At 41.8% G+C, this 71585-nt stretch overlaps 2 protein-coding genes, 1 long non-coding RNA gene and 1 other non-coding gene across 7 annotated transcripts in view; 1 reads left to right on the top strand and 3 right to left on the bottom strand.

Moving 5' to 3' along the window:
- Erich6b (glutamate rich 6B) overlaps positions 1–1075 on the bottom strand; it is a 47862-nt gene extending 46787 nt beyond the window's left edge. Inside the window, exon 1 of the mRNA XM_070028425.1 lies at positions 1064–1075. The gene's annotated coding sequence lies outside the window, so the exon portion shown is untranslated. The remainder of the gene's footprint in view (positions 1–1063) is intronic.
- A 14748-nt stretch (positions 1076–15823) lies between these two features.
- On the bottom strand, positions 15824–15949 carry LOC138831343 (U6atac minor spliceosomal RNA). Its single transcript, XR_011373256.1, has one exon. It is a non-coding gene; the product is annotated as a U6atac minor spliceosomal RNA (small nuclear RNA).
- An 18548-nt stretch (positions 15950–34497) lies between these two features.
- On the bottom strand, positions 34498–46925 carry LOC138831321 (uncharacterized). Its single transcript, XR_011373238.1, has 5 exons — positions 46788–46925; positions 46250–46303; positions 45202–45335; positions 35742–35801; positions 34498–34559 (listed from the first exon to the last, which is right to left on the bottom strand). It is a non-coding gene; the product is annotated as an uncharacterized lncRNA (long non-coding RNA).
- Positions 46926–47274: 349 nt separating this feature from the next.
- Cby2 (chibby family member 2) lies at positions 47275–54973 on the top strand. 4 transcript variants are annotated; one of them, XM_070028431.1, is made up of 3 exons: positions 47275–47444; positions 48068–48148; positions 53599–54973. In XM_070028431.1, exons 1-3 carry the CDS (start codon positions 47370–47372, stop codon positions 54784–54786), a joined length of 1344 nt encoding a protein of 447 aa, XP_069884532.1. In that variant the 5' UTR covers positions 47275–47369; the 3' UTR covers positions 54787–54973. The 4 variants fall into 4 exon arrangements, with proteins under 4 accessions (XP_069884532.1, XP_069884533.1, XP_069884535.1 ...); XM_070028432.1 differs by lacking the exon at positions 48068–48148 and having other exon boundaries at positions 47276–47444; XM_070028434.1 differs by lacking the exon at positions 48068–48148 and having other exon boundaries at positions 47356–47440.
- The last annotated feature ends 16612 nt before the right edge of the window (positions 54974–71585 follow it).

Here is a 71585-nt window from a genome sequence, read left to right as displayed (position 1 = left end):
CATGGAGAAAACCTAAGGATTGAATGGGCTCAGGGAGCAGAGAGGCTGGGGAAGGGAATAGGGTGGGTGGGCCACAGAAGCCTTGGCCATACTGGTGTTCTGCCAGCAGATGTGTAGAAATTGTAGCTGGAGCAAAGGACAAAGCCTCATTTCTGTGCAGGACCTCAAGGAAGCTTACAGTGTTTTGCAAGTTCAGGGCATCCTTGGGCTGTGGATACTGTCTTCCGTTTAGAGTGTCTTAGCCTACTGGTGGAATTCTGGGTGGAAGGCAGTGCTTTTCCTCTTGAAGGGAACCTATTCCTGTGAGTGTTGTGGTGCCCTCTTGAGTGCTTGTCTGGATTCATAGGACATGCCAGGGGAAAACACTGAAGTCCAAAAGTTCTGTTGAACCAACCATCTTGGACCAATCTTTTGCAGACACCCCCCACCCCCACCTTTTCCCCACTTCCGACATCCAGGGCACATGTTAAAATGTAGTTTCCCAGGGTTTTTCTTTTTAAAAATAGAGTTTCAAATATATTCAGATTTGAACCTTCAAGGAGGATGATTTGGCACTGTACACTTGTAAAACAGCAAGCTTAGTCGCTGTTCTCCAGGCCTGGGAAGGCCGGGCAGGACTGCGCTCTCCCTCCCATTTTATAAAGGTGGAGAAGAGAGGGACATGGGGAATTGGGGACGGCTCCCTTGAGTCACAATGGACCTGGGCAAGGCTGGAATCTCGCATCTGGGGAAGTTCTCTCGATTGACCCATGGGATTCTGCATACCCTCCACCTATTCTTCCCTTTCAACTCAGGGCCAGGGGTTCTCTGGAGAGGAAAGGAAGTCCTTTCTCTGTGCTAGGATCTCTCTCCTTTGCCAGAGACACTTGCTGAATGAAGGTCAAATCAGGGAGCAGAAAGGTCAAGGAAGAGGAGCGGCAGGTGAAGGGAAAGAAAACAAAGAGGTCTGTGTACTTGATGCGTCTTTGTTGCCTCAATCCCCAACTCTGCTTCCAGCCTGGCCAAGGACGGATTCCCAGAGATGGCAGATGGGGAGGCCTGCACCCCTTCACCAGCACCGCACCTGAGCTCGCCGCTTCTGCTGCCGCCCGTCTTCACACCCAGCTTCCAGTTCTGCTCTCGGTTGCCATGGGGACGGTGCACCAAGCCACAGCTCCATCGCACCTGCGCAGCCCCGGGGGTTCTAAGCGTTATACCTCTGCACCTACCCTGACTTCTGTTCTCCCTGCTTCTTTCCTGGAGGGGAAATGTTTGGATCATGCAAGTGTTCAGTGGCTGCTCAGAGAGAGAGATGTCAGGGCCACCTCAGCCCCTTGGGTTGCCTTTCGATGAATGAGACTGTATAAGTGCCAGAACACCAGAACCTTGGTTTTCTAGACTCCTTTGGCCCAGTGCTGAGCTTGTAGGTGGCTACTCCAACGAAAAGCATCTGAGCGGATTCATTTGAACCGGTCCCCAGGACAAGGAGCCCTCAGCAGATTGGATGTCAATCTTTTTGCTCTTTTAAGTATTACTTAAGGGACTGGAGGAGGGAGGAAAGAAAGAACAGGGGCACAGAAAGTCCACAAACACGGTCTGGATCCGGGGTCAAGGGCTGGAGGCAACCGATGCAGTGCACAACTCTGGCTCTCTGAATGGAGTTTCTGGAGATACAGAGTGGTCCCAGGAGGGGCGTGGGGTGGCTAGACTGCACTCAGTTCCTATGTGGACATTTCTAGTCGGGTTTTGCAGAGATTTGAAGAGAAGTTGGCAGCTTGGAAATATCAGTACTCTGCTCTGATTTCCCATTCTAAAACAATGAGTATACTTACAACTAAATTTGTAATTACCATTCTCTATTCTTTTTCTTGAAAAGTCTACCAAATGACAGAAGCTGTAAGTATCCCCAATACCCAAAGAACCATGACTACCTTGTACCTAGCAATGTGTACCAGGCTCTGGGAAAGAGAAGGGGAGTGATGAGAAAGAGCGAAGGGGACACAGAGGCCCCAAGGCTGCTCTGCTCGGTGGTCCCATCAGGAGATGAGCAAGTAGAAAGTGACCAGGGGACTATTTTTGTCCCTCCCATTATGACATGGAGAAAACTGGAGAAGATCAGATAAGAAGCCAAGTTCAATCTGGCTTCATGGGTTGCAGGAACAAGTGTGGGAGAAACAGGAAGACAGAAGAGAAACAGGAAGACAGAAGATGCCAGAAAATGTTCAAAAGAGCACTTTGAACCAGATCCCAAGGATCTTCTAAGCCCAGAGGAAGAAGGGTGGGGGGCGCTAGGGGGTTACAGCAACCTTTGCTAGGGAGGGGAGTAGGGAGTGCTGCGGTCTGTGCTTCTCAGTTGTACAACAGACAGTGCCAAGTTGACTTCGGAGGACTTTTGAAGCTCTCTATAATCTCCAATGACTGACTGTACCTGAATCTAAGCAAAAATCTATACAGAGCTCAAAGCTTCAGAACATGCTTCCTAGCCCAGCACTTCCAGCAGTCCATGTTTCCCTTAGCCCCTCACAGGTTTCAGGACCCACTCACTCCTTGCCTGGTGAACAGAATCTGCACTGTTGTTAATGGCTATGCCCTCCACAAGATGGTGCTCTTAGGTTTTAAAATTTATTTTTATTTATTTATTTATTTTTATTATCCTTAGTTGGTTCTTAGTTTTTGTTATGTTAAAAGGTTTTGTTTTACACGAACAGATTCATTCCTTTGCCCATATTTTACTAAACGCCTGTTATGTGCTGGCATGTGTCTGGAGGTATTGTGCATCCATGTTCTGTCACTGGACATGACAGAATGGGATTATATTCATGATATAATGGGCCATGGACCACTACATGTAGCTCCTGAAAACTTGTAAGCTTCAAGCAAATGTTTGTCACATGAAAGCCTTGCATACCATCCTAATTTCTTTTGGAAGTAAGTGGGATAAATAGTACATAGTTCATGGCATACTATGATGGAGAAGTAATGAGCTAGAAAAGGCAATAGGTGATTAGGAGAGGGGAAACTGGTGTGGTCTGTACGAGGGGTAAGCATGTGATTTGTCATTCAACCCAGGAATCTCATGTCAGGAGAAGCAGAGATAGAAACGATTATGCTTCAAGAACCACCAGCAAAGAAGGATAAATGGTGATGATAGCAATAGTTAGTATTGATCAATCATAGTAGGAAGGTACTGTCACTATTTTTTAAAAATTTTATTTATTTATTTATTTGGTGCTAGTACAGGACCTTGAACTCAGGGCCTGGGCATTGTCCCTTAGGTTTTTTGCTCTACCACTTGAGCCCAGTTTTTTTTTTTTGTTAATTGCAGATAAGAGTCTCATTGATTTACCTGCCGGAGCTGGTATTGTTATTTTATTTTTTGTCCTGGTCCTGGGGCTGAACTCTGGGCCTGGGCTCTGTCCTGAGCTTCTGTACTCAAGGCTAACTACCACTTGAACAACAGATCCACTTCCAGCTTTGTGTGGTTAATTAGAGACAAGAGTCTCACTGACTCTCCTGCCCAGTCTGGCTTCAAACATGATCCTCAGATTTCATCCTCCTGAGTATCTAGGGTTGCAGGTGTGAACCACTGGTGCCTGGATATATTGTTATTTTTGATCTACTGTCAAGTTGAATTTATTTAGCTTTGCACAAGTCTTATTCTGGGGTTGTTAGCAAATCAAAATGTAATTTACAAATGTTTGTTAGACTCAAGTTCAGGAAATAAAGTCACTGTGATGCCCACTACTCCCAGATGCTAGGAGAGTCAAACACACCGACTTTGGTTGTTTCTCCTTTTTGCAGCATTGACTTTATCAGGGCAGTTTTAAAACCTGAAGTGAGGTAACAGTGCATGGCTACAGGTTGAGGGGGGACAAACTGAGGGACATCAGCCAGATTTCCTGGTGACAGACAAATTCTGTAGCTCCCAGAGGGGGGACAAACTGAGGGACATCAGCCAGATTTCCTGGTGACAGACAAATTCTGTAGCTCCCAGTAGGCAACTCTTTGAATTCCAGGCACCCCAAGCTAGGTCATTGTCCATCTGGACCTGACCCAGGATGGACTTGAACCGACCTTCTTTCTTTTCCTGTCTCTGTCCCTCATTTCTCCCCTTTCAGTACCCAAATGGACTTTCCATTCTTTTTAACACTTAGCTACCAATCTGTCACTCAAAGGCCAATATTTTAGATTGCTTGTGGCAATAAGAAAGCACAGAGTCTAACTGGAGTTTCTCGAGATAACATCTATTGCTTTGCAGCACCTGCCTGTCACTCTAGGACCAAGGCAAATAAGGTTGGGCTGATAACAGTTTGTTTTCATCCAACCTTGCTAGTGGCTTCTCTTTACGGAATATTGTTCCAGAGGGCCGCAAATGAACTCACCAGAATCTATCTGAACATCTTTCAGAGATTAGTTTGCACAGAGCACTCTGCCCAGGGTGCCTTTTCTCTTTATAAAGCTGGGCACTGCTTTTCTCTTCCTTTAGACACGGGCACAGGACTTTGCTTTAACACTTGCCAAGGTCTCTTATTACTTGCTGGGCTCAGTGTGCTGTGCCTGTCTAGGCATCTTCTTCTTCTTTTTTTCTTTTTTGATGCTGGTATTGGGGCTTGACTTGGGGCCTTGCATTCTTGCTTGGCTGTTTTGCTCAAGGCTGATGCTGTATCACTTGGACTACAGCTACACTTCTAGCTTTTTGCTGGTTAATTGGAGGTAAGAGTCTCTTGTCATTTTCCACCTGGACTGGCTTTGAACCATGATCCTCAGATCTCAGCCTCCTGAGTAGCTAGGATTACAGGGATGAGCCACCCACGCCCAGCTTGAGTCTTACTTTTATCAAGATTTCTATCTTCTACCGAGGGCAGCTGGCTTTGATGATCCAATCTCAGAGGATTTTTCTACTTTGACATTCTCTGAACCAGCAAGGGTGGTAAAGAGGCTATTTAGACACAAACGTGAGTGAATAAGAGCCTGAGAGGTCTCTGCGAGAACCACTGTCTTTGTCTTTATTGAGGCTCCTTTTATACATTTGTTAATATTGGTATAGTCATGTTGATTTGACAGGATAATGAATTTGTGGCTACAGCAAGAACGGTTTTTCCCACAGAGACCAGGATATGATCTTTTGGGGAGGCTTTTTAGAACTATAATTTTAAAGCATAAAATTGGACACTGGTGGCTCACATCTGTAATCCTAGCTACTCAGGAGGTTGAAATCTGAAGATTATAGTTCAAAGCCAACCTGGGCGGAAGTTTGTAAGACTTCTATCTCCAATTAACTACCAAAAAGCCAAAAGTTGAGCTGTGGCTCAAGTGGTAGACTGCTTGCCTTGAACAAAAGCTCGGGCACAGCTCTCAGGCCCTAAATTCAAGCCCAGGAATTGGCATACATGAGAGTGCGCATGCACATGTGCAACCTCTCCCCTCTCCCCCCTTCCTCCCCCCCCACATACAGCAAAGCAAAGCATAGGCAATTAATACAGCACTCAAGCTATGGTACATGAGCTTATAATTCTCAGATCTATTTATCCTCCAGGTACTGATACCGTACTATGTGTTACACACATTCATCACAGTCACCCGGCAGGCAATTAGCTGTGTTTTTCCACATCCAGCAGAACACAGTTTTCTGTGTGCAAAATGCAATGCATTAAAATAGCATTCATAGTCTCTGGACCAACTGCTGAGTTCCATATTTTCCCCCTATATTTTCCCCATGTTTTCTTCCCAGATTACTTTTCTAAAGGATGAGAAAGGTGAAAAAATATTTTGAAATCCTGCTTTTTCATGTATTGGTAGTCTGCTTTTTCTTCCCATTTGACCTATCTCTAACGGAAGAATAGAAGAGCATCTTGGACCATAAATAACTCCTTTAGGTTTCAGGGAGCTCTTGGCCCCAGCTGGCCACACAGAATTGTGCTCCAGGGTGACAGGGGTCTGGCACGGTCTGATGGCCCAGAAATGCAGGAAGAACAAACAAATCAGTACATTGCTTTACCAACCTGACTCCGTTGTGCACAGCCCTTAACCATGTTTGAGATTTCACAAGAAAAAAGCAATCCCTGAAGAACAGAAAAGGGGAGGGGGCATGGGGCTCGCTCTCATTATCTCCCTTTGGTTGATCTAACTCTGCTGTCTATAGTGGACCATTTGGAAGATTTTTGTTTTCTTATTTCCTATTGAGTCTAGAAAAGTAAAAATCCTTAAAAGTAGAAAAATATGTTTTTTCTTAGCAGGACGACTGGCTTGTAATTATGACACTCACCTGGCTTGTATTTATCACCACAGTCAACCTTGTAGCCTTCAAGTTCAGTGCTTCGGCCAAACACCCCATTGTGGGGTCATTGATGGAGTTCCTTGAACGGGACAGATAAGTATCAACATTGTTTCTCTGAAGACAGACACGTGGGATGCTTGGTCTGTAGCCAGCTCAGCCATGATTCCAGCCTAAGAGCCTTTATTGCCTCCTGGGATAGACCAAGACTCAGATGGCACAAGAATTTTCAAGGATAATCCAAGCTGGGTGGCAGTTGGCAGAAAGCCTTCTTCACAGTTCTCTCTGGATCCTTTATATAAAAAAAAGTCTCCCTGGAACCTTCTGGAAGAAACTTCTCTTGGCTGCATCTCTTTTCCACAGGGCTCTGGTTCCCCACATGTACCGTGACCTGGAGTGGACTTTATGTCTTTGGCATTATCAGGGCAACCAATTTGAGAATATGAAAAGATAACCTACCCTGGCTAGGTGTGGTGGCAAACACCTGTAATCTCAGTATTCAAGAGGGTTTGAGGCTAGGCTGGGTGATAAGGAGACTCTGTAACTGTGTGTATGTTTATGTGTGTGTAAAGAGAGATGAGGGAGGAGGAAGGGAGAGCGAGAGCAATGTGTGTACTCTATGGCAAAGCTTATCACCATGAAAGGCAGTATGAACTTCCTGGTAGCTCAGGCTGTGCTGGGACATGAGGTCTTTGAGAATGGTCCATTTATCTGCTTGCCTACTTGAATCACCTGGAAAGACAATGAACCAACGTGTAAGAGCCTTTGAATTATTGTCTCAAAACGGGAACCATTTTTATAACCTGTTCCAGAGGATGATGAACTCATCAAGAGAACAAAGTTGCCTGCTTTTGAGAGAGCTGGTCTGGGATTGGGTGCCCATGCTTCAGTGATTTATAGTCCCTTTTAATGCAGTTGGGATTGGGAGCGAAGGTCAGAGTGGGTATTTTACTGGATGTATGAGAGTGGATTTTAGATATAAATTATGCAACACTTGAAGCTCGGCACAGATACAAATTGAGCAGCCCCTTCACGGTGTTTAGGGAATTATGACTGATTTGTGGTCTGCTTATGCATGGCTAACAGGTTGTCTCTCTGCTATGAAAGCATTTTTCACATTTAGGACACCCATAATTAATTAGGAGTTCATGTGGTAGGGTCATGAATGGGAAGGTTTGGTGTTTTGACCCCCTAAATCTGTACTACTGCCCACAGGGCCTCAATGATAGATGTCTTTCTGAGTTCTGCAGGGGATTGGCAGGTCTTGTCCTTGAGTACTGCCCCTAACCCTTTCATGGTGCCATGAAAGCCAGAGCTTATTCAGATTGTAGTTGGGAAGCTTGTATTTCCTAAGACAAATCAAAGGCTGTATTTTGGTTTTGTTCAGGATAAAATTGCAAGACTTCTCCAGTTAATGATTTTTGTTTTCAAACATTGGGGGAGTAGAATTGAGCTAACTTTTCCAGGTGGCGGTTATAAGGTTCTAAACAACTCAGCTTTTACCCAGCCACGCTAATTAAATGAAGAAAAACTTGAAACAGTAGAGCAGCCAGGAAAAATTGATCCCTGGCTTTCGTAATCTGTGGTGTTCCTTTTCTGACTGGGACATGGGTGCCTGAAGCTTGGACTGGAGTGGATTCTGAAAGAGCAGAAGTCCAAAAAACTAAGATGATTATTTTTTCCATGAGATATGTAATGCAAAATATAAGTACTGGAGCTCTGGATTTCTGGATAAGTTAAGGCTTCATTTTGAAGTTCCAGAGGCTGGCTTCCCATATTAGAAATATGGCAGCTTAGTCTGGACCTGTAGCTCAAGCAGGTAGAGTGTGAGGCCCGAGTCCAAGCCCCATTAAGGGGTTGGGGTGGGGGAGACGGAAGCTTAAGCCAATAAAAAATGTGTGAAGACTTGTTTCTGTCTCTTAGGATCCAGTGCTGTCTCAGAATTTTTATTTTTAGATCTCTGAGTAGCAAGGCCTACCTCCCTGGTGGCCTTGTCTAGGAGCTGTTGGGAGATTTTCACTTCGTGTCTCAGAGTGGCTTGGTGGCATGCATGCACTCTAGGATACAATTATCCAGCCATACATAAACTAAAGTTTTCATGTTTGTCTGATCTAAAGTAGACAAAGTAAAATCATGTTTTCTGTATGATCATGCCAATTTTTTCAAGTGCAGGCAGCAGGACATTTTCTCTCCTTTGTATAGAAAGGAGATTTTTTTTTTTTTTTTGGATTGGTCGTGGGGCTTGAACTCTGGGCCTGGGCACTGTCCCTCAGCATTTCAGCGCCACTTCCGGTTTTCTGGTGGTTTATTAGAGATAAGAGTTTCCTGCCAGGGCTGGCTTTGAACCGTGATCCTCAGATCTCAGCCTCCTGAGTAGCTAGGATTACAGACGTGAGCCACAGGTGCCCAGCTTTCTTTTTTTAAAGCCCATTCCTTACCTTGTCTCCCAGGCCCACCTTTCCCCCCTCCCCCCCTCCGTCCCTGTGTCCCTAACTCTTCTTTATGGCCTTCATGATTCTTTGAGTTCTTTATCTTTGCTATTTACCCAGTAGAGATGGGCAGAGTGAGGAGGGAAAGAGATGAACACGACTTACTGACTGCATCCTCTGATGTGCGTCACTGTCCTAAGTATTTCCACTATATTTTTGTCACTCAAAATTTGGTGTAGAAAGTAGCTTCCAGCCTTGCATTGGACAGGTAATGGCAAATATTTGAGGGTAAAGCCTTGGAGAGTACAATGAATCTCTGCTAGGTCCACCTGGGAAGCCCAGCCAGATGATACCACAGCTGTCCTGAGTACAGGCAAGAATATTACAAGAGGTAGAAAAGGGATGAATACTTATTGAAGCTTCTCACCAGCCCCAAGTGAGGTATTTTCTCTTAGATCCCAATCTACACTGATGAGGCATCAGAAAAGTTTAGGATATTTGTACATTGATAAACTGTGAGATAAGATGGCATTGTCCATCACATGTTGACCTGTCCCCATTTTGGATGAATTCCCTGAGAATATGGTCTTTTTGCCGGCCTTATATGAATGTCTAGTCTGGGCAGGTGAAGAGTGTTGTCATCAAAATGATCCTTAAGTTTCAGATCCTGATCTTCTATCATAACTTTTACTTTTACTCTCTAGTGAGTTTGTGTAGGCGAGGTGTGTTAAAATGTACACTGTGTCTTGTGACCTGGAATAATGGATTCTGTGGGGGTGGGGGGTGAGAGGGTAGGGGTGGGATTTCCAGTGGTGGGATACAGGGACTATGTGCAGTCTTGTCATTTTTTTTGTTTGTTTGTTTTTATTGTGAGAATACCGTGCAGAGGAGTTACAATTACATGGGCAAGATAATGGGTACATTCCTTATCAAGCATTGTTGCCTTCTCTTTGTTTCCCCTTTCCATCCCTTCCCATACTCCCCCCACCTCCCCCCACCCGATCCTCCCCCCCCACCAAAGTTGTAACATTCGTTTTTTGACATAACGACTTGTACATCTCATTGTTGCAATGGGTCCACCTGTATCCCTAGCTAAACAATTTGTTTTTGCCCTTCCCCTCCACAAATTATACCAACATCAAATACAGTGAAAGCAGGGGTTATAGTGTGGTGGACGGATATACAAAGCAACATAGAAATCATCTTAAAAATGTGTTAGAAACAATTGCATGAAAGAAAAAAATTTGAATACATATCTTGGGCTTAATTCCCCTACCATCAACTTATCTGACCTTTTCTGCTTGACTCAGACATATACTAGTTATTGCAAATAAGGGAAACCATGGGACCTATGTTTCTTTGGGCCTGGCTTACTTCATTTAATATAATTTTTTCCAAGTCTTTCCATTTCCTTACAAATGGGGCAATGTCATTGTTTCTGATGGAGGCATAGAATTACATTGTGTATATATACCACATTTTCTTTTTTTTTTATTGTGAAAATACTGTACAGAGGGGTTACAATTACATGGGCAAGATAATGAGTACATTTATTATCAAGCATTGTAGCCTCCTCCTTTGTTTCCCCTTCCCATCCCTTCCCATCCTTCCTCCCACCGCCCCTCCCACCCAATCCCCCCCCCCCCCGCCCCGCAACCAAAGTTGTAAAGTTCGTTTTAGACATAACAGCTTGTACATCTCATTGTTGCAATGGGTCCACCTGTATTCCTAGCTAAACGATTTGTTCTTCCCTTCCCCTCCACAAATTATACCAGCATCAAATACAGTGAAAGCAGGGGTTATACCATGGGGGAGGGACATACAAAGCAACAAAGAAATAATCTTATAAATGTGTTAGAAACAATCCCATGAAAGAAAAAAAAAACATTTGAATACATATCTTAGGGTTCATCTCCCTAACATCAACTTATCTGACCTTTTCTGCTTGACTCAGACATATACTAGTTATTGCAAATAAGGGAAACCATGGGACCTATGTTTCTTTGGGCCTGGCTTACTTCACTTAATATAATTTTTTCCATGTCTTTCCATTTCCTAACAAATGGGCCAATGCCATTCTTTCTGATGGAGGCATAGAATTCCATTTTGTATATATACCACATTTTCTTTTCTTTCTTTCTTTCTTTTTTTGGGTCCGGTCGTGGAGCCTGAACTCTGGGCCTGGGTGCTGTCTCTCAGCTCTTCAGCTCAAGGCTAGCACTCTACCACTTGAGCCACAGAGCCACTTCTGGCTTTTTTCTTTTTGCTTATGTGGTGCTGAGGAATTGAACCCAGGGCCTCAGGCATGCAAGGCAAGCGCTCTACCACTGAGCCACCTTCCCAGCCCCATACCACATTTTCTTGATCCATTCATCTACTGAGGGGCATCTGGGTTGGTTCCATATATTAGCTATGGTAAATAGTGCTGCAATAAACATAGATAGTTGTGCTGGTAGCTTTAGTGTGGTCTTGTTTGTGAACATTTGGGTAAATGCCCAAAAGAGGGATTGCTGGGTCATAGGGGAGCTCTATGTGGAGTCTTTTGAGGAACCTCCATACTGCTTTCCAAAGTGGTTGAACAAGTTTACACTCCCACCAACAATGCAGTAAGGTTCCCTTCTGTCCACATCCCATCCAACATTTGTTGTTATTAGAGGTCTTGATTATAGCCATTCTAACTGGGGTGAAGTGGTATCTCAATGTTGTTTTGATTTGCATTTCTTTTATGGCTGAGAGGTTGAGCATTTATTCATGTGTCTATTGGCCATCCTTCTTTCCTCTTCAGAGAAGTTTCTCTTTAACTCTTTAGTCCACTTATTTATTGGGCAGTTGTTTCTTTTGAAGATTAGTTTTTGGGGAATTTAATTTTTTAATTTCCAGATATATTTTAGATATGAGACCCTTGTCCGTTGTATGACTAGTGAAGATCTTCTCCCAACCATAGGCTTTCTATTGATCTTGCTAGCTATGTCCTTTGCCATGCAGAAGCTCTGCAATTTCATGCAATCCCATTTGTCCAGCCTTTCTTTGGTTTGTTGTGATTCTGGGTCTCTATTAAGAAAATTTCGGCCTGTGCCAAGGAGACCTAGGGTTTCTCCTATTCCATCCTGTAATGTTTTCAGAGTGTCTGCTTTGACTCTGAGGTCTTTGATCCATTTGGAGTTGATTCTGGTGCAGGGTGATATATAAGGATCTAGGTTTAGTTTTCTACAAGTAGTTAATCAATTTTGCCAGCACCATTTACCAAAGAGGCTGTCTTTCTTCCATCCTATTTTTTTTAGCTCCCTTATCGAAGATGAGATGGCTATATGTTGTTAGGTTCATTTCTGGGTTTTCAATTCTATTCCATTGGTCCTGAGGTCTGTTCTTTTGCCACTACCAAGCTGTTTTGATTACTATGGCTTTGTAGTAGAGTTTGAAATTTGGTATTGATATTTCTCCAGCACTGTTCTTTCTGTTAAGGATCGTTTTTGCTATTCGGGGTCTTTTATTGTTCCATATGAATTTTGGATTGCCTCTTCTATTTCCTTGAAGAATGAGGTTGGAATATTGATAGGTATTGCATTGAATTTGTAGATAGCCTTGGGAAGTATTGCAGTTTTCACGATGTTGGTCTTTCCAATCCAGGAGCATGGCAGTTTTTGCCACTTTCTAAGTTCTGTTTTGATTTCCTTTTTCAGGTTTTTAAAGTTTTCATCATAGAGGTCCTTCACTTCTTTGGCTAAGTTAATTCCTAGTTATTTTATTTTTTGTGGGGCTATTATGAATGGAGTTGCTTTCCTAATTTCAGCCACACTTTTCTCATTGTTGGCATACAGAAAAGCCATTGATTTTTGAGGATTAATTTTATACCCTGCTACTTTGCCAAAGTTTTGAATCACCTTGAGTAATTTGGGAGTGGAGTCCATGGAATTCTTTAAATACAAGATCATGTCATCTGCAAAGAGGTAGAGTTTTACTTCTTCTTTCCCTATTTGGATCCCCTTTATGTTTATATCTTGTCTTATTACTGTAGCTAGGCATTCTAATACTAGATTGAAGAGCAGTGGAGAGAGTGGACATCCTTGTCTCATTCCTGAGTTTAGAGGAAATGGCTTTAGTTTTTCACCAGTGAGTATAATGCTGGCTGTAGGTTTGTCATAAACAGCCTTTATTGTATTGAGGAATGTTCCATAGATTCCTAATTTTGTCATTTCTTTACATTTCATTCAGATGATCTCTCTCTCTGTCTCTCTTTCTCTCTCTCTCTCTGTCTCTGTCTCTCTGTCTCTCTGTCTCTCTGTCTCTGTCTCTCTCTCTCTCAATACTTGGGCTTGAACTCAGGGCTTTGCATTCTCACTTGGCTTTTTTTTTTTTTTTTGCTTAAGCCTGGCACTCAACCACTTGAGGCATACTTCTACTTCTGGCTTTTTGCTGGTTAACTGGAGATAAGAGTCTCACAGGGCTGGGTGCTGGTGGCTTACACCTGTAATCTTAGCTACTCCTAGCTACTGCGATCTGAGGATCACAGTTCAAAGCCAGCCCAGGCAAGAAAGTCTGTGAGACTCTTATTTCCAATTAATCACCAGAAAACTGGAAGTGGCACTGTGGCTCAAGTGATAGAGCGGTAGCTTTGAGCTGAAGAGCTGAGGGAGAGCATCCAGGCCCAGAGTTCAAGACTCACTACTGATAAAAAAATAAAAAGAGTCTCACAGACTGGCCTCAAACCTTGACCCTCAGATCTCAGCCTCCTGAGTAGCTAGGATTATAACTATGAGCCACCACTACCCAGCCAGTTTCCATCTTTTATAATCAATGTACAAGAAAATCACAGAGAATTTTCTGGAAGATGATGACCACACTGTCTCCCACTTTCACTTTGTTTTCAACATAGCCTTTCTGTTCCTTCCAAGGGGAAAAGATTGACTCTGTGTGTGTGTGTGTGTGTGTGTGTGTGTGTGTGTGTGTGTGTGTGTGTGTGTGTGTGTGTGTGTGTTTGTGTGTTTGTCCTCAGATATTCATAGTCTGTCTCTTGCTGGTAGCATCCCAGAACAAACAATAACCAGGGAGGAAGAGGAGGCCTGGGTGCTTGTGTAAACCTCTGTTAAAATTTTCTTTTCCTTTCTGTTGGTTGTGGGGCTTGAACTAAGGTTTGGGGGCTGTCCATGGGCTTTTTCACTCAAGGCTAGTGCTCTACTACTTTGAACTACATTGCCACTTCTGGTTTCCTGCTGGTTAATTGGAGATAAGACTTTCCTGCTAGGCTGGCTTCAAACTGCGACCCTTAGATCTCAGCCTCCTGAGACTATAGACATGAGCCACCAGCACCCAGCTCTGTTGACACTTTCTAAAGAAAAAATATAACATTAAAGCTTGTAGACTGTGAGTTAGTAGCTTAGATGAAAATCCTAAAAATAATAATGGAGCATTCTGCCGGGCTCTGGTGGCTCACACCTGTAATCCTAGCTATTTAGGAGGCTGAGATCTGAGGATCATGGTTCAAAGCCAGCCCAAGCAGGAAAGTCTGTGAGACTCTTATCTCCAATAAACCACTAGAAAACTGGAAGTGGCACTGTGGCTCAAGCGGTAGAGTGCTCGCCTTGAGTTGAAGAGCTGAGGGATAGTGCCCAAGCCCAGAGTTCAAGCCCCACGACCGACCAAAAAAACAAGCAAAACAAACAATAATGGAACATTCTTTGAAGAAGCTGTTGTGATGATAGAAAAGATTCTACGGTGTGGGAACATGTGATAATTCAACTCCATGTTGATAAGTAGTTTAGGATATCTTGGCTCTATGTAAAGTAGTACAGTGAGACCAAAGGAGGCTATTCTTAGGAGAGGAACACAAAGGTACAATGCCTATGTACATCTGATCATATAAAATAATATTGAAGTGAACGCCAGGAAAAAAACAAGTTGTAGTGGAGTCTCATCCAATCTGTCATAATCAATTCTTTTTACTAGAGCACAAAAGTAACACTTGATAAAAAATGATGTTTAACTAAACTAAAAAAAATTTCACAGCAATGATAAATTGTCAAATAATAAAAAAAGCATTATTTTGCAATTTAATTTTTTTTATTTAAATTTTATTTTATTTGAGAGCATACTGTACAGAGGGGTTACAATTACATTGGCAGGATAATGCATACATTTCTTACCAAGCATTGCAGCCTCCTCCTTTGTTTACCCTTCACCTCCCTTCCCAGCCTCCCCCCTCCCCTGCAATTTAATTTTTTTATTGTGAAAATACTGTACAGAGAGGTTACAATTACATGGGCAAGATAATGAGTACATTTCTTATCAAGCATTGTAACCTCCTCCTTTGTTTCCTCTTCCCATCCCTTCCCATCCTTCACCCACCCCCCAACCCTCTCCTCCCTCCCCGCCCACACCAAAGTTGTAAAGTTCATTTTCGACATAACGACTTGTACATCTCATTGTTGCAATGGGTCCACCTGTATCCCTAGCTAAAGATTTGTTTTTCCCCTTCCCCTCCACAAATTATACCAGCATCAAATACAGTGAAAGAAGGGGTTATATTATGGGGGAGGGACATACAAAGCAACAAAGAAATAATCTTATAAATGTGTTAGAAACAATCCCATGAAAGAAAAAAAATTTGAATACATATCTTAGGGTTCATCTCCCTAACATCAACTTATCTGACCTTTTCTGCTTGACTCAGACATATACTAGATATTGCAAATAAGGGAAACCATGGGACCTATGTTTCTTTGGGCCTGGCTTACTTCACTTAATATAATTTTTTCCAAGCCTTTCCATTTCCTAACAAATGGGGCAATGTCATTCTTTCTGATGGAGGCATAGAATTCCATTGTGTATATATACCACATTTTCTCGATCCATTCATCTACTGAGGGGCATCTGTGTTGGTTCCATATCTTAGCTATAGTAAATAATGCTGCAATAAACATAGTTGTGCTGGTAGCTTTAGTGTGGTCTTGTTTGTGATTGTTTGGGTAAATGCCCAAAAGTGGGATTGCTGGGTCATAGGGGAGCTCTATGTGGAGTCTTTTGAGGAACCTCCATATTGCTTTCCAAAGTGGTTGAACAAGTTTACACTCCCACCAACAATGTAGTAAGGTTCCCTTCTGTCCACATCCCCTCCAGCATCTGTTGTTATTAGAGTTCTTGATTTTAAAAACGATGGTTAGATGCCACGAAGTAGGTGGCATTGCCTTAACCATTTGCGTGTTGTCAGGCCCAAGGGCCTCTTCCATCCTTGTCAGGGGGAGTGCTGACCCCTTCTCTTTTCATACAACACTATTTTGCAATTTAATTACAACATATTTTTTGTTTCTTAGTAATGAGTTAAAACAATGTTACATCTTAGATAGAATCTTGGGTCCAAAGAAATATGCTGTGCATAATACGCAATAAAAAAATACCACTGGTAAATGTAAGAACAGAGAAATTTGACAATCAACAATGTAATCAAAATAAGATGGGTCTAAAATCTTCTGTTTCTCACAAGAAAATACACATTTTCTGTTTATGCAGTAAAAGCATCTATCATATATTTGCCTATAAGGAAATTCTTAGAAATTGAAGTGGAATTTTAAAAAATCATATTCTTGGATCACAGTCCAATAACAACACTTACAACAAAATTATTCTCACTGCTGCTCTTGCCCAAAACTTAGCTACTTGAAAATTAAGACTTTTCAAGATAACTTTTGTAATAAAGGAGAGATCAAAATCAAAATGACAAAAATTGACAAAACCCAGAATATGCAAAAAGAAAGATATTTTGATATATGAGAAAATATAGATTAAAATGCATTTGACAATGTGTTAAAAATCTATACACACATAATGATCTCTTACAAGTTTAACAAAAGAAAACAAAAATCAGTAAAAGGGGGAAAAAATAGCAATACAGAATTGCAAATATTACTGTCCAGAAACATAAATAAGTGCTTAAATTAAAAAAATGAATGGCTACCACATAATATTTGTCATATAAATTTGTCTTGTATAAATCCCATCTTAGAATGAAACAAATAAAACCCTGTTTCCTTGCATACACTAAGCATGCAAGGAAATCCAAATTGCTACTAGAAAGATGAGTTACTTACCTTTTTAGAAAAAGTGGAAAATAAAAAGTGTTTTATTGTAATAAAACACCCTCACCTTTCAAATCAGCAATCTTCAAAACACGATCTCATAGGCATATATTCTGTAGAAATTAAGAGTTTAAGTCAACATTATATATTGCTGCATTATTTATGGCACAAAAGTGTGGAGGCAAAATGAATGTACAACAGTTAAGCACTGGTTGAATTTTATCAGGGCTTCAGGATTTAGTACAGGAAATAGAAAGTACTCGATGCATTTTGAGCAGAAAGAGATTTACACAAAGACTTATGGGCTCGCATAACCATTTGGGAGAGTTGTGACTCCGAAGACAGCATTAAATGACCCAGTGGGAGAGGTACCTTCTCTGAGGCCATGCCTAAGGTTATACTAAGGTCAAAGGCTGTCCTTGCTGTGCCAGAGATGACACAAAGCCCTCCCAGGATCGGGAACTTAACCTTTACTCTGTGATACCTGGGAGGCTAGAGAGTGGTCGTAGGAGTAATCTAAAAGGAGAAACAGCCCAAGGGAAAGGAAATGATCTCAGCCTCTTTTGCTTATCTGCCTTAGGTGAGGGTCAGATAATTGGTGATAGTGATTTGCATCGTGAGCCCTGGCACCCAGGGCATCTGGGATATAAAGATATTTGCTTCTCAATCACTCTTCCTCACATGAAAATGGAATGGAGAGAATGGATCAGTTTATAGAAATTAACATATGTAATCATTGTGAAGAATGAATTAGAGCTACATGGGCTGATGTGGAAGTATGTCTGAGAGGTATTTTGAATGCTAAGGAAGATGCAAAGAACTATGTGTAAGACGATTTTAAGCAGTTGTTCTACCACGTGATCCATGTTCTCAGGCTTTGCAAATGATTTTAGACAAATCACAACCCTTCCTTTTTTTTTGGCGGGGGGAGGTCCAGTCGTGGGGCCTGAATCTGGGCCTGGGTGCTGTCCCTCAGCTCTTCAGGTCAAGGCTAGCGCTCTACCACTTGAGCCATAGTGCCACTTCCGGCTTTTTTCTTTTTGCTTATGTGGTGCTGAGGAATCGAACCCAGGGCCTCAGGCATGCAAGGCTAGTGCTCTACCACTGAGCCACCTTCCCAGCCCCCACAACCCTTCTTGTTTGGAAGGCGTGGGTATGGTGAAAATGAACAAATGAGGTGAAAAACATACTATTGAAACATCTCATCCGGTAAGACAAAATTGTATTTATGTAAATTGTATGTGTAATTTGATAAATGCAGGGAAATGTATGGAGTACTATAAGTTAAGACTCTCGTATGTGTCTGTGTATATGTATGTGTTGGAACTGTTGTGAAGAAAAGCGGTGGAGAAGGGGAAGAAGGAGGAGGAAAATGTGGAGGAAGTTAGCAAAAGGAGATGTATTATTCAATTTTGAATCATTGTAAAAATTACTTGAGATATTAACTCATAAGGAGGAAGGGTTTATGTTGGCCCCTAGCTTCAGAGCTTTTGGTTTGTGGTCAGTTGGTTTGTTGTACTGGGGTCTATGACGAGGCCCCGTATCATGGCAGAGTGTGTAGCAGTAGATCAGACAGGAAGCAAAGGAAAGAGAAGGGACTGAAACCCAACATCCCCTTCAAGGGCACACTCCCAGTGACTTAATTTGTCCTCTCAAAGTTTCTACCACCTCTCAACAGACTTTAACACATGGGCCTTTGTTGGGGTCAGGGAAGCTCAGATCTAAACAAATTTTATTTATTTATTTATTTTTATTTTTGGGTCCTGTCGTGGGGCCTGAACTCTGGGCCTGGGTGCTGTCCCTCAACTCTTCAGCTCAAGGCTAATGCTCTACCACTTGAGCCACAGCACCACTTCCAACTTGTTTATTTTCTGCTTATGTGGTGTTGAGGAATCAAACCCAGGGCCTCATGAATGCAAGGCAAGCACTCTACCACTGAGCCACCTTCCCAGCCCCTCTAAACAAATTTTAAAAACACATTTCTCTAAAAACTCACATATGTACATGATACTGCTGATACAAAGTTATGTATTTATGTGTAATAACTATGATAGTCTAAAAACGAATATTTGAAAATATTTGGTGATTGGGAGGGTAGAAGAATTTGTTATAGGAATGGTCTCCGGGATGCCATTATGATCCTTGAGTAGCCTTCCCTCTCTTTGTCCCTGGCCTGGTCATGTGATTTGCTTTGGTCCATGGGACAGGTATGATGCAGGTAGAAGATTGTATCCAGGTGTGGAATTGCCCTGCTGGAATGCTGACATCACACACAGGGATCTGCTGGATATACGTTTCCAAGCTGGAAGTCAGCACTGACTATCAACAAGGGCCTTGAAGCCATTGTACCACTCTACTCCATGTGACTAGATTCACACAAGTGGTCTTCACTGAGACTAGAAGAGCCTTCCACTGAGCCCTGCTTAAATCACTAACAGAATCTTGAGGCCACAGTCATTCTGATGGGAAAATAGTGGGGCTAGTTGTGCATATTTCAGGCTGTGGTCCCACAGCTCTGTGAGATGGGCTCACTTCTGTGTTGCATGGAAAAGGAACCATAGGCAATTCAGAAATGATGGGGGTGGTTGTATTGCAGTTATTTGTTCACAAAGCTGTGACTGCTCTGCAGACTGCATTCTGGCAACCCCACACTCTATGACTCAGGTACATCGCATTTGTGTACCCATCCATCCAGATAGCCAGGATATAATCAAGTGAAAAAAGTCAAGTTGCAGAATGATGTGTAGAGTAAGATTTATTTTGCCGGAAACCTTAAGCAAACCCTACAAAGTCTCCTTGTGTGGATGTGTATGTCTGAGGAGAAAGTTCAGGAAAAGTACCTGCTATCTAGATGCCTCACAAGAGTGGATCATTGACTGTAAGCATGTGAGGTAAGGTGTGATGAGATGAATGGATGTTTTATATGCTTTTATTTGTTTTATGTCTTACAAGAATACAACTTTCTGAACCTTGGAAAAATAAATAAGGAAAACACAGTGCCTTCACCTATCTGTCCAGCAGGGCTGAAAGACCTTATACAGCGAATAATGCTATCCAGAGAAATCAGCAGAGATGCTGCTCTGAGTCTGCCAAAAGCCACCACCGGAGGTGGCTGGCCTTTGCTCTGGGCAAAGTGGTGGACAGTGGTGACAGAAGGGAGGTATGTGCTGAGATTATTGTTTGCTTTGGATCTTTCCCCTAGGTTTGGGTTTTCTGAAGGCAGAAGGGAGGTCTGAGGATTTTGGTCCTTGCACAGTAGCCCGGATATCTAAAAGTCATAAAAGTTATCCATCTTGACTGCTCTGACTAAACCCCAGGGGGCTGAGCCTGTGCTCTTGGGGATGATTGTCGATAGCACAGAACACACACCATCACATCTGGACCTGCCGTGAGGTTGTTCCATCATTGTCTGAGGATGGTGGGAAGCTCTGTTGGAATCTGTGAGAAACCATACTCGCTGGAATGTGAAATTTCTTCTTTTCTCTGCAGAAAAACCTCTCTTGATTGATCATTCCAGTTGTTGTGAGATGGAAATCATTTGCAAACAAGGTTTGCTGAATAGCACAGCAATTCTAAAAAAAAAGGTTCTATAGAGCCTCCACCAGCAACTCCCTATGAGCCAGTGAGTCTGGGCAGTGAATGCAAGATGAGCTGTTGTAGAATGTTCTAGCCAATTCGTTGGCCCTTGGACATTTGGCTGTACCTTCTCAGCAAGGCCAATAAAAGCAACCTAAAAGAAATTGCTCTCATCCCAGACAACAAATGCATGTGCCATGTGCTCACTGGGCATTGTGATGACAAAGTTGCATCGTCACAGGAAAATAGATCCTAGCAACTCCTTCAAGAAAGAAGACAGGGAACAAAGAAAGAAAGAAAGGAAAAAACAAAGAGAGAGAAAAAAAGAGTCTAAGTAGCCTAATGGTGGTGGTTTATGCCTATAATCCTAGCTAATCAGAAGGCTGAGGATCACAGTTCCAAGCTAGCCCAGATAGAAAAGCCTGTGAATCTCTTATTTCCAATTAAACAGCTCAAAGCTAGAAGTGAAGTTATGGCTCAAGTGGGGAGAGTACCATCCGTGAGGGAAACAGCTGAGGAAGCATCCAAAGCCCTGAGTCCGTGCCCCAGTGTCCTTCTGCCCCCAAGAAAAGAATAGTATTATTTGTAATAATCTAATCATTTCACACATGTATTATTTTTCACTAAGCATTTCTTGATTTCTTAATGAGAAGGCAGAGTCAGATTACACTGAATTCCTATACCCAAAGTTCCTAGACCTGAGGGTCTTGGATTTTTCCTTGAGGTGAGAAAAGGTTCAATTAATGTGTGCTCCCAATCTTAGTGATTGGTTGGCTCAGTGGAAATAGGCCTGATCATGGAGAGGCAGAAGGTAGCAGTCCCTGAGGACAGGCTGGGACAGAAGCACTAAGAACAGCATCTTGTTAGCTGCATGCTGTGCGAGAGGGGCCTTCAATCAGTGAGTCTGAGCTCTCTCTGTTAGCCAGGCTCTACTTTCTGCATGAAGGTGCTGCTGGTCCGTAGCATTTATTTCCCCGTTATCCACTCATACAGTGCTGATGACAGTCTTTCATTAATCCCTTGAGAGGACTTCTTTGGCTCCAACAACATCACAGAGAAAGGGAACTGAGCTGCTGATTGGGGAGGACAGGCACATAATCGCTCAGCTTGTATTAGCGCAGAGAGGGAAAGTGACAAGTCTGCAGTTCGTGTTCTTGCAGAGATGATGAGCTGTCTCAAACCAGCAATTTGGCTAAAAAAGAGCCTGCAAGACTCCAAGTAATTTTGTCACTTTATGTTCTCCTCCTCTTTCTTAAGTGTGAATGCAAGTTTGCAGTTGAATTTCAGATGTTCTGAAATCACTTTTCCTGGCATTCATTGAACGTTACGTTGGAAGCAAGATGCTAAGTGCAGTATATATTTCTTCAGCACCCTAGTGAATCTTGGAACAATGTGTGTGTGTGTGTGTGTGTGTGTGTGTGTGTGTGTGTGTGTGTGTGTGTTTCTGTTACTTGCTCTACTTTGGCTTTAAAAACTCCTGACCCGGAAACCATCTCATCTCATTGAGTTCTTGAAGTTTTTGGTTAAATTATTGCTACTCCACCCACCTTGCTGCTTGTGCCCAGATTTTTAAATTAAGAGGCAAATGAATTTTCTCTGGAATCAAGTGAAGAGTGTCTGATTTTAGGATTTTGTTCTGGGATTCTTTTTATTTCTCCAGTGGTGGGGTTTGAACTCAGAGTCTAGGCATTGTCCCTTAGCTTTTGCTCAGGGCTGGCAATCTGAGACTCAAGAAACACTTCCATTTCTGGCTTTTTTTTGCTAGCTAATCTCATGGACTTTCCTACCTGGGAGGCTTACAAAAGGTATCCTCAGATCTCAGCCTTCTGAGTAGCTAGGACTACAAGCATGAGCCACTGGCTTGTGCTGACAGTCTTTAAGGTTGAAAAAGACCCTATTCACAAAAGAAAGTATTCAGAACAGTTGATCAGGAGAAAGATTCAGAGGATATGATATTTTAAAAAGTAAGACTTAAAAATCCCATAGGTTGCAAAGGGTGATGTTTTGGGTCAAGGAAAAACCATAGCTGTCTAAAGGAGAAATTGCCTATGGAATTCTGGCCACGTTGAAAATGAGGGTCAGCAGACAGATTAGAGAATGAGCAGCCACTTTCAGGAAACAGAATGACAAAGTAATGGACTGATGGCCAGATGTCTTTTTGAGATAATACAGCCTTTTAGAAACGGCAGTCTTAAAAAGATCATCACAATTCAGGATAGGTTGATGGATGTGGATATCATTCATCTTTTCCGGGGTAAAGAATGGAATACTAGGCAAGCATGTCCTAACTAGGGAAAGGATTATGTTTGTATGGACTAAATGAAGGGGTCTGAGCCCTGCTCCCCCTGTTCTGTGTCTCCCACAAATATGCCCATGTACACTCAGGTCCCATCGGGTGTTTAAAAAGTGTTTCCCAAATGCCAAGGAGATGGTGTGTTGTCCTCAGTCTTCTTTGACTCTTTTTGCATTTGAGCACTTAATTATTTGTATTGGAGCTAGACATTTACTGGAACTAGTAGAAAGAACGCCCCCTAGCTGCAAGAAAGAGCCAGTTCAAGAGGCAATCAGCTGTTGCAATGATTTTTGCAGAACTAAGACTGGCTGTGAGGACCAGGAATTGCACCATGAAAAGCCCACATCAACTCCTTGCTGCTGTCAATAATGGTAATTATAGTTATAGAGCACTGTCCCCTGAGGAGTCCAAAGCACTTCATAGATGCTGTCACATTGATCCTTGTAACATGAGTGTAACAAGAGAGGAGTGGATGGAGAACTTCACCTAGGGAGGCCTAGATGGCTTGATTCATGGGGGACAGGTGATGGTACAGTTTTAGGATTTCTGATGTGCTGTGCTAACCACCGTTCTCATATCTTCCTTTCTCAATAAGGACGTCAACAATAGAGGTATCTACAGACTGGTGTCTCCAAAATGGAACTTCAATTATTTAAAGATTATTTTGTTCTTTTAAAAAATTTCTACCCCTCTTCAAAAAAATCTGAGTGGTAGTTCAGTGTAAAAATTATCTTAGGGAATATAAGAAGTCAAAGGCCAGATATTATAAAACAGGCTTGGGATAGGGGCAGTAAAAGGATAGAGGCGAGATATTTTGTGGTGGAAAATATGAGCAAAAGCCACCTACAATGTATTAAGGCATGGCACTGGGATTTGTGATTTCTGGTGATGAAGGCTAAAAGGATCGCATGATGACTTGTGAAGGTCACTAGGTAATAAAATAGCATGTGTTATGAGATCTGAGAAGTTTAGAGGTATGTATGCTCAAGTGCACAAACTAGCCAAAGAGTAACGGTTAATTTTGTGTTTTCTGAAGCATCAATTTAAAGCCAAGTCACAAAGAATGGCTGGAAGCAGAGGGGGGGGATAGTTACAGTTAGCATGAAGAGAAAGAAGAATGGAACTCTGCAAGTGGTCATTTGATGCACCTAACAGCTACAAGACTATGGAGGAATCATTTTGCCAGATGTCAGCCTTTAACTCTCTTCAGTATTAGACAATGAGGCAGAGTCTTCTGACCACAGCTGTCCCAGTCTCCTTCTTGCTTTGTGGTGCTGCTGGCATGTCTAGACTTCCAGCTGCAGATATCTCAACGTATATCCCAGAACAGAGTCTGATCCTCCAGCCATCAGCAAATGCCAGGGTTCTTTGCTCTCTGTTGCTGAAAATATCCAGGACTCTAAGCTTCATGCAAACTGGATTCTCTTTAAAAGTGTTGGGCAAAGGTGCAGCTCTGACAGCTCTTTTTTGTTTCTGTTCTTTGCTCTCCACTGTCTGGGAATTACCTAGGCTATGGTTTTGGAGGTTATGCTTTTCCAACAGAGGATGAAGTTCATTGTCTTGAACTTCAGCCTTGTCCACAATAATGCAATGCCATTCCAAAAGTGCTCAGAGATCTTGAACGTTCTCTGAATACCATCTTCCTAAGAAATGGCTATTTCAGCCAAAATTTCCCCAAACATGTTTTCATCTATAGTGAACTTATGTGTCTAAAATTTTTAACAGCTAGAAATGAAGCAGAATAGGACAAAAATAATCAGCAAACATTGCCTTAGCTAATAGTATTTCTCAAACCACTTACTGCCTTTTCAACTAGGGATAAAATATAACTTTATTTCAGTAGCTATTGGTATTATTTCTGGCTCTTAAAGACCTATGGATTGAAAACTAAGCTTAAAAAGCCTTGCAGTTTAATTGCTGCTGAGTTAAGTGTTTTTCTTTTAAACACCTTCATCCCGACACATAATTTAGAGAATCAATCAAAGAGATGAGGAATGAAAATACGGCTCTAAAATGTTCTTGGCTAATTACAGAACTCTGTAATAGACTCTGTCTAGCAGAGAACAACTCAGAGGGAGCTGGAGAGTATGGAGGGCTGCCAGACGGAGGGGCACAACACAGTAGGGTCTCATGATAGGGGAAGGTGAAAAGAGCTGTGTGTACTTGGGATAAGTCAGAGTCAGCCCTGGCAGTACATGTCCTTGGAGACATCCTATCTTACTGTGTGGAAAGACAACAGGTTAGAAATTAGGGGTGTCTTTAACCAACAAACAGGTACCTGCCAGTAACTAAAACCCCTGTTACAGTTCTAATCTTTTTTTTTTTTATTGGTCAGTTGTGGGCTTGAACTCGATGTCTGGGTGCTGTCTCTGAGCTCTTTTGCTCTAGGCTAGTGCTCTACCACTTCGAACTACAGTTCCACTTCTGGTTGTTGAGTGGTTAATTGGAGGTAAGAGTCTCATGGTGACTTTTCTGCCTGGGCTGGCTTCAAACAGAGATCCTCAGATCTCTGTGTAGCTAGGATTACAGGTGTGAGCCACTGGCACCCAGCTTACAATTCCAATCTTAAATGTTCCTTCCAGAGGCTCCTGGGCTGAAGGAATGGTCCCTAGCTTGATGGGGGTTGGGAGAGCTTTTAGGAGGTGAGACCTAGAGTGAGGTATAGGTCACTGGAAATGTTCCCCTGAAGAGAATAGTAGGATTTCAGCTCCTCTTTTGCTATGAAGTTAATGATTTTGCCATGTGCTGCCACCATGCTATTCTGCCTTGCCATAAGCCCAAAAGTAACCCTTCATACCTGTGAGCCAAAATAAAAATTTCCTCCTTATAAGTTGATTATCTCATGGGAAGTTGATCTCAAAAGACTTGTCCTTGACAATATTATAATTAAATGTTTTATTGTTGTTATAAAGGTGATGTACAGAGAAGTTACAGTCGCATAAGCCAGGCAAAGTTTTTTTTTTTTTTTTTTTTTTTTGGTTGGTCATGGGGCTTGAACTCTGGGCCTGGGCACTGTCCCTCAGCTTTTCAGCTCAAGGCTAGCGCTCTACCACTTGAGCCACAGTGCCACTTCCGGTTTTCTGGTGGTTTATTGGAGATAAGAGTCTCACAGACTTCCCTGCCCAGGCTGGCTTTGAACTGCGATCCTCCGGTCTTAACCTCCTGAGCAGCTAGGATTACAGGTGTGAGCCACTGGAGCCTGGAGAGTTCATTTATTTTTGTACAATGCTTTGACAATATTATGAAAAGTATAAGTTATTTTTAGGTACCTCTACCTGTTCTGTGTTCTTTTCTCTTTTACTATCTACTAAGCTTTCAGTTCTATTTAACAAAGTATGTCTTGCGATCAAGAGTCCCCATCTTTCTTGTGAATTTGTCTGTATTTTAACTCCCAAAGGACACAAGTTGGTTCTTAAGTCAAAAACACTATTCATTTGATGAATAAACCACAAATGAACACATAATGCACAAACATTTACATGGTATCTAGATTTCTGAGGTTGAGGTATCAAAATTTTCATATGGGAGGAAAATACATCTAAAAAAGCCTCTGAAAGGACTAGGCAATAATGAAAATAAGGTTGGGAACAGTTCCATAGATCCAGGGCTTTGGCTAAAGTATTTGGTAATATAATCTCTTCCCCTCCCCTCCTCACCTCTCCCTTCACTTTTTATCTTCTGTCTTCTTTGCCCTTCATTCCCTTCTTCTATCTATTTTATTCTTTTTAGTCTTTCTTTCACTGTTTTTAATGAGTATACATTAAGAGTACAGGGGCCTGGGAAGATGGCTCAATGGTAGAGTGCTTGCCTTGCATGCATGAGGCCCTGGGTTCAATTCCTCAGCACCACATAAGCAAAAAAAAAAAAAAAAAAAAGAGTACAGGGGATTTCATTGTGATAATTCCATAGATGTGTACAATGTATTTTGAGCAAATTCACTTCCTCTGTTAGACTTGCCAGTCTTTTCTCAGAGAAAGTGAAAGTTGAAGAAATTAATTGAGCTCCAGTGGTTTGCCTCAGTCACTTGTGAGTTGAGAGTAGGGTTAAAATTAGAATTTGTAATGGCCGACATCATTCTCGCCTAGAAAATGGAAGACTTAAGAATCACCCAAATCATTAGGAAAAGGAAGAAGGGGAAGAAAGAGAAAAAGGATGACAACGGGAAGGAAAAGAAAAGGAGGAAGAGAAAGGGTATTTGCTTGTTTGTAATATGCTTTCTTGTGAGGATCATTTATCTGTTTCCTGCCTTTACAATTCTTTGGGATAAACTGGCATATTGCCTTGAGGATTAAGTGGTGTGGGTAAATACTTGCTTTGTGTAGTCTCCCTTGTACTGTGCTTACCCTATCCCTCACTTACTGGCAAAATACACCTCTATGATCCTTTTAGGGATTATGTAAACCTTTCCTTACAGGGCCTTCTTTTCTGTTCAGTTGGGTTCTTTGTTTTCAGAAGAAGCTTTTGGTGCCTAGTCTTGTATCTGAAATCAGCCAGGGACATATTGGTAGTCAGTGAGTTTTGATGTCTTGCAGATAAGTAACCGGATCTCAAATTGCCATCAGGACCACCAAACAACACAGTGCTCTTACAAGGATTAAATTAGCACCAAACTTGAAGCATCAAAGGATGAAGTACACAGGAAATTACCAAGCCATAACTCTAATTTCCTACCTGGTAAATTGCTAAAACAATCAATAGCACAGACAATCTGGAAGCCCCCTTGGGAAGGTAAGGTGATAAATGTGTTGTAGTCCTGTAATGGAAGATATGGGATGGACAAATGGAGGTCCTTCTCAAGGGGGATATTGGGAGGCTGCCATGGTAACCTCAGCAATATATACTCCTGTCTCTTGCTAGTAGGTTTGGAATGCATTGGTCTAATCGTTTGGAACCAGCAAAGGGCAGGGTTCACAGAGGGTTGTCTGAGGCTTATCAGTGGTGAGTCACATGATCATGAACCTGTTTGTGTTCAGGTGCATGAATTTTTTATTGATAATGGTGGTGAGTTGAGAGAATCCCTGCTGGGCAAATGAGTACAATATGTCAGGCTCACCCAGGCCTAATATCTAGATCCATTTTTGGTCGTTAATACTTTATAATGCCCCAACTATAAAGTATGCGTCTAGCAATATTGAGCACGAAGGGCTTATGTTGGCATACTAATTGCTTTTGTATTTGGTTAATACTAATAATTCAGGCTGGCAAAACACCTGGCTATGGTCAGTTTTACAAGGATAGTGGTAGACTGATGGTCAGACTCCCTGGTCTATTTATGCATGTAGATCAAACAATTTGGAGAAATTTTTCTTTCCTTTTTTCTCTCAGAATCTTAAGCAGACTGTCCCTTACAGACAGGCAGTTACAAACATTCATCTTCAGATCGTATTACTAAATGCCAAGGATTGAGGGTAACAGTTGAGTGACAGTTGGGGATTTCTATGAGCATGCTATCAAAAAGAAGAAGCTATAGAATGGTGCTACCATTGCTTGTATCCAAAGCCAGAAAACATGGCTTTCAGTCCCATTGCCACCAAATTCTATTTGAATGACCTTGAATAAATCACTTACATGTCGGTGACTCAAGTTAGATGGAAACAATTCTTTCTCTCCTAAAAATAAGATTTTGTACCAGGTGTGGTGATACATGCCTGCAATCCTAGCACTCTGGAGGTGGGATGCAGGAGGATCATAAATTTTATAGCAGCCTGTTTTTTTTTATTGCATGATTTTTGCCTAAAAACAAACAAGCAAACATAGATATATATTTTTTTTATTGTGAAAATACCGTACAGAGGGGTTACAATTACATGGGCAAGATAATGAGTACATTTCTTATCATTGTTGCCTCCTCCTTTGTTTCCCCTTCCCATCCCTTCCCATCTCCCCTCCCCCCCACCCCCCCCCCCGCCCCGCCAAAGTTGTAAAGTTCATTTTTCGACAAAACAACTTGTACATCTCATTGTTGCAATGGGTCCACCTGTATCCTTATTTAAATGATTGCAAACAAACATATTCAAAGAGCTTGCATGTCATGGATATTCAACTGATGCTTAGTTTAATTGTGTGTGTGTGTGTGTGTGTGTGTGTGTGTGTGTGTGTGTGTGTGTGTGTGTGTGTGTTTACTAGGGTTTGAGCTACAGCTCCACTTTCAGCTTTTTGCTGGTTAATTGGAAATAAGAGCCTCCCAAACTTTTCTGTCTGGGCTGACTTCAAACTGTTCCTCAAATCTCAGTTTCCTGAATAGCAAGGATTACAGGTTTGAGCCAGTGGCACCCAGCTTAGTTTGATTTTAAAGGTGACATCTGCCAGATTTTGACCGGGGAGTCAGCTACAATGTTTCTCAGGAAGTATGTAGAACCACAAACCTCACAGGAGGAGACAGCCATGTCTTTCTTAACTGACTTAAGGAATCTACTTGCTGAATGAAGCATCCTATCCTGTCCCATATTTTCTCATGCAGAGATAGTCACTGGAGTAGTGGGTGTTATTTTTACTGACATTGCTGTGGCTGGAACTCAGTCACGTGGCCTCAACCTAGCTCCTGGAGACTGGAAAATGCAATCCCTTGTCCAATAGCAGTTTTATTGGTAGCAGACATCCCTGATGAGCAATAAACTTCCATTGTCAGTGCAGAAAATGCAGACAATTCCTGGCACATGGAAGAGAAGGTTCTTAGGATAATAAGAATTAAGGGGAAAGGACAAAGAGTTGGTTAATATAGCAAAAACCACTCTACTGCTATTTTGAAAAGGCAGACTGTGTATAGCACCTGACCTCCTAGCCCCTTATATATGAGTGCTTTTAAAATCTACTCCTAGAGAGAAGTTAAAGCACCACTTGACAACCATTTGATTTCTCATTCACTGTGAACAGAATTTCACTGCAATGAAGAGCATGTCTATTGGATACTATGGGATATACCCAGGGAAAGAGGAATTTGAACTTCAACAGATAGGAAGACACACTTCATTTTATTAAAATTTTAAATTGTTATTATAAAGATGATGGACAGAAGGGTTAAAGTTGTATAAATCAGGTAAAGATTACACTTCTTTTTGGACATTGTTATGCCATCCCTCCCACTCTCCCAGTTTTTCCCCCCCACTCCCACTGTTCTTCATTTTCCACATAGTGTTCAGTGAGTATACCACTGCTGCATTTGCTTACCCTTTGCTCCTCCATTTCTGTGCCTCCCCTTGCCCTCCCAAAGATATATAAACAAACAAGACAGAAAGAAGGAATACAAAAACAGAAACAAAGAAAAAAACTCTGGTTTTCCGTTTCTTGGAGTTTATTTTGATAATCATTATTTTGTGTGATCCCAGGGGGATGAGACACTTCAGAACCTTGGATCAAAGCCACCTGGCCTGTCAGGGAACTGACTTAGAAGTCCAAGGATCCCAAGTTACTTATCACGTAGATTCATCCACACTTTCCAATGGCCACTTCTGCAATCTTTTGTTACTCTGGCCATGTAAGTAAATGAATACCTTCTTGTTTTTTTATACTCAAGCCAAAAGTTTTTGTGTTTGTGTATGCTGGTCCTAGGTGCTGCCCCTATGCTTCCCCCCTCCCGCCCCCCCCCTCCCCGCACCCAGCCCCGACTCAAGGCTAGCACTCTACAGCTCTACTCCAGCTTTTTTGGTAGTTAACTGCAGATAAGAGTCTCACAGTCTTTCTTGCCTGGGATGGCTTTGAACTGTAATTCACAGATCTCGGCCTCTGGAGTAGCTGGGATTATAGGTGTGGGTCCCTGGTGTTGTGTGCCAATTGTTAAAAAAATATTGAGTGTGACACTATTTGCCAATTACCTGTGATATGGGATCAGAAGTTGTGAAATATTTCCTCTATGTACCAGCATTTGCTGGAGCCAGACCTTGCAGTAGTAGGCAAATATCAGATCTAGGTTGGGTGCATTCTTGCTTCTCCGTCCTGGAGTCCCAGTGTTCATATATTCTGGATTTCTGGACATAATTATTTTCTTCATGTCCTCCTTATGAAGAGTTGAGTTAAAATGGAATCTCCCTTAATGATATAGGTGAAAGCAGTTTCACAGAATCAATTTCAATTTTAAGAGCACCTTGAGGATTGCTGAGAGTTTGTAAGTTTTATTGTATTAAATTAATAGGCATCTCTAAAGCCAAGATTCTAGACCTCAGACTGCCAGTTTTTTTCTTCTTGGCTTCATTTCAAGGATCATAATAGAAAGAATGATCTTTAAGTGAAGCTCCTGAAAGATGCACTTTGCCACAGACGAGTCCTCGTGGAAATTCAGTCAAGCTGCTGTAGTTCAAGGTGCAGGGTCTGGCTCTGTGTGGAGAGTTTTCCAAGAATCTGGTTTTTCTTTTAGAATTACTATTTGTATTTTTAAAATTTGGGGTAAAAGGATAAAAATATTCAAGTGTTCAATATTTATTCTTGGGTCAGTACTTGAGGCTAGATAGACAGTTATTTCTTTGATAAGTACTGCACCAAATAGGACACATGATTCTATGACATGCCATCCCTTTCTAGAAGATTCTCAAGGACATCTGGACTCTTTGGGCATGACCCTTGTGTTGAGAAGAGATTGTGTGACCTGCTTTGAAATCTTCAAGTCCACTTGTATGTCATAAAATCAAAGCTTCCAAGTTGGACTGTTCACTGGAATAATTTAAGATTTTTTTTTAAGGAAACATAGGTTCCACCTGGGACATAGCAACTCTGAACTGAGGAAAGGCGAGTCTGGAGAATGTTGTATTTTACTACGTGTGCCTTCAGTAGACTTGCATCAGCCCATTCTTCCCACTAGGGAATTGTGCTGGTTATTGTCTGCTTGCTCCCCACATTGCTTCCACTCTTTGTTCCCATAGGTTGACCATAGTGAAGAGCACTTTTACTCACGGGGTTTTCAGTTTGATCAGAGGGAGTCTTTGGCAAGTCAGACCAGGAAGAAGGTACAGCCCTACTGATTCTCCATGTGTCCTCTTTGTGGGAGGACCTTACAGCTAAAGTCATTACTTCTCTCATGTTGTGCCACTGTCTTCTTCCAGGTTCAGATAGTTATTTCTTTGCTTGGCTTTTGTTTCTTTCCATACTGGGGTTTGAACTCAGGACCTTTACTTTCTAGACAGATGCTCTCTCCTTATTATTATTTTTCCTTTGTTTATTTTTTCCCCTTGGGGTTTGGGCTGGACTAGCCTCAGACTATGACCTGATTACTAATGTCTCCTACACATTGGGTTTATGGATGGCTTTACAGATGGGAACCACCAGGCCTTGCCCCTTCCCTCAGCTCTTTCGGGGCATGATGGGAGCACCATCTGTCAGTGGTCCAAAGGAACCGTTCTCTGGCATATGGTTTCTCTGGACTCTGCTTACCTATTCTTAATACCTGGACTTACCTTTGGTTGGAGGGGGGACTAGTCTTGAGGCTTAAACTCAGGGCCTGAGTGTTGTCCCTGAGCTTTTTTTGCCCAAGGCTAGCACTCTCCCACTTGAGCCATAGCTCAAGTGGTTAATTGGAGGTAAGAGTCTCATGGGTTCCTGCCTAGGCTGGCTTCAAATCCTGATCCTCAGATTTCAGCCTCCTGAGTAACTAGGATTACAGGTGTGAGTCACCAGCGCCTGGCTTGGATTGAGCTTAAATCATGATAGCCACTTGCTTTCTTCTGGGACTCTATTAGTCTAGGAATCATGAAAAAATTGACTTTCTACCTCAGCCCTAGGATTCTGAAAGACATATATTCTATCTCTCTAAAGATATCTGGTAGATCCTAGACTGTCAATTGCACAGAAGCTTCTTAGGGTGTCAACAGGACACACAGGGAAAACTGAAATAGAATTACTTGAGGACCGTTGCCTCATTGAGAGCCTCTATAAAGCTGTAGGCCTAGGAAACAACTTTCTGTTTCCTACATCTGAAGGTCTAGCCCTGAAGCTGGAGGGTATAGCAGCTGGATGTTTACCACCCTAAAGTCAGAGGGAGAGAGAAGTAATGATTAGAGAAGCCCAAAAGGAGAGAAGTCACTACAGTTGGGCACTTCTATGGGAGATGTGACTTTAGGTAAGGACAAAGCCAGGTCAAAATGACCCCATCAGGGGAGAATAAGGGAATAATACCCTGCCTCATTTTCTTCCCACTCTCCTCTCTCTTTCCAGCTCCCCCTACTCCCAACCAGACCTATCCGTAAGCCAGCGGACAAGGGCATCTGTCACATACAGGTCGGCCTCCTGAGGTAGGGAAGGGTGGAGAGCCAATCTGGAAAGACCAATGGAAAAGATATGGGCCACATTCATAAAGGACCATTTTAATTCCCTTTTAAAACTTGTCCAAGATCCATAGCTAAGTTCAGAGTTGAACCCAGCCAGATGGTTCTTCTACTTATTCTTTCCAAAGCAGGGGTCTGGTTCTTGACTTGCCAAGTTCACCAAGCCACATAAATTCCCCCAGGCAAGGAGAAGTGACAAGACCATGAGGAATTCTGGTAGGAGGTGGTATTTTAGTGACAGGAGAAAGCGTGAAGGCATCCCATTGCCTTAAAAGGGTTCTACATAGTTCCTTTATCTTCAGGGAAATTCTCTCAAATGAATTGTATCTTTGCTCCTTAAAAAAATACACAGTTCATTTCTCATCCTCTTCTGCCTCCCTTTGACAAATTCTGAGCTTGGGTTAGTTGCAGTTTTCTCTGTGATTCTATGCAGGCCTTGGGAGTGAGCAACTTGTCTATTCAGTAACGTGATTAGTGGTCAACTTTGGGCCATTTGGTGGATCATTACTGTTAATGGTCCAACCCAACCAATCCATCTTACAGTGGAGAGTCACCTAGACACATGGGACTGGCGTTGAACTAATTTGAGGTGGCTAATTTGAGTGCTGGCTAATACACTTCAAGTGATTGAGCATTGGCTGCTGTATTCAATGTGCCTGCAAGCTTGGGTTTCTGTGACTAACTTGTTATTCACAGAAAAAGGGTGCCCTAGGGAGGTGGCACTGTATTTAGGGACCTGTCTGTTTTGATTAGCTGCCAAGCAAGGTGAAACCAGCAAGTTTGGGGGCCGGGGGAGGGAGCGGTCATTCATACTCATCAGCATTGCAAATCTCATTCTCACCATGGAATTCATGGAGCTTTATCTTGTATTGACTGTGTTTTTCTGCTTGTTTTGATGCTGAGCAAAACCCAAAGCTTTCCATCTCAGATAAAGTGCAAAATAAAATTCTAGATTCTAAATAAATTTAGAATAAAGGTCTCTCGATTTTTAAAATATTAGGTGTAAAATTTAAGGTAGTAAACTTAAGTTTTCAATGCACTGTGGATAGCTAGTGTTACTAAGGAAGTCACAAAATGACATGACAGTGGTATTTTTCAGTAAAGTTTTGACCAGCCTACACAAACAACTTCATGGCAATTACTTCTTGAAAGAAAATTATCAGAGTTTTAATTTTTAAATAGTCCCTAGGCAAATCTTTAAAATTTAATAAGATACTTTGGCTTTTTAATGTTTTCATTTTTAAGCTTAGGGTCTCAACTTGCTCCTTCATTCTTCTGTGTCACTGGGTATCTGATAATTGAGGTGTTGAGGGAAATTCCGTTAGCTCAGAACTCTGGCCAGTCCTCATTCTGTCTAAACCAGTCTCATTCATCCCCTGTTTTACCTGTGAAAAGATTTCACCAAACAGAATGTGACTATTCCATGCCACAAAAGAAGGTGGCCCACAAAGATGTAAGGAAAAAAAATTGCAATTTTCCAATTCCTTTTAGTTTAAAAGGCAGAAGGAAACCAAGCTTTACTAAATCCATAATACATGGGCTATGTCCCAGCTCCTTCATGAGGCTTGAAGTGTTCCTTTTTGTAAGAGGAGTGTCCTGAGATAAAACAAACTCCTCGAGGATTAGGTGGGGATCATCTTTCCTTTTTTTCTTTTTCTTTTTTGTATGTCAGTGATGGATAGCAGTCATCTGTGTTAAGTAAAATGGATAATGGTTAGATGATGGCATCTGGTCTTAACAAGCCTCTTTACCACGAAATGGACACATGGCCTAGGAGAATCTCTGAAGTGGCCAAGGTAAACTGCAATAATAAGACAAGTAAAAGTAGGCAAGAGAAAAGGCCCTAGGGGTGAATTCACTTCCAGAGCTCTTTTCCAGGGAAATTGCTAAGTAGCTGTACAAATACAAATTTATACCCATTGTCAGTAGCAATGGCCCTCATAAGCTGTGTGGTCTTGAAATACTAGTGTGAAGTCATCATGATATGAAAAAACAATGAAGAGATCTGCCATCATTTTCAATCATTATTTACTATTTAATGTAATATCCTAAAGATATTAATAAGGGGAATTGGGGATGTTTAGAGCTCCTTTTGAGGCCTCTTATTAATAGTAGAATAGTAGAATAAAAAGGAGTTACTATCCAGGAGAATACTTGTTCTTTCCCCTGCAATAAATATATGTGAAATAATGTACGAAAAAATTCAGTGCCAAGGCTTTTAATACCATTTACACACTGACAAGCTCCAGATTTATATTTCTATTGCAAATGCTTCCCTGTAACTGCAGATTCTTACAAGTGACTGGTTTTTAGACACTTTGGCTTGGATATTCACAGCCTTCTAGAACTTAATGTGTCCAAATTGAGCTCTGCATCTTTTATGCTTGCCTTGCTCCCATCCATTGTCTTCTCTGTTGCCAAAAAAAGACTACATGGCCCTTTATTAAGTGCCTCGACTGGAGCCATGGAGCACTCTACCTCTATGGTCTCTGATTCTTGGACAAATCCATCAACAAGTATCATTGTTCTTTTTCCTTAAAATATGTATAGACTCTTTCTTTTCCTTTTTCTTCTTCTTGACAGTCCTGGAGCTTGAATTCAGGGCCTGGGCACTGTCCTTGAGGCGAGTGCACTCTACCACTTGAGCCAGAGCTCTACTTTCAGATTTTTTTTTTTTTTTTGGTAATGCTTAATTGGAGGGGGCTGGCTTTGAACCATAACCTTCAGAAATCAGCCTCCTCAGTAGTTAGGATTACTGGACTTGTACAGAAGGGTTTGAAGTCTCCTCCTTTTACCTTTACTGTGTGGGTCCATTTCTAGCCTATTGCCCTCTGTCCGAATGGCCTGTTGCAATTTCTTTAGAGTACTCACCCTGGTCATATAAAACTGGCTTTCCATGTCTGCTGGTTCCACATCTATAGAGTCAATGAGCTATGCAACAAACATTCAGAAGAAAAATTGAGTCTGCATTGAAAATGTATAAAGCAACACAAACTGGTAACTATTTCCATTGTATTAACATTACATTAGGCTTTATAAGTAATCTACAAGTGATTTAAAATATATAGAAGGGTGTGGGTAGATTAGAATGCAAACAATAGGGCTGGGAAGTTAGCTCAGTGGTAGAGCGCTTGCCTTGCATGCATGAGGCCCTGGGTTCCATTCCTCAGCACCACATAAGCAAAAAGAAAAAAGCCGGAAGTGACGCTGTGGCTCAAGTGGTAGAGTGCTAGCCCTGAGCTGAAGAGCTGAGGGACAGCGCCCAGGCCCCACCACCGGACCCCCACCCCCCCTCAAAAAGAATGCAAACACTATTCCATTTTATATTAATTTTTTAATTTATTTACTACTTCTGTTTTTATAGGAAACTTGAGCATTCAGGAATTTTTGTATCCTGGATACTGGGGGATAATTGTATTTGATTAAAAATTGCTTATCATCTGTCTTCTTGTATAGTAACGTAGCTCTATGAAACCTTTATTTGGTTCGTTACTTCCTTAGCACACTGAATGGTGGCTGACTCAGACCCAGTACTCTACTAAATCCTTTTGGAATGATTGAATGAAATTAATATTCATTCTTTGCTAGCAAATGTTGCTGGTAGATGCGGAGAAAACTTGGAAGAAATGAGTAGAGAAATAAATCACAAAGGGGCTTGTTATATATAGCTGGTTGAAATACAGATGTAGATTCTACTTTGATAATAAAATATACACAGTGCTGCTCTTTTACAAACCAATTATAGAAAACATGCCAGGAAAGACGTGTTTGCAAATATAAATAACTTCACTACTAGAGACAATGTTTTACAGGACAATGGTTGAAATGACGTTAGCTGGGCTGCTTTGACTAGAATTCAAAGAGGATACTGAGGTAAGAGCATGGGGAGGAGAGTGTTCCTAGTGAAATTTGTTCACTGTGTGTTTTTAAAATAAATACTCCCAGAAATGTATTCAAACAAGTGCTGCAGAACAGTAGAAGCCAGAAACACAGAAAGCTATGGCATTTCATGGAGGCAATTTATCAGATTTCAATAAAGGAACAGAATGAAGTTCGTGATGTTTGAAACATTTGATACCAAGAAAAAGACATGGAAGATTTTCCTTACCATTGAGAATTTTATAGTCAACGTGTGTGTGTGTGTGTGTGTGTGTGTGTGTGTGTGTGTGTGTGTGTGTGTGTGTGTGTGTGTGTGTGTGTGTGTATGTGTAAATATGTGTGCTTCTCTTGGAACTTTAATTCAGGGCCTGGGTGCTATCCTTGAGCTTTTGTGTTCAAGGCTAGTTCTCTATCATTTGGATCACAGCTCCTTGTCTGGCTCTTGTGGTAGTTGCTTGGATATAAGAGTCTCATGGACTTTCTTGCCTGGGAGGACTTCAAATCACAATTTTCAGATGTCAGCCTCCTGAGTAGCTAGGCTTATAGGTGTAAGTCATCAGCGCCTGGCATACAGTCAAATCTTAAGGACACATGCTGCAAAATTGCTGATCTTTTCTTGGTGTGACAGCTGTCTGTTAAGCAGAGATGTGTCTAGGAATCATTTTAAGAAGGAAACAGTCCCATTTTTTTGTTTTGTCTTTTTGATAAAGATGATTGTTTAACAATGAGTGAGGGAATCAGTAATGGTTGCTTTACTGAAAGAAATATTCAGCAAAGGTATCTTGAAAATGGATGTTTGAAAATATTCCATTAATCTGTGCATTTATTGACATAAATAGGTAAAATGAAAATTGGAAAGATAAATTTCTAACCTGTAGTGTTTTTTGTTTGTTTTTGAGATAGGATCTCCCTTTATGGCCTCCAACCCAGGGTCTTCCTGTCTCTGATTAGTGCTGGGGTTACAGAAGTGAGCCACCATCTCCATTTGGGGATGGATTTTGAGCTACTTGTCAAAAATCTTCCAATGAATACTTCAAAAATCGAAATATAGCTGGGTGCTGGTGGCTCATGGCGGTAATCCTAGCAACTCAGGAGGCTGAGATCTGAGGATTGTGGTACAAAGTCAGTCTACGTGGGAAAGTCCATGAGATGCCTACCTTAAATCAACATTTATTTCATCCTTGTTCATGCGGTTAACTTCATTTTTGAGTATGTTTTGTGCTGAGCACATTATAATAATATGTGACAATAAAAGCATCAGAATTCTAAGTTAGGAAATAAACAAATCTGTAGGCATTCATGCTAAAATGTTTTATTGATAGGATTTACTATGAAAGGATTTTTATAATACACTGATTTTTAGATTGGCTATATTTATATATAATTCCCTGGTAATGTTTTAAAGAATTAGGACTAGTTTTAAGCTCAAATCTAAAGCATATTTAGTGCTCAGCAGGGCATCTGTAGCTGAAAGAAATTCTGGTTTTATAAACACTAATCGCATATACAGATTCAAATGAATGAAAACTTTTTTAAAGATATCTACTGCATGGTAGGCATAGTACAAAGGATGGGAGAATTGTCATGATTCTAACAAACTGTTCAGTGAGGAATATTAATTTGCTTTACAAATGAGGAGACTGAGTATGATGGGTATAGCTACAGTCAGGATGATTCCAATTCAGGACTTTGACTTTAAGCCAGGAATTCTCTCTTTCTGCACTACAGGCAGTGTTAAAGTTGCAGAATTAGGACTTGTATTCTTGGTCTAATACTTCCTAACTTCAGGCAAGTTAGTGATTTCAGGCAAGTTATGTACTATGGTGCCTCAGTTTCTTCATTTGTAAAGTGAGGCTAAGTAGGTAAAAATACTATCTTGCAGAATTGTTGAGAAGATAAAGTGATTCTTAAAGTCTGTGGTAGTATCTGATACATAGGAAATCCTTAGCAAGTATTGCTATTATTACCTTCATCTATCTTGTTCCCAGAACTCTGCTAGTTGGAGAACAAAGGATGGTATCTAGTTTTCCTCTTTTCTTTTCCTTATCTCCATCCCAAGCACTGCACTCAAGAAATGTTATTCAGGTGTTTATTAATAGTATGTCACATAGTCTGAGCTTTTCTATAAAGAACTATTTACTGACAACCACTGTGGGAAAGCCTACCCACCAGGGTTATGAAGTACTTTGCCTTTTGTGTTGTCTACTTTTGTTCTCACACATCATCAAGTTGCAAGAACTAATATGCTCATTCTATCACCAAGACATGAGGTTTACCAAGGCCAGGGGTAGAGGCATATAGTTAGCTAGGGGTAGAAACACAATTCCAGGCATCTGACTTAGAACATGGGCTTCTGAACCATCCCTTTGACACCTTTGTCCAGGTGACCTGAAGAATTTGTCCTTCCTTAGTATGAGGCAAATATAATCTTAGGCCCATTCTTCCAGTTGAATGGGACTTACCGGGTTATTTTTTAAAAATATACATTTTATGGGGTACTAGGCTACTTAAGCCTTGGTAGGTAGGGGCTCTACCACCTGAGCCCTCTTTACTATTTTTGTGCCAGTCCTTGGGCTTGAACTCAGGGCCTGGGCACTGTCCTTGAGTTCAAGGCTAGTGCTTTACCACTTGAACCAGAGCTCCACTTCTAGATTTTTTTTGGTGGTTCATTGAAGATAAAAGTCTCATTGTAAGTAGAATCAAGTCTTTTAATTTTTTAATTAAAAATTAATTGTATCCTCTAGTATTATAGACGTAGGACAGTACTGTATCATCTCTCTGTGAATATAAATACCTTGTACCTGCTTTATGATACGTAGTAGTGACTGTGCTTTATCAGAGCTGTTTTTAATGATGTTACTCAAGAATGTTTTCTTTCCAGATGATGATTGAGAAGTTAATAAAAAAAATGGTGCCAGGTACCACAACAGTAACAGAACTTCGCATTTTTCTGGGGTTTTGTTTTTTTATCTTTTTTTTTTTCTTTTTATTAATGGATGTGCTGGATGTCTAATTTTGTTCAGATGACTGCAGAACCTGGAAAAGCTGTTGCTGCTATTGATGCATAACATACTGCTATTATTGGTCTTTTATATAAATATAAATATATATATATACATATATATAATTTGAATTTTTGGAAACTTTAGCTGTGCTGTCAACTTTGGAAAAAGTATCTCAGTTTACCGTGTTGAGTTGGCATTGTACAGAAATTAATAGCCATATTGGTCTAGAAATGTTAAACTTAATTTTTTTCCATTTGTACAGGGGTAAACGCACTGTATTAAATATGTAAGGTCTTATCTATGTGGGTTTGATTACAGAAACTAATAAAGTATTCTCTAAATAATGAAAAAAAAAAGTCTCATTGTAATTTCCTGAGCTGGCTTCGAACTGTGATCCTCAGATCTCAGACACCAGCTACCAGTGCCTGACCCTTTATAACTCCTTTCTTTAAAATTGCTATTATAAAGGTGATACAGAGTGGTTATAGTTGCATAAGTCAGGTAATGAGTACATTTCTTTTTGGACAGTGTCACCCCTTCCTTTGCTGTCTTCCAGTTGTTCCCTCCCATCCTCACCCACAATTGTGTAGTTCATTTTCAACGTAGTGTCTAGTGAGTATCAACTGCATTTGTTCACCCTTTGTCCTTCCATTTCTGTGCCCCTTTACCTTCTCAAAGACAGATAAATGAGCAAAAAGAAAAGAAATAAAACACAGTAACAAAGAAAAAAGCTCTTGTTTTCATTTCTTGGTATTCATTTTGGTAAGTATTATTTTATATGGTCAGATGCAGACAGGCATTGCATCTTTGTGTTTCTCTCCTAAGACTATCTTCCTTTGGTTTCTGTGTATGAATGCCTGTATAATTTATCATGTTCCAGTGTAAATTAGCTTTTGCATTTGAGAGAAAACACATGCCATTTGTCTTCTGAGTTTTGCTTACCTCAATTAACATGATTTGTTTTTAAATCCATCCATTTTTCTGCAAATGACATAATTTTTTGTTCTTTCTAATGGCTGTGTAAACTGCATTGTATATAGGTACCACATTGGGTATAGCTACCACTCTTCTATTGTAGGCTATCTGGGCTGTTTCATAACTTGGCTATTGTGATTAGTGCAGCAATGAACGTGGATGCGCAGGTGTCTTTATAGTATTCGGGATAGTGATGTTCTGGGCCCTTATTACTCCTTTTTTTTTGGATCCAGTCGTGGGCCTGAACTCTGGGCCTGGGCGCTGTCCCTTAGCACTTCAGCTCAAGGCTAGCGCTCTACCACTTGAGCCACAGCGCCACTTCTGGCTTTTTTCTTTTTGCTTATATGGTGCTAAGGAATAGAACCCAGGGCCTCATGCATGCAAGGCAAGCGCTCTACCACTGAGCCACCTTTCCAGACTCCTCACTACTTCCTGAAAAAATATTTTAACCATTATGACACTATTCAGAGATCATGTGCTATTTGGAAAGCATTCCATTATCATTAAGGCATAATAATTGGCAATTCATTTACATGATTACACATGCAATTAACTTGGTGATTTTTCATTTCAGTTAAATTGAAATGTATACAATTGCATAAGTCATGATTATAGTCCTAATAAACAAAGCCTTCAATTTTTGTCAGAAATGAAGTAGAGATTCACCTGCCTCTTCAGAATGCCCATCCTTGGGTGACAATGCCAATTATCATCTCAGAGTGGGAGCAGAGATCTGCCTAGCTACCTCTTTTGACCTTTTCCAAACTAAAGGAACATTACCTAGAGACTGTCTTTTCTCCTGGATATCTTCTGAGAGGGCCTTCCTTTTGGGTTAAGTGAACAGTTTATTCAATATTTTAGTAGTCAGGGCATGAGGGGCATCAGCTCCTGAATTGAGAAGGAAAATTTCACAAGGGTTGTGCACAGCTCTGGGGACATTCAAGTGTGGATTTTACCTCTCCTCTGGGGATCTATCTTATAGATGTTCTCTTTTCTGATCTCACCAAGTGGGATTTACACTCTGGAACTTCAGAGTGTCACTCACGCTACCTTGCAACATCGTCTACCTCCGTTAGTTCCTCCATTCTTCCTGAAAACAGGAGTTATTACTGTATCTTGTAACAACCTTAATTGGCTGCCCCTTGAAAACTGCCATTCAATTGTTCTACTTCTTTCCTCTCTGAGGCATTTCTATCTGTTGGTCTTTATTTGTTGTCCGGTAGGCACATTGGCAGCTTTTACTTTCTGCCTGCTGCTTTCTGTTTCCTCAGAAGACCATCAGGCTGTCCAGGGGCAGCTTGGCCTAAGACTTTGCTGGACTCAGCTTTCTCTGATAGAGCTTCCCTCTGCCCTAAATGGAGAACATAACCAATGTTCCCAGTCACTTTATGCAATAGAGATGGTGAGGATCAGGATAACTACACTCACTGACTTTCTGATCCCTTTGTCTACAAATGTGAAGCTGAGAGAGATTAAAGTAAATCCTAATGCCCATCTTTTCTGCAGTTTGGGTGATTCTAGGGAATGGCAGGAGCCTTGGGGTCTCTTTGATCGATCCTCTTGCCTGTTGGATTTCCCCATATGATATATCATCATACAGTTGGCAGGCAGGAGTAGCCTGCGGAGCCTCAGGTGCATGCTTGCCCTTTCCTGTGTCTCTGCTCTACATGTCTGTTCAGATTGGAAACCCATGGGGCATATCTATGCCTGTGTTCTGTGTAGTGCCCACCTATTGCGATGCTGGTGGAATGTGGATGATTGATGATGGTGCTAATCTGAGTAATAATGAGCATTTGGAGCATGAGTGCAAGGAACTGGGTTAGGGATGTGTATGTCTTACACATGAGGAAATATCCCCGCTAATAGGCCACTGCAGAGGCCAGGACTGGGGTGGCCAGGTTAAAATGCTTCTCCTTTGAATGTCAAAAAAAGAAAATCAATCTATAAACAAGCAAACAAGTCCTTACACAGCCGGAACACCCATCTCCTCTCTCTGTGACAAGGGGAGTGAGGAATTCTGTGAGGGGAGCCCTTCCCAGCTTCCATCGTGGTGATAGCCTCATTTCCCTGTGTTTTGCACAGAAGCTCCTGTGTTCACGCGTCTGTGAGAAGTGTGTATGAGGGCAGATTGAATTGTTTTCCTAAATTCTAGAAAGAAAACCAATGTTGGCAATAATGTGGAAAAACTGAAATTCGTCTGCTATCAAATGATGCAGCTGTGATGGAAAATAGTGTACAAGTTCCTCCAAACATTAAAAATTAAACTGCTCTGTGATTTAGCAATTCCATTTATAGGGATATGTCCAAAAGAATTCAAAAGTCATTGAAGAACAGCAGCTAAATGATAGAAACAATCCAAGTATTTATCAAAGGATGAATGAAACAATAAAATATGGCATATATGTTAGCCATAATTATATATATATATATATATATATATATATATATATATATATATATATATATATATATATATCTCCTGGCTGAGATCAGGACAATTGTAGTTCTGGGACAGCCGAGAAATACCTTCTCAACCAAGAACTGAGTGTAGTGGAAAATACCTGTCATACTGGCTAGGCAGATGGCAGACATAGGGAGAATAGTGGTTCTAGGCCAGCTCAGGTAAAATTAAAACAAAACAAAAAACAACAGACAAAAACGTCATGAGACACCATCTCAAAGGCATATGCCTGTCATCCTAGCTATAACAGGAAGTATAAAGCAGCTATATTGCAGTCCAGGTGTGAGCCTGTGCAAGAAAAGCAAGGTTCTATCTCAAAGTTAGTCAGTGCAAAAAATGATCTGGAGGCATGGCTCAATAGTAGAGTGTCTTAGTAAGCGAAAGGCCCTGAATTCAAAACTCAGTACTGGAAAAAGTAAGGAAAATCATATGCTGCAACATATGTGAACCTTGAAGCCATTCAGCTAAATAAAATGAGCCAGTCATAATCAGACACTCTATAATTACATTCATATGAAACATATGAATCATAAAATAGAACATAGAAAGATAATTGCCAAGGGCTGTGGTCTGGGGAAAAGTGAGAAAATTAATGTTAAATGGGAATTATATATCTCTGGCTATATAGGAAATGCAAATGAAAGCAGCACAGATTCTACTTCACCCCAGTTAGAATGGGAATTATCAAGAAAACAAATAACAGATAAGGATGTGGCCAAAAGGGAACCCTATTACACTGTTGGTAGGAATGCAAACTTGTTCAGCCACTCTGGAAAGCAGTATGGAGGTTCCCCAAAAACCTAAACATAGAACTCCTCTAGGGCCCAGCAATTCCACTGCTGAGCATTAATCCAAACGATCATAAATCAGATTATAGTAAAGCCACCAGCACAACTGCCTTCATTGAAGCACTATTCACCATAGCCAAGGTATGGAATCATACCAGATGTCCCTCAATGGACTAATGGATCATGAAAATATGGTCTATATATACAATGGAATTTTATTTATCCATTAAAGAGTGATATTTTACCAGTTGTAAAGAAATAGAAAGACTGGAAAAAATTACATTACATGAAGATTAAGTGAAATATGTCAGGCCTGGAGAGGCAAAAACAGAAGCTAGAATTAATCTATAACCCATAAATAAATACGTTGGTTTTTATGCAAGTGTTTACAAATGTATTAGCTGAAATATGGCAGATTCAAGGGAGAACTCAAATAGTGTAATTCCTTGGAAAGGCAAAGTCAAAGCCCAACAAAATAAGCACCAGGAAAAGGCTACTTTCAAGGGGTGAGGTGGAGCCAAGGGGAATGGAGTAGACAAAGGAGGAGGAGAAGTGGGGGAGAATGCAGTAGAGAATTTAATGTATATGGGCTGGGAAGGTGGCTCAGTGGTAGAGCGCTTGCCTTGCAAGCCTGAGGCCCTGGGTTCGATTCCTCAGCACCATATAAGCAAGAAGAAAAAAGCCGGAAGTGGCACTGTGGCTCAAGTGGTAGAGCGCCAGCCTTGAGCTGAAGAGCTGAGGGACAGCGCTCAGGCCCAGAGTTCAGGCCCCACAACCGGACCCAAAAAAAAAAAAAAAAAAAGAACTTAATGTATATTAAGAAAAGTACGTGAAGGAGTCTATTGGGAGGCATGGTGATAATATTGAAAGGGAGGGTATTGATCAAGATGCACTATATTTGTAAACTGCTTTGTTAAATGGCAACCTTTTGTACAACTACTTAAAGATAATAAAGTTATAGTTTTGTGAGATGAAAAAGTGCTGGAGATCTATTATGCAATGATGTAAATATACTCACCATTATCAAACTGTACATTTAAAGGCAGTTGAGATAGCAAACATATCATTATAAGTTGTAACCACAATAAAAAAAATCAAAGTTCCTCTGTTTAACCCATATTGCTAATACAATTAGTCATCTTCTTGGATTTTCTGTATAGTATATTTTCTGAAGCTATCTCTTTGCATTCTTGTATATTGAATTCTACTAAAGTAAGCCGTACCTTTAATGGGGGTAGGCAATTTCAGTGTCTTTGGAGCTGTTGTCCCTTTTCCATCCTCAGTGGCACAATAATGCAGAATTAGGGCTTTCTGGGTAACAAGAATCTCAGGATGAATAAGAAGGCTGTCACCAAAGCTATAGAGTTGAAGGAATTGATTGATTTCAGATCAGAGGGATTGAGCATTGTGGTCTTTATGCAGCTTCTACACATAATAATATGTGGCCTTTTGTCTTTGGTTCCTGGCATAGTGCCCCCTTGGAATTTTCTGATGTTTTAGTTTGTGTGAATGGCACAACTCTGAGGATGCGTGGTAGTTGCCAGGAAACCAACTAGATCATTAGAGAGTTGGAATTTTCAGTAACCACACCTCCTAAAAAGGGAGTAGAGATTGAATTAAATTATCAGTGGACAAATGATTTTTTTGTTGTTGTTGGTCATGGGGCTTGAACTCTGGGCTTGGGTGCTATCTCTCAGCATTTCAGCTCAAGGCATGCGCTCTACCACTTAAGCCATAGCACCACTTCCGGTTTTCTAGTGGTTTATTGGAAATAAGAGTCTCGTGGACTTTCCTGCCCGAGCTGGCTTTGAACTGTGATCCTCATATCTCAGCCTCCCAGTAGCTAGGATTATAGGAGTGAGCCACGGGTGCCCGGCATGGACAAATGATTTAATCAATCACCTCTATGTAATAAAATCTTTCCAACTCGCTCTCTTGTAAACAATAGGGTTAATGCTGGGCACTGGTGGCTCACACTTGTAATCCTAACTTCTCAAGAGGCTGAGATGTGAGAATCACAGTTCAAAGCCAGCTCAAGCAGGAAAGTCTGTGAGACTGTTTTCTTCAATTAACTACCAAATGGCCAGAAGTAGAGGTATGGCTCAGGTGACCAAGTACTAGCCTTGAGCAAATAAGCTTAGGGATAGAGCCCAGACTCAGTTCAAGCCTCATGACTAGAACAAAAAAAATACAAAAATAATAAGCAACAGGGTTCAGAGAGCCTCCTGGTTGATAAGCAAATGGACAAGCTTAAAGGGTGAGGGGCTTTACCTTCTCCAATATCTCTTCTTGTGCAGTCACTGAGTTGTTCTCTTTATAATAAAGCTGTAATCATAGGTAAAATGTTTGCCTGTAGTCTTTGAGTAGTTTTAGCCAAGGAAGGGATGGGTGGAACCCCTAATTCACATCCACAATTCAGTGCCAGAAGTACAGGAATTCTAGACTGAGTTTGGCATCTAGCGGTCTTGTCAGACTAGTCCCTAACTTGCACCTGATCTGAACTCCAGGAAGCTAGTGACAAATAGGATTGTAGGATACCCAAGGAGCACAGAAAATGCCTAAACAGCATATCCCCCCTGAGTCTGGATTTAGTTCAGTTGGTGGTGTTTTGAAAATCTGGTCTCTTGAACTCAATGCCAATTCACAAATAATGAGATCAGGGTCTTGGAGAAAAGGAAATAAAGGTTTATTAATTTTTCAGGCAAAATGAGGACTGTTAGAATTAATTATCTCAGAAGTCCAGTCCAAGGGGGCAAGGTTCAAGGGGGCAGGGGAGAAGGTTATTATAGAAAAGCCTAGGAGCACTGACCTCCAGATGTGCATGCTGAGCTGTGATTGCATGCTGGAAGGTGGACTTGGGTGCTGGTGTGAGCCTCTAAAGTGTCCTCCTGCCTGCTCTGAATGTCCCTTCACTTCTGCGATCAGCATGGTGACCTGACTTGGAGATGAAAGGACATTTTTGAATTCCCTCACATAGGGAATGAGGGGAGGGGAGGAAGTAGGAGGGAAAGAAAAGAAAAGAACGCTTTAAAAACGTGTGTAATTGAAATCATCCTGGTTAGTTATCAAACTGAAACTGTAATCACAAGCACGTTTAGATGTCTGTTCCTGTGACAGCATTTTCCCCTTCCTAAAACTTCTGACTTCAGGTAGAAGAGGCCATCTCTGGAGAGAGGATGGGAGTGCCAGCCTAGCCTGGTAGTGAGGCTGAGAAAAGCATCTGAGGTGACCAAATAGAGGCTAATGTTTGGCCTATTATGTGTCATATTGACCCTGAGCAGCCATATGGTTACAGCCAGAGCACATGCTTCCTGCCTGTCAGATGCCTCTTGCCCACCTGTAATGCTCAGAAAGAAACCATGAACCCTGAAAAATACCATACTGCTTTGTGATGTCACCTCTGGAATGTTCTGAGTGTTTTGGTGACCAAGTTCTGCATAGGACCTATACCTGGCACCTCACGTTGGTATGATTTTTTTACTTGAGATAGAAATAATAGTCTTGGACAATGAAGTAGGTCTAGCCATTTCTGCTTCAAAGACATGCTTTTTCTTTCCTTTTTTCCTTTTTCTTTTTTTGTGTGGTGGTACTGGGATTTGAACTCAGGGGCTCAGGCTTGCTAGGTAGCCACTCTATTACTTGAGCCATACCTCCTAAACTTTGTTTTATTTCTGTTTTAAATATGATCTTCTATTTTTTTTCCAGATCCTATTCCTCCTACCTAAGTCCTCATTGCTAGGAGTACAGACCCCAACAGATGGGGTATTGCTAACTTTCCCCTCCCTTGGGCAGGCCTCAAGCCATCCTCCTCCTATCTCTGCCTCTGAGTAGCTGGGATTATGACTGTGTATCACTCTATCCAGAATTTCAAGGACTTTCAAAAGCATTTTACATAGATTATAATACCTGTCTTAGTTTCTATGCAGGGACCAATAAAATATACTTCTTAGATATCTATGTGTACCTTCAGACTCAGATCTTCATAAAGGGCATAGATGAATAGAAAGCCATTATGTACTTCAAGTGAGAAGCTGAAGTCCAGAGGATGGGCTGGGAAGCAGAAATCTTCTTATTTTCTCTCTTCCACAGCACACGAGGCCAAATTATACAAGAAAAAGAGATACCAGAATTGAAAGCCTAGAAATTCCAATCAATGTGGTTCTACTTCAGGTAGGGATAATTGCAGAAGGATGCAACCTACCAGTCAGTAGCCAGAAAAACCGTCCCCTCTTGACACTCTAGCAAGATGCAGTAGAACAGAGAGTTTAGGTCCTTCAGTTCTGATTGTGGCCGACTGTCCCCTAGCTGTGTGTTTAAGGGAGGAGCCCCTCTGGGCCTTGGGATCCTCTGGCCTTGAAAGAGCTGGGTCAGAATGATCTGGTAAGACCTTCAACCTTAACCTTTCAAGTGTCTATGATACTATGAAATAACCATCTTTCTCAAGTGAGAGCATTTCATGCTGTTGTGTGTGCACATTTCTTCTGGATTGTGATAACCGTTCTGGATTTCTTCTGGGTTGTGATAACCATTCTGGATTTCTGGGTAGAATTAAAACTGGGGGATTGAAAATCATACAGGCAAGAATGAGTTGATGACAAGATGTGGACTGAGAAATTAAGCCCTGCTATGTACCCATCAGGGAGTGAGAAGGATTGACATCTTGTTATTGTGGTTAGTCGCTTTGTTTTATTTTCAGGCCAATAGCTTGTTGAAATTCTGGCAGGCTGGAGGTTCTCAGGTGTCTCCTGCAAGCAGCTTGTCAGGGTCATTTTGATTGGATTGTTCCTACTGCTGCTATGTCACAAAGGGGTGACCTTGCTTTCTCCAGAGTCACCTAAGGCCCTGTTGGAAGACCACAGCCATGCAACCAGAGGGGGTGAAATATAAGATGGAGGGAGCCAGTGCAGAGGTAAAATTCCCGGAAACCTTTGTCCAGGGATATATACAGGATACCGGTGGGCATTCTGTATATATCATTGTAATAACGGCCACAAATTTGTTCTGGAGGAGACAGGAAAACATTCTAGATGTTTGTCTTCACATTATCCTTGTAACTTTGTAAGGGATAGCCACTTGTCTGTCTATATTCTGGCTGAGCTTCATAAGCTTCATAAGTTTAGTCAGAAAATTAGATAACCTTCCCCTGACCATTCTACAGGAAGACGATAAGCTGTAGGAACCTGTCTAGGTCTCATTTCTTCTACTTGAAATACACAGTTGACCACCACTACTCCGGAGAGCGAACATAGTATCTATGGTTGCTTCATAGCTCACAGAAAACAACCTTCTCGTCCTCCTCCCTCCTCCTCTTGTCAAACTGCTTCTTTTGGAAGCACTGAGGGTTGAAAACACAAATTTGTATTATTACTAGGGGAGAGGTAGAGGGAGACAGCCATAATGTGTAGGGGTGAGAATAGGATTTGAAAAAGTGGTCATGTGAATAGAAAGGTTGGGAAGATTTTTCCATCTACCCCTGGTACAGCTTTCCCCTTTCCCTTGCTCTCTCAGGAACAGTTTGGTAGTTGAGAAGGAGAAAAGATGTTTTGAGAAGGTAGAGCTTGTTCTGGGCATGCCCGCATCCTGTGCTGCAGGACCTGGGGCAGCTGCTGGAGTCTTAGAGGACAGACAGGGAGGGAATGAGGGGACCTCTGCTCTCTAGGCCCGTGCGTATCTGGTCAGGTAAGGCTTTGGGTACACCTGACATAGAGGTAGATGTCAGGCAGGATGCCTGAGGCTGGTCCTCTTGGGGAGGAATGTGGACAACGATCTGAGTGAAAGCAGGGCTGTGAAAAGGGACCAAGGCACTCACTGAGCTTCCTGAGCGAGATGATGCACGGCTTGGGGGAAAGGACTGATCTGAGAAATGATGAGAGGAAGAAAATGAATGGTGGTATATGACAGGTTGAGGACCACACAAATGTGAGGGAGACATTGGGTTGAGAAGCTCACTAATAAAGACAGAGCTGAAATTAGGGCCAGAAACCAATTAAATGCCCAATGCCTCTGCTAGGCAACCAGGTTGGGCCAGGTGGTGTCTATAGTCTCTGTCTGTCTGTCTGTCTGTCTGTCTGTCTGTCTGTCTGTCTGTCTCTCTCTCTCTCTCTCTCTCTCCCTCCCCTCCCTCCCTCCCTCCCTCTTTGTCCCTCCCTCTTTTCTCCCTCCCCCCTCTCTCCGTCTCCCCTTCTCTCTCTTACTGGTATGTGTCCTGGGGATTGAACTCAGGGCCCAGGCACTATCCATGAGTGTCTTTGCTCAAATCTAGCACTCCACCACTTGAGCCACAGCTCTAATTCTAGTTTTTTTTGGGTAATTAATTGAAAATTAGAGTCTCAGGGGCTTTCCTGCCCAGGCTAGCTGTGAACTCTGATCCTCAGTCCTCAGCCTCCTGGGTAGCTAGCATTACAGGTGTGAGCCACCATGCCCAGCTTCAGTATCTCTTTTAAGAGAGTCTGCCTCTTTCTGGTCTGCTCATCCACAAACTCCCTCTGTGTGTCTAACCCACACGTCTTTATTCTGAGTGGAGGACCATTTATTCTGGAAGGGAACAGGCTCAGCTCTGTGTCCAGGAGGTACCTCTGGCTCCCAGGTCCTCTCCTACTGGGGCATCTGAGTTTCTCAATTATACTGTAAACACGTCTAATTCACTAGTTCTTATCACCTTTAAGTCTCTTCTGTCCTTATTGATTTCCTATTTTTTTCTCTCACATTAAATATTTGTGTTTTCTGATCTATTTCCCTCCAGCACATTCCTTGTAAGGCATCAAAGTTGTTTCCTGCCCTAGCAAATGGATCTTCTAGTCCTTCTAGGATGTAATACTTGGTTGTCTAAGGCAGGAATGCATACTTTGCCATTGGGTACACTCTATGAGTTTTATTAAGATATTGTCTACCCCTAGATCATTAATGATCTATACCAGATATGAATGAATGCTCTCTTCCTCCTTCATTGTGCCCTTTCCCCTTCTCCTTTGTTCCAGCTTGCTCTTCAAGAAGTATGAACTTCTCCCTTCCCCACCATGATACCCACATTGTCACCAATCTGAGTAATTGTTCACGGGAGGATTTCGGGAGAGTCTTTGTTAAACAATTAGCTGAAACTCCTACATATGACATCATCTTTATTCTCTGATTTATTTTTTCTCCTTCAAATTAGAAGATTCCTGGGAGCAAGATATAAGAGCTTGGAGTGTGGGCCAAATTAATATTAGTTGATTCCTTGACACAACTGTAGAGAATAAATTGATATAATAATATTCTGAGTGAGCATGTGATTAGATTAAAGAATTTCTTGGTTATAAGACCAAGAAAAAGTTCCTTTCAGGACAACATCTGGATGACCCTGACTGGAACTGAGGGGAATGGGGGGGGCAGAATCATAGGAAAGAATTTATTTTGGCTCAGTTTTCCCAAAGATGGATCATGATTCTTGTCATCCTGAAACTGCCTTTATATTTCATGTATTTTCATTGAATTTTCTCACTTCTAGAAATAGACATAGTACCTCTTCAGTCCCACCTCAATAATTCAGTTATGTATTTGCTAAAAAGACATTTTTTCTTATAGAAGTGGAAATGTATGACTATTAAAATTTTAGTGATAAAATGCTTTCTCTCTATCTCTCTGTCTCTGTCTGACTGCTTCTCTGTCTGTCTGTCTGTCTCCTTCCCTATGGCAACAATCCTGCCTCAGCCTCAGAGTGCCTGGATTATAGGCATGTACCATAATGTTCAGCTAAGCCATAAGGGCACACTGGACTTATTTATGTTCCTAGACTTACTTATATTCCTAGTCCTGAAGAATAGAGAGAGGAAAAATAATAGTAGTGCCCAGTCATAGGGAAGGACTTAGTTCCCTGGTAAGGATTTAGTAATCCATTAACATTCCCAATGTTGGAGGACACTTGTGGGTACAAACTAGTTTGTACTTGGCCCATCTTATAAACATTAGACACATTAAGCCAGAGAAAGTTAAGGCTCAGAGGGCACCTAAGGTAATGTTTCCAGTCTTTCATTATACAGAGGTGGAGAAGAAGGCTGTAGAGTGAGAGAAGGTGACTGTGCAAAAAGACAAGAGTTCAATACCCTGGTTATCCAGAGTTAGGGGTCTACCACATATTGAAGTTCTGTTTTATGCCTTGAGCAGACAATTGAAAGTTCCTTGGGTACCTGGTTCAATATGTACAGTAGAACAAATGCAGCAGGATAGCATGATTTAAAAGTCTTCAAGGAACCACAGACAAATCACAGCAATTCCTCACTGGATGCTCAGCTAGACTAGATTTTGATTAAAACAAAGCAATCATAAAAATAATGAGACAAGAGCCGGGTGCCAGTGGCTCATGCCTGTAATCCTAGCTACTCAGGAGGCTGAGATCTGAGGATTGCGGTTCAAAGCCAGCCCGGGCAGGAAAGTCCATGAAACTCTTATCTCCAATAAGCCACCAGAAAACCAGAAGTGGTGCTGTGGCTCAAGTAGTAGAGCACTTGCCTTGAGCTGAAGAGCTGAGGGACAGGGCTCAGGCTCAGAGTTCAAGCCCCACAACCAAAAAAAAAAAAAAAAAAAAAAAGAGACAAATGGTGAGATTTGACTGCTAACTTAGTACTTGCTGATACTAAAGGATCGTTATTAAATAAGGGCTGATATTATTGTGGTTCTATAAAATGATAAACTGAACTACTTATGGATAAAATGTTATGTTACTTTCATATAATAATAAGGTTGGTATCTTTACTCTTTCATTATGCCAGTAGATCTCATTGTTTGCAAATTTTATTTGTGAATTTACCCAACAGACTAACATTTGTAAGTTCAGAACCAATGTTTATAGTACTTGTGTGTGAGTGTGTGTGCATGTGCATGCGTGTGCGTGCTTCAGCCTGGGGTTGGAATTCAGGGTCCTGCACTCAGGCACTATACCATTTGAGTCATAGCCCCAAACCCCACAATACTTATGTGGCTTTTCTTAAACCTGCATAGAATGGTATTGTCTGACAACCAGACTCTAACTGATGAGTCTCTTCTTTGGATTCTCATAGAGGATAATAATTCCCTTCTTACAGTTTAGTGTCACATTTTTTGAATGTGTGCACATTTCAGTGGTGATTTTGTTATTTAAAATGACTTCGGAGCACAGTACTAAAGAGTCGTTGAAGGTTCTCAATCAGAAGATGGCAGCGATGTGCTTTATGTTCGATACACTTTGCTAAGGCATGCCGAATGTGAATCATATTCATTAAGGTGTCCACGAGTCATCTTCATTAAGATGTCTTTAAAAAGAAGCACCCATAAAACACATACTGACCACTGGATCCCCCCCACAAAAAAATTGTGACTAGAAGCTCACAAGAACCTAGTCTAGTAAGTCTCCTAGAGTTCCCTTAGTGGTTCAGTATTTGGTCCTTTAACTCCACGATCTTTCTAGAACAAAGCTGCACGGGTCCTGGTGAGGACTACCAAGAGGCAGAAGCGACCACCAGGGTCGGGCCCGAGCCTGGGGTTTCCTGGGGCAGAGGGGAGGGGTGGTCCTCGCGGCCTCTTCCTCCATCGGCATCCCTGGGGTCAGCATCCCCGGGCGGGCCAGTTCCCTTGACTGACCCCAGGCTTCCTGTTCTCTCCCACAGAGGGGCACAACCGAGCCCTTACTGAGGCTCCACAACCTGTACTCCGTCCCTCGCTGCTCTCGGCAGGCCACCTTACCCCGCATGAGCCGCCGGGTAGCCAGCCAGCACTCCTACCCGCTCAACCGCTTCTCGTCCATGCCTTTGGATCCTATGGATCGCCCCACCTCCCAGGCCGACCTGGAGCTGGATTACAACCCTCCCCGGGTGCAGTTGAGCGACGAGATGTTCGTCTTCCAGGACGGGCGGTGGGTGAACGAGAACTGCCGCCTGCAGTCCCCTTACTTCTCCCCGTCCTCCTCCTTCCACCACAAGCTGCACCACAAGAGGCTGGCCAAGGAGTACCTGCTGCAGGAGGAGAACCGGGCCCTGCGCGAGGAGAACCGGGCCCTGCGCGAGGAGAACCGGGCCCTGCGCAAGGAGAACAAGATCCTGCAGGTCTTGTGGGAGGAGCACAAGGCCTCGCTGGGCCTGGAGGACAGCCGGGCCTCCTCGCCCCTGGCGCGCAAGGACGCCACGTCCCAGGAGGTGGTGAAGAAGGACGCCTCGGCCCTGCCGGTGCAGCGCAGCAAGGAGAACACGCTCCAGCTGCTGCGGGAGGAGAACCGCGCCCTGCAGCAGCTGCTGGAGCAGCGGCAGGCCTACTGGGCCCAGGCGGAGGACAAGGCGGCCACCGGGGAGGACAGCAAGGCGCCCCCGTCTCCTCACGAGGAACCCCACAGTCCTGGGCTGATGCCAGACCAAGGCCCAGGCCTCTCCTCTCCCTTTGAGGAGTCCAAGGGGCCCTCCACCCCGCAGGAGGACGCTAAGACGCTGAGGGCCCTGCGGGAGATGGTCAGTGACCTGTCCGGGCCTTCCGGGGGAGAGGAGGCCAAGGTGGGTCCCAGCCTGGCTGACGGCGGGCAGCCGCTGCAGCTGCTGCGGGAGATGAGCCAGGCGCTGCAGGCCCTGCGCGAGGAGAACCGGCTGCTGCAGGAGGAGAACCGGGCCCTGCACGTGCTGCGGGAGGAGCACCGGGCCTGCCAGGACGACAACAAGGCCCTGTGGGAGAACAACAAGCTCAAGCTGCAGCAGAGGCTGGTCATCGACACGGTGACCGAGGTCACCGCCCGCATGGAGATGCTCATCGAGGAGCTCTACGCCTTCATGCCGGCCAAGAACAAGGACCTCAAGAAGCCCGGCAGGGTCTGAAAGCCTTTGCCCGCAGTCGACAGGGATAGAACACCACCAGGCCAGGGAACCATCCCTCTGTCCGTCCGTCCGTCCTCCCTGGTCCTCCCCGCCTGTCGCCCATCAGTATGTTGTCTGTTCGTGGAGGCATGCCACCTCCCTAATGCCTAGAAGCAATAAAGGCTAACATGGCTGGGGTCAGCCAGTATCTGTGTGTGCCTCTGCCTTCTTTGCTTTTTTACATGTTTATGGTTTTGCTGGTGCCAGTGGCGTATGCCTGGAATCCTAAACTACTCAGGAGGCTGAGATCTAAGGATGGTGATGTGGAAGCCAGCCCCGGGAGCAAAGTCCAGGAGACTCTGGTGTCTGCGATTAACCACCATCAAGCTGGAAATGGAGCTTTGGCTCAAGTGATAGAGTGCTAAACCCCACTTTGACACTTCAGTATCACCCGAACTCTATTGCTCATATCAAGACTCAGTTTTGGTGTCATACCTTCAGTTCGGACAAATAGATAGTATCTATAATGTCATAGTCTCCACCACTGTGATATTATACTAAATAGTTTATCAGTGCCTTACACATTCTATGTTCCCATTATTCATCTCAGTTTCTGGCAACCCACCGGTCATTGCCTACCTAGTTTTGCCCTTTTCAGCTGTCATGTAGTTGGAGTCATACAACTGGCTTCCTTGTGTGAGCATTTTTTTTTTAAAATTATTTTTTGCTGGTCACAGGGCTGGAACTCTGGGTCTGGGCTCTGTCCCTCAGCTATTCAGCTCAAGGCAAGTACTCTACCACTTGAGCCACAGCACCACTTCCCGTTTTCTGGTGGTTAATTGGAGATAAGAATCTCATGGACTTTTCTGCCCCGGCTGGCTTTGAACCATGATCCTCAGATCTCAGCCTCCTGAGTAGCTAGGATGACAGGAGTGAGCCACTGGCACCTGGCTTGTATGAACATTTTAAGGTTTCTCCATGTCTTTTCATTAATAGCTCATTTCTTTTGAGTACTGAATACTATTCCATTGTCTGGCTGTATCATGGTTTACCCACTCACCTTCTGAAGGGCATCTTGTTATCTTCCAGGTTTTGACAATTGTGAATCCAGCCTTTTCTTCTCTCTTACTTTCCCAGTCTCTTCCTTATGTCTCTGTTTTTCATGTCTTCTCTTTTTTTTTATTACCTTTTCCTCCTCTTCCTCCTTCCCTCTTTCCTCCCTCCCTCCCTTTCTCGACTCCCTTTCCCTTTGATCACCTATTTCTGGGGCAGCTCAATAGATGGGGGTAGTGGGAGAGGAAGTCACTAAGCCATGGCTTCCTACTGGTTGTGAATGACACTCGAGACTGGAAAGCTCTGGTGGGGTGGGGACAGTACTTACTGTGCATTGTATGGCCAAAGACCTCCAGCTGTAACAGACGAATATTTGTGGAATATTTGTGTAGATATTGTCTTCGGGGAAATGAAATCCCAACACTGTGCAGGATTCTCAGAGTAACATTTCTGAAACATTAGTCTTAAAAATGTTCTGAAGGAGGATCGGGTGGGGGGAGGGGAGGAGAATGAGAAGGGATGGGAAGGGAAACAACGAGGAGGCAATAATGCTTGATAAGAAATGTACTTGTTATCTTTTTTCTTTTTTTGGGGTCCGGTCGTGAGGCCTGAACTCTGGGCCTGAGTGCTGTCCCTCAGCTCTTCAGCTCAAGGCTAGCGCTCCACCACTTGAGCCACAGCGCCACTTCCGGCTTTTTTGTTTTTGCTTATGTGGTGCTGAGGACTCGAACCCAGGGCCTCAGGCATGCAAGGCAAGCGCTCTACCACTGAGCCACCTTCCCAGCCTTGTTATCTTGCCCATGTAATTGTAACTCCTCTGTATGGTATTCTCACAATAAAAAAAAAATGTTCTGAGGAAATAAAAACACAAAAGGAAAAAAAAATCATGTAGTACATTGAGAACAACATCAACAAAGAAAAACCTCGTGTCCATGTCTTGGGAGTTCATTTCGCTTAGCATCATCTTATATGGTCATATGTACATAAACTATTGACTATTCTGCTTATCTGCTGAGATTATCCTAGACATATACTAATTATTACAAATAAGGGAGACCATGGGCCTATGTTTCTTTGGGTCTGGCTGGCTTCACTTAATATGTTTTTTTTCCAAGTCCTTCCATTTCCTTACAAATGGGGCAGTATCATTCTTTCTGATGGAAGCTTAGAATTCATATATATATATATATATATATATATATATATATATACACACACACACACACACACACACACACACACACACACACACACATATACACACACACACACACATACACACACATATATATCACATTTTCTTGATCCATTCATCTACTGAGGGGCATCTGGGTTGGTCCATAGCTTAGTTATGGTAAATAATGCTGCAATAAACATAGTGGTCACTGCATTTGATTTTGGTACCCTGGGTATTTATATACATTTATCTGAACTAGGGAAGGGAAGGGAAGGGGAACAATAAAATGGTGAGAGAAAGGACAAAGGCAGAACTTATGCAACAGTAATACAAGACAATATGTTGGAAATGTTCTGTACAATTGGGGGAGGAGAGTGTGGGGAGGGAAAGTGTGAGAAAAATGAGGGAAGGGGTAACAAGTTAGACAAGAAATGTAATCACTACCTTATGTAACTGTAACGCCTATGTACATGACCTTGACAATAAATTTTTTAAAATGTTCTTAGGAAATGAAGGCTTCCACAAAGGAAATTGTTATAGTCCCATATAGCAGAGTCAAAAATTCTACTCTGAGCCAGGTGCCAGTGGCTCATGCCTGTAATCCTAGCCACTCAGGAGGCTGAGATCTGAGGATCACTGTTTGAAGCCACACTGGGTAGAAAAGTCCCCGTGATACTCTTATCTCCAATAAACTACTCAAAAAAGCCCAAAGTGATAATGTAGCTCAAGTGGTAGAGCGCCAGACTTGAGCACAAATTGGCTCAGGGACAGTGCCCAGGCCCTGAGTTCAAGCCCCGGGACCAGCAAACAACAACAACAATGACAAAAAACTTTCACCAGAAGCTTCTGAGAAATTCCACAGAGGAGAAAAATTCCACAGAGAAGATACCTTCTTCTCTTCAGTGCACCCAGGATTGCTCAATTTTATTTGATAGTGGGATCCCTGTATTTCTTTCTTTCTTTCTTTCTTTCTTTCTTTCTTTCTTTCTTTCTTTCTTTCTTTCTTTCTATCTTTCTTTCTTTCTTTCTTTCTTTCTTTCTTTCTTTCTTTCTTTCTTTCTTTCTTTCTTTCTTTCTTTCTTTCTTTCTTTCTTTCTTTCTTTTTCTTTCTTTCTTTCTGGGTCCTGTCGTTGGGCCTGAACTCTGGACCTGGGTGCTGTCCCTCAGCTCTTCAGCTCACGGCTAGCGTTCTTACCACTTGAGCCACAATGCCACTTCGGCTTTTTTTTTCTGCTTATGTGGTGCTAAGGAATCAAACCCAGGGCCTTATGCATGCAAGGCAAGCACTCTATGGCTGAGCCACCTTCCCAGCCCTGAATCCCTCTATTTCTACTGTTCACTGATCAAGGAGAGGTGCTGTCTGCTTTCTGCAGCTCTAGGCTCACCTCTTTGCTACTAGATTTACAGCTGTGAACATCATGGTTCACACATCCCAGCTGGATGAAAGGGCTCAGGCAGGTGGCTGCCAGGCATGATAGAAGAAGGGCTCAAAATTTTGTGTGTTAAGTTTTGGTTCTCATTCTGAAGTTGGGTACATTTGAAAAACTATAGATGTGAGTTTAGTTCCCATATATTGTTATAAGATGAAATCTGGGGGTCTTTGAAGCAGCGTTGTTAACTTTTCATCCTCAATATTATTCACTAGTAAGGATATAAAGAAGGACTTTACCTATTTTGTTCACAGGAAAACTGGTGATTGTATTGTGACAGACATAAGTTTAAGACTGGTCACTCCTCACTCCTAGCCTCATTGTTAATGCTGATTAAATTTCTGAGAAACTCAGAAGGCAAGCCAAAGGTAGAAAAAGATCCACTTCCCATAAATCCATAGAGCTCTTTGCCTGTCACTTTGCACCTGATATGACCCCTAGAACCCTTTGAGGAGGGTTTCTTCTGAGCTGCTTTTTTTTGTATTTATGGAAGAAGAAACTCAGCTACAAAAAGCCATACTTGGTCATCAAACAGACCGAGTGGCCTCAGATCTCCAAGTCTATTGAAGTCACATTGCCAATTTCTTGGTCTCTAAATGTTAGGTTTAAAAATATTTTTGGTGCCTTTTCCCCCACTCTACCCCCCTCCGACCTCAGATTTAGGAACTTGTCAAGTCTTACACAGAAACAGCATCAGAAATTTCAAAGGGCAAAGATTGCTATGAGAGTATTTCTTCTCCCCAGCTGGTGACTACCCATGAAACCTGCACAAAGGACCAGAGGTGATGAATGTGCTGGTGAAGGCTGAATAATTTATTTTGCTGTTGTCACCAAAATCTGAAAAATGGGAAGTGATTGTGAGAGGCCTTTGGGTCTTTGTAGATTTCTTTCCCCCTGTATTTGGTAAATTTATCATCTAGGGCCTCATGAAATCTCATACCTTATTTAAGTCAGCATAATATCTCCAGGGTGTAGAGGTTTTCCTTCTTTTTTTTTTTGTCTTTTGATGAAATCAAATTGATTTCTGTTATTCCAGACAGTGGAAAAACAAAAGACTCGCTCTTCTAACATTTGTGTTTCAAATATTTAAATTGTGTTAATTTATATAGCAGCAACTGGATGTTTTTCACCAGTTGAGGGATTCAGAGAAGTTAATACTATTTAACAATGTCAACTTTCTCTGTCATGCAGAATCTAAATGGGTGAAAAATTAGCAAGACAAGCCATAAAATGCCATTTTTATGGAGCAGGGGAGATTTACTTCAAAACAATATTTTATTGTACAGTACAGTGCAATCTGTCATAGATTAGCTCACATTTCTAGTGGGATCTAACCTCCAGTAGAACAGAAGAAAAATATTTTTTAAAGTTTCCTCTAAACATCTCTGCTCCTTTTTCAACTCTATGTCTGCCTTCTGTTCCAGCCTTAGCTTCTTCTCTAATAGCTGGGCATGTCTTGGCTCCAAGTCAATTAGGTTTTTATTAAAAAGAGCTAAACTTGCTTTCTTAACTTCCCTCACTTGGCTCTTGGTTTGACTGGCTTGTTTTGGTTGGTAAAGTCAATTATAACCACCATTTCCTAATAAAATGTCTAAATCCCATCCTTCAACCATCTAATGCCTAAGTTGAGGGTAGAAATAGAGAAGAACATTCACACTCTGTAACTACTAGCTAATTAATGGAAACTGAGCCCCAGCCTTCAGGAAGGAGATTCTCATTGAAAGATTACCTATGCATGGAAGGACATTGCATTAGTTTTTCATTACTATAATTAAATACTTGAGGTAGGCTATTTATAGAGAAGAGGCTAGAACAGAGTGCTGGAGGTTCCCAAGGTATGGAGCTGGCTTCAGCTTGGCTTTGGTGATAACTCATGGCAGATAGCAGCACAAGGGTGGAACACACGTGGAGAGAATATATGCCAAAAAGGCATGGCATGGCCAGGTTTCGCCTTTTATAACAAGTCTCTTCCAGAACTAAACAAAGGGTTTTACTAGGACTGTGTTAATCCCTTTCAAAGACATACCCTTAAGAAATCAAGGGCCTCTCAGTAAGTCCCATTTGTAATAAAGATCCCACTACCACCTAAAATCACTACCTTGGGACCAAGCCTCCTATACACAAACTCTTGGAGACACATTCAAATCATAGCTAAACCATGGTCATCACTCTTGAGTGTAACAGAGTCTCAACAATAGGGATGAGAATCAAGACTCTCCCAGGAAAATTCTCAGTGCTCAAATTATGTTCTTGAATACATTTTTTTCCCCCTAAGGAACTGCATAAATTAGAGTGACCATCTGCATGTGGTCAACGATTGCTGGAGTCCAGTGTTACACTGGGAAGCATGGGAAGCAGCAGAGAGAGAGAGAGAGAAAGAGAGAGAGAGAGAGAGAGAGAGAGAGAGAGAGAGAGAGAGAGACAGACAGACAGACAGACAGACAGACAGACAGCAGACAGACAGACAGACACACACACACACACACACACACACTGGGACGTGTCTGATAAGGGATGTTAGAGATCCTTATTTCCTTCTAAACTGTCATTACCTTTATTACCTTTACAATTTTTAGAGTTGAATTTCTAATTCGTTAGGAAATGACTGAGCAGCAAGGCCATTTTTAGGGTATCTTACACATGCCAAAGGCAGTTTCTGAGCACTAGCTTTCTGGTTTTTTTTTTAAATATTTTTTTTGGGGGTCCGGTAGTGGGGCCTGAACTTTGGGCCTGGGCGCTGTCCCTCAGCTCTTCAGCTCAAGGCTAGCTTTCTACCACTTGAGCCACAGCACCACTTCCGGCTTTTTTCTTTTTGCTTATGTGGTGCTGAGGAATCGAACCCAGGGCCTCAGGCATGCAAGGCAAGTGCTCTACCACTGAGCCAACTTTCCATCCCTGGCTTTCTGTTTTGTTCATGATGTTGACCCTCTGTCATTTGCAGCAGACAGAATACTTCTGTTTGGAGTTTTCCCCTTGCATTCACTAGTAGGTCTTCACCAGCCTGAGGCCTTATCAGTTCCTTACCATCTTTGTTCATTCCAACAATGGCCATTGTAACCAAGAACAAGTAAGGAGCAGGTTGACAGATTTTTTTTTTTAAATGCTGTCAACAGCCATGGCTTTTTAATTTATGACATTTTCCCTCTCTGTAAGCCTATCTGTTCTTTACAGATAGGTAAATCAGAGCACTCCATTGGAAGTGCTCATCTTAGAAGCATTTAAGTCCAGATGCTCTGTGGACTAGAAGATAATTTCTTGGGCTGTCATGACTTTCTGTGAGCCTATGGTTGGATGGTTCTCACCTTTTCCATATCCTCTCTCATCCAACCAACCACCAGGCAACCATTGAATGTAGCTCTTGAATCCTTTTACTTTTCTCTATTTCCATGGGGCCAACTCCCATTCCTGGTCGCTCACTGTTACTTGTTAGGTGAATGCTACAACTCAGAATCTATCCACAATTACTTTTAGCCCTGCTTTTTTTCTGACCTGAATATGACATATCATATTTCTACTTCATGGGATCTCTATTAGGTTCTTTCAAATGAAAGATTAGTGTCTTATGAGAGTGATACCCACAGAGGACAAATAATTTTCACTCTTAAGAAGAGCAGACAGAGCTCTGGGGCAGCTGAACTTGGAGGAGTGGGAAAGGATGGTCCTGGTACTGAATTGTGTCCTCCAAAATTGTTATGTGATAAATTGGTAGTTTGACATAGAAGCTTGATCAGATATGGGTTTGACTTTTTTTTTTTTTTTTTTTAGCAAGAATAGTTTGTAAGTGGTGCCGTGTGCATCCATCAGGAGACATGTAATGTCTGGTTGTCTTTCTTTTTGAGATGTTAACAACTATTAATGATCATTGCCTAGATCCATTAATTCATTAAAAGTGTCACAATCCACTAAAAAAAAATGTTATGTGAATGCTCTCACCCCCAGTGTAATGGTATTTAGAAATGGGATCTTTGAGAGATCCTTAGGTTAGATGAGGTCACAAGGGTTGGATGGGACAAGGACCTGGGGAGAAGAGCCACTAGAGAACTGGCTTGCTATATCTTTCTTCTTCCATGTGAGAACACTGAGAAGTGGCCATCTAGAAACCAGAAAGAGGCCCTTACCAGAACCTGGCCTTGCTGTCCCTCTGATATCAGACATCCAGCCACAAGCACTCTAAGAAAATCAACTTCAGGCCTTGAAGCCACCCTATCTTGAATACATTGCTATGACAGCCATCCCTAAGACGCATGAGACCCTTGTGGTGAGGTCACCCTGGATGTGATTATGCTGATGGATGTCAAAACTCAAAAAGCTCCCATCTGCTCTTTACTTTCAGTGAAGATCACCTATTCTGTAGAGGTTTATACCAGCATCATGGACTTCTGGGTCAGACTTTTGGGGATGTCTTAGCAACATCACTTACTTATGACCTTGGGCAAATCACTTAGCCTCTCTGTGTTTCCTTCTCTATAAAATGAAGAAAGCAATGAAGTACCTTCCCACGTACTTACTGCCATGTCATAAACTCATTCTAACACTTGAAACAACCACTTAATTAGTTCCTATTTCTCACAGTTTGGCAAATTAGGCTGGATTCAACTGGGTAATTGTTTAGGTCTTCTTGGTCTCTTCCTCTAGTAATTTACTGCTGACTTTGTTTCATAATGGAGAAAAGGATGCAAGAGACAGAAAGCCGAAGTATGTAAGGCCTCTTGAAACTGAGGCTTGAAACAGCTCCATTCTCCCTTCTAGGAACAAAGTCAGCCCAGATTTAAGGGTAGTAAAATACGTTCTACCTCCTGATGGCAGGAGTTGCCATCATCATACATGAAAATATGGGCCCCTCAATACACTACCTTACAGGTTGTGTGTGTGTGTGTGTGTGTGTGTGTGTGTGCGCACGCGCACACGCGCGCGCATGTGTGCTGGTCCTGGGGCTTCTGGCACTGTCACTGAATGGCTCAGGGCTAGTACACTACCATTTGAGTCACAGCTCTACTTCTGGCTTTTTTGGTGGTTAATTGGAGATGAGTCTCACAGTATTTTCTGCCTGGGCTGACTTCAAACCATGATCCTCAGATCTCAGCCTCCTGAGTAGCTAGGATTGCAGGTATGAGTGGCCATTGCCCCGTTACTGAGGACACAACGGAGGCAATATACAGGGAGTATTTATAACAGAGACTAGTACACTATAGCATTCAATAAATATAGTTCTTATACATTCCTTAATCAGTATGCTTTTCTGTATGTCTGTAAGGATATAGATAAAAATTACAGCAATTGATAGAAAACCACTTTATAGACTTTTGAGGGTTTCTTTTTCCATTTGTTTAACTAGAATATTATTTGTGATCCTGGAAGGACTGTCTGAAGTCAACAACTAGGATCCTCTTTTATTTACAAACACAGATTCATTGTGAGGATTCAATAAACATATGAAAATGATTAGGTTGGTGCCTGGAATGTAATAAGTACTAAATAATGAAGGCTATGGTGATTATTACAGTATTGTAATAGATTCGGTCATTTGAAAAAGAATCTACCATTTACCAGGCCCCATTCCTTCCTAAAACTCATACTTATTTAACATGATGCTAAGAACTCAAAGTGAATGGGGAAATAAGTGAGCGACGTAGAAGTACAATTGTTTTATGAGGAAACCCCTCATACTCGTAGCTAGATGTGTATTATACAAGTAGATCATGACATAGTCTCCATATCTCCAGTATGTAACTCCCACGGATAAAGGGGTGGCCCAGTGTTCATTGGTTCCCACCAACCTTCATTTCAGGTAGCTTTCTAAAGAAAGTTCCAGGTGTCACTCATAAATGTTTCAACACATACCACTAATAAACATCTTGTTTTAATTTTTTAGGTACTTTGTTATTATTTATTTTTAAAAACTACCTTGTAGCTATCCCATCTATCCAAATTAAGCACAGTTCTTGAATACAATGCAATAAAAATCAATTTATAATAAAATTTCTGACAAACGACAATAAAAGTCTTTGTCTGATTCAAACAGCATCCATATATTGCTATGCTCCTTAATCTTTTTTTTCCTTCGCCAGTCCTGGGGCTTGCACTCAGGGCCTGAACCCTGAGCTGCTTTTGCTCAAGGCTAGCACTCCGCCACTTGAGCCACAACACCACTTATGCTTTTTTCTGTTTATGTGGTGCTGAGGAATTGAACCCAGGGCTTCATGCATGCAAGGCAAGCCCTGTACCAATCTTTTTTTTTTTTTTGGTCAGTCGTGGGGCTTGAACTCTGGGCCTGGGCACTGTCCCTCAGCTCTTTAACTCAAGGCAAGCGCTCTACCACTTGAGACACAGTACCACTTCTGGTTTTCTAAGCAGTTTATTGGAGATCTAAGAGTCTCATGGACTTTCCTGTCTAGGCTGGATTTGAACCATGAACCTCAGATCTCAGCCCCCTGAGTAGCTAGGATTACAGGCATGAGCCACTGGCGCCTGGCTAATCTTTTTTTTTTTTTTTTTTAAAGGAAATTTTAAAGCAGTTTTTAGGACAGCTGGCATTAGCTAATGTCCTCAGAGCTCAAGACCTTCCAGGGACATGAGGCAGCCAGGCTGCGATTCATTCAATGTAGATGTAGGTTTGAACTCTGTGTCCTCCAGGAAATGAGATTACTATTCAAAGTACCTAAAACTTCACTGATTTAGAACTCTTCAGAAAGCTGCTGTATAGAGCTAGAGGTGGTGTAACCAATATTGATGAAATAGCTAGGCTTTATTTATTTCAAGATCATTTGAGGTTCTTTTTTTTTTTTTTTGGTTGGTCGTGGGGCTTGAACTCTGGGCCTGGGCGCTGTCCCTCAGCTCTTCAGCTCAATGCGAGCGCTCTACCACTTGAGCCACAGCACCACTTTCTATTTCAAGATCATTTGAAAGAAATGAAGACCAAAGGTATGACCGTGGGGCCTGATGTCTAGGACTGGGTAGAAACAACAGAACTATTTCTGCTGAGGAAGGCCTTGTAGTGCTCTAAGGACTAAGGATTGGTATTACCCCTACACCCCCTTCCACTCTCCTCAGTCCCCCGCAAACAGGAGAATTTAATATTAGACTGTCACAGAGAAAACTAAATTGATTCCTCCCTCCTTTCCTCTTTTCCTTTCAATTTTGTCTCTTTGTACGTGTTAGCTCTGGCATTGGAAAAGAAGATTGCAAATACCTTAGTGCGTTTTCTTTAGTTGTCTGAAGTAGAAAGTCTTAAAACAAAACAAAACAAAACCTAGTTCAATACATGCAGTGTGAGCAATGAGGAAAGATCTTAATCTTTAGACAAGATAGATTTCTGTATTTATGTATTCATTCAATACAAGATAGAAAACAGCTCCCCTAGACTCTGTTTTTTCCCTTATTTCCTCTGGGAATTCAGTCACAAAATTTGGCCAATTCTCCTTCTTCTTTGTTTCTTCAACTTCTTCTTTTTTTTTTTTCTTGATCAATCTGATTGTTGATCCACTAAAAGGCCCTATCTGCTCTTGCTTAAACGATGAGGGTCAGATGCTAAGTAAATCAATTTTTCATACTATAGCCCGGTGAAAATTTTAAAACAGCTCTGACTGTCATGGTTCTCCTCCAAAGTTCCTAATGACTATTTATTTATTCATTTAATTGTAAGTAGACTTTCTTGCCAGTATTTTGTATTCAATTACAAGTGGGCAGGCATATGGATTCTTTTAGCTTGAAGGGTGGCTGAGCTGTAAGCAGATTTATTGATTCCCCATCATGTGCCATACAGGCATCATTTTCTATATGTTCCATGATGTGGAAGAGGTATGAAGAACAACTTTTTACATTAACATACATAGCATTATGAATACCCAACGTAAGCACAAATAACATTATACACACATAGAATACACATACAAGAAAAATGAAAATCATGTCTTGAGAAGATCCAAAGCAAAGATGAACTAATCAAATTATGTCATAATAATGACATGAGAGATTTTCCAATGAGCTTGCACTTGTTCAATAATTGCCCAAATATTTACTAAACATCTAACTATATTCCAGGCTTTATTATAGGTATGAGTCACAGGAGAGCAAGGCAGATACACAATTTGCATTTTAATAAGGAAGATGAGTGATAAACAAGTAATTACACAGCAAAGTCATCTTAGGTTGTGCTAAATGCTTGAAGAACTTTATAGGAAATGAACTGCTCTGGTATTTATGACAATTTCAGACAGCATTGTCAGGAAAGGCCTCTTAATGAAGATCTGAGATATCATCGTAGTGTGTTCAGGTTGCTATAAAAATACTCTAGACTGAGTAACTTATAAATGCTAGAAATTTGTTGCTCATGGTTCAGGAGGCTGGAAGATCCAAGGTCAGGCAATAGTATGCTTTGTGTCTGGTCAGAGTTTGTCTTTTGCTTTGAAAATAGCACCAGTTGGCTGAGTCCTCATGTGTGGATGAAGGGGTAAAACAGTGCTCGCTACCTCTCTCACAAGGCCACTAATTCCTTAATCACCACCACTCATTTCCCTGAAGACACTACCTCTAATCCTCACATTGGATATTAGACTTCAACATGTAGTGACCACCAACATTCAGACCATTGGATGGGAAGTTATGGAACTGTATTCTCCTTGGTTATACAAAGTCCTTATGGTGTGAGGGTACTGGAGAGGGCGGGCAATCCATTGTCTTATAACAGTCTCAATCTTTTTGTGAACCTATGCCTTTGGACTGGGACCTTCACCCATGCTTCTCAATCCTCCCTTTCATCTTGAGTGGGACAGGAGAAGCAGCTAGAGTGGAAGACAGTATTTACCTTCTCCTGGGTAGTTTAGGCTCTGATAAAACCCTCAGCAGGTTAAGGCTTGACAAAATAATCATTTATTGTTTCTCATTAGGAACAGAATGAACCAGATATGACAGTACATGCCTGAAATTCCAGCACTGCAAAGGCTGAGAATTTGAGGCTGGGCTTCATAGAATGTTCCAGGTTTGCCTGCCATACAACACAAACCAAAACAAAGAGCTGCATATTCTGGCATATTTCAAAGTAATCCTCTCCTTTCCCCCTCTGGGGATTCCTGGAGACAAGAGGCACAATAGTACAAACCATCACAGATGACCAGGACTATTGGAATGGAAATGGACACTAGCTTTGGCTGAGAGGATGCTTCATTCCTTGTACAAAACCCAGGTAGCAGCCTCCTTCTGAGGAAAGGGAGGCTTACACTTGTGCACAGCTTTGTCTGTGATGGTCCCTGGAAATCACAGAGAATCTGCTAGTTCACTGGCCTCAAGAGTTTGGGTAGGTGTTTCCACAGGATGGATTCATCCAAGTATCAGAACAGTTTCCCCAGCTATATGAGCCTGGAGGAAGAAGAAGAGGAAGATAGAAGAAGAGGAAGTTAGGTAGAGGTAGGAGTGGCACAGGATATCTGGAGGCCTGGGCCTAACTCTATCTGCATATGATCTCTCAGGATTTAGATAGAACTGACATGGAAATCTGCTGAAATCATTTTTAGGTTACCTTGATTGTCTTGCTTGCAGAGGACATTTTCTTATCCTGAGTAGGCTTAGTCCTAGGAAAGCTGAATGCCTATAAAAATAGATAGAAGTTTATACAAAGATATAGACAAAGAAGTGACTGCCAGGTAAATCTGACCCACACAAAACTCAAAAGTAGCTTCTTTAGATCAGAGAACTGTTTTATTCCTTAAACTCTACCTTTTCCTTTCTGAATTACTTGATTAATGGCCCTTAGTGGTATATTTCCTTTCTCCTGTGTGCATCCTCAGACCTATATAGCTTTAATGATGCGTTTCCATCACCACTCCGTAGAAATCATGTGTTGGATGGACTTTTAGTCCTTGCAGTTGTGTGTCTATTTCTTTTCTTGTTTTAATTCCATTATTTCATTTCCTTACTCTCCTTTGTTATGCTAAAACTTTCCCCAACATTTTAGAGAAATCACATCTTTCTTGAGCACGTCTTGCTACTGTACATTTTATTCCTTTGATTTTGCCTCATTAGTCACTCTCCCGACCCAGGAATGAATTCACCAGATAGGCAGGCACATGGGGCCAATGAAGAAGATGCTGTGTAGAATATTGAGCTGACCTGGGAGACAGTTCTCCAGCATGTCAAGGTCAGGAGTCATAGATTCTGATGTTGTAAGAAGTCATGGGACTCAGACTTCTCTTCTCTGTCAGTGGGAAGACAAGAAGACATTTGTGTGGTAATCAAAGGGCTTCTCCTAGCACAGAATGTGTAGGTGTCTCAGGGCTATTACAACTAATCACCACAGACTTGGTGGCTTAAAAGATAGCAATTTCTTCTCTCACAATTCTGGGGCCAAAAAGTCTGAAATCAAGCTTGCCACAGCTCTCCAGACTCAAGGGAGCCTCTTTTCTTGTGTCTCCTGGCTTTCTGGTAGCTCCAGGCATCTCTTGGCTTGTGGCTTACATAGGCCTCACCTCCATCTTTACATGATGTCTATCTCTGTGTCTTCTCTTCTGTTTATTTATTTTCTTTTTGCTAGTCCGGGGTCTTGAACTCAGGGGCTGGGCACTGTCCTTGAGCCTCTCTGTGCTCAAGGCTAGTACTCTACTTACTTGAGACACAGTACCGCACCACTTCAGGCTTGTTCTGTTTATGTTGTACTAAGAAATCGAACCCAGGGCTTCATGCATGCGAGGCAAGCTCTCTACCACTAAGCCACATTCCCAGCCCCTCTTCTGTTTATTTTAAGGAAATTTGTCCTTGGATTTAGAGCCCCCTGCTTAAAAAAGAAACAACTTCAGGACCATCTCATCTTGATATCCTAAGATAATTGTACCAACAAATATTCTTTTAAATATATTTATTTATAGATTCTTTTTCAAATAAGGTCACCTTTACAGATGCCAAGGGTTAAAACACAGACATAACTCTTTGGAAATCATTTTTCTACTTATCCCAGTGATTACCTCTCTCCCAAATTGCTGTGTTTGTGTACAATTGTAACTCTCCAGAAATACAACTTTGATTTAAGCACTATATCCTTAAAAGGACTCTTGAAAAAGTAAAATTTCTCTGGGAGTGGTGGCTTGAACATTAGTTCCCACTAGTACAAGGCAGAGAGGTGGATGCTGGTGGGAGGAGACAGATGAGGCCAATTTTAGTAAAGCAACGGGAGCCAACAGTGGGCTAGTGCATGAGGCACTAGGGTAAAGTATTAGGTAATGTGTGATAAAAAATCTGGGTTTTCCAACTGCCCGATTAATAAGTGGGCTAAAAACTTAAAGAGAAACTTCTCTGAAGAGGAAATAAGAATGGCCAATAGATACATGAAGAAATGCTCAACTCTCTAGCCATAAAAAAAAAATGCAAGTCAGAACAACACTGAGATTTCACCTCACCTCAGTTAGAATGGCAAAAATCAAGAACTCTAATAACAACAGATGCTGGAGGGGATGTGGACAGAAGGGTACCCTACTGCATTGTTGGTGGGAGTGTAATCTTGTTCAACTACTTTGGAAAGCAGTATGGAGGTTCCTGAAAAGACTTCACATAGAGCTCCCCCTATGACCAAGCAATCCCACTTTTGGGCATTTACCCAAATGATCACAAACAAGACCACACTAAAGCTACCAGCACAACTATGTTTATTGCAGCATTATTTACCATAGCTAAGATATGGAACCAACCCAGATGCCCCTCAGTAGATGAATGGATCAAGAAAGTGTGATGCACACACACACACACTGGAATTCTACGCTTCCATCAGAAAGAATGGCATCAACCTATTTGTTAGGAAATGGGAAGATTTGGAAAATATTACAGTAACTGAAGTAAGCCAGGCCCAAAGAAACATAGGTCCCATGGTTTTCCTTATCTGCAATAACTAGTGTATGTCTAGGACAAGCAGAAAAGGTCAAAAGCTATGTACATATGACCATATAAGATGATGTTAAGTGAAATGAATCCCAAGATATGGACACAAGTTTTATCTTTCTTACTGTTGTTTTTAATGTACCTATAATGTATTATATGATTTTTTTGTTTCTTATGTATGTTCTTCTCTCATCATATAACCCCTGTTTTCACTGTATTTGATGTCAGTGCCCTGCATCTTGTACATACATTTTTCTAATTTGGGAAGGGAAAAGGAAATAACAAAATGCTAAAATAAGGACACAGGAGGACCCATTGTAACAACAAGATATACAAGATACTATGTTGAAAACTAACTTTACACCTTTTGGGGGAGGGAGGAAGGAGTTGGGGAGGTAGAGAGGAAAGAGATGGTAGGGAAAAAACAAAGGAGGGGGTAACAATGTTCCATAGGTAAATGGACTCATTACCTTGCTCATGTAACTGTATCCCCTCTGTACAATATCTTTACAAAAAATGTATACTGTAAAAATCTGGGTTTTCTTTATTTTATTTTATTTTTTTGGGAGGTCCAGTCGTGGGGCCTGAACTCTGGGCCTGAGTGCTGTCCCTCAGCTCTTCAGCTCAAGGCTAGCACTCTACCACTTGAGCCACAGCACCACTTCCGGCTTTTTTTTTCTGCTTATGTGGTGCTGAGGAATCAAACCCAGGGCCTCAAGCATGCAAGGCAAGCGCTCTACCACTGAGATACCTTCCCAGCCCATATTTGGGTTTTCTAGCCACCTAAACCTATGGAAAGCATCCAGAGGGCAAAGCAAGGAAGCCAAAGGCTGTGTTTGACTGGTCCTAGTTTTGTTTCATATTTATGGTGGGCTGCTCCTTGGATACTATAGGGAGAACTGAACTTCCTAATCTCATTTATTTGTTTCTGGATTTTTCTGAGCAAATTTATTTTGTAGAGCCTGTATTGGATCTGAGTTGGGCTTTCAGATATGAACAGGGCCTTTTGACACTCATAAAACAGGACTATGAGCGGAGGATCAGGAGCTTAATGAATAGTACAGTGTTTAGATCACTAAATCTACTCATATGCCTCTCATACTATGTTTAGTTGTTTGTAATGATGTCAGTAGGTTTTAGAAATATGTTTCATGTACAAATCACTCTATTAGGATAAATTTAGAGAGCTAGAGGATGTTATGAAATCTCAAATTCCTTGAGATCCCAATTATATATGTAGCTTGCTCCTTCATTGGTATGGAGTTGACTTCTCTATTGTATTTTAAGTATAGCTGACTTTG

The sequence above is a fragment of the Dipodomys merriami genome, unplaced genomic scaffold (assembly GCF_024711535.1).
Source record: "Dipodomys merriami isolate MVZ:Mamm:240054 unplaced genomic scaffold, mDipMer1.0.p SCAF_192, whole genome shotgun sequence".
NCBI classification, from domain to species: domain Eukaryota; kingdom Metazoa; phylum Chordata; class Mammalia; order Rodentia; family Heteromyidae; genus Dipodomys; species Dipodomys merriami.
Note: the sequence above shows the minus strand (reverse complement) of the source record. Positions and strands in the feature narration are given on the sequence as shown.

Excerpts from the sequence above, each read along its gene's own strand:
- Cby2 (XM_070028431.1), top strand. The coding sequence starts at position 47,370 with ATGTCACCTCTGGAATGTTCTGAGTGTTTTGGTGACCAAGTTCTGCAT. Across the intron at positions 47,445-48,067 it reads ATACCTGGCACCTCACGTTG|CACACGAGGCCAAATTATAC; the intron begins GTATGATTTTTT and ends TCTCTTCCACAG. Across the intron at positions 48,149-53,598 it reads TCAATGTGGTTCTACTTCAG|AGGGGCACAACCGAGCCCTT; the intron begins GTAGGGATAATT and ends TCTCTCCCACAG.